Source organism: Hibiscus syriacus, unplaced genomic scaffold (genome assembly GCF_006381635.1).
Source record: "Hibiscus syriacus cultivar Baekdansim isolate YM2019G1 unplaced genomic scaffold, ASM638163v2 tig00109991_pilon, whole genome shotgun sequence".
Classification (NCBI taxonomy): Eukaryota; Viridiplantae; Streptophyta; class Magnoliopsida; order Malvales; family Malvaceae; genus Hibiscus; species Hibiscus syriacus.
The window spans coordinates 1-58888 of NW_024062551.1; the positions used below are offsets into that span (position 1 = coordinate 1).

A 58888-nucleotide genomic window follows, 5' to 3' on the forward strand; every position below is an offset into this window, starting at 1 on the left:
TCGGTTCTAAAAAACTATGTATTACAACACTTGTACAGGTATTCTGCTTATAATATAAAATTAAGGAATTATGTTATTGAAAATGATAATATTTTTTTGTAGAATATTACCTAAAATGTTTTTTACCAAAATTGTTAATTTTACTATTTAAAATGAATAATTATATTTATATTTTCGGTAAAAATAATATTTAGGTAATATCTGATATTAATATTTTGATAAAATAATAATATTTACTAAAAATATTAAAAAACATAATCACTTTCGATAATACATTTTATTAACCTATATTAACGTGTTTTTTTAAGAATCTCCTATTTATAAAAACTTCCAAAACTCCATTAATCCATCTTATCCTATCGAGGGAACACAGTCATCAAAGGTCCCACGTGGTTGGTTCATGCACATGGGGTTGTCAATTTGTCATCTGTCTTCATCCTCGAAATAGAATGAAAACAAGACTAAATCTTCACTGAATTCGGATGGGGATGATGAAGCAGGTAAACTAGGGTTGCGGGATTTAGCATATCAGAAATCACCTTGTCTGATGAGATTTGAATGGTTTTAAACGAGACTTGCAGGCCAAAAGTGAGTTAAGGAGAAATTATTTATAGACTCAAATCATACGTCATTATGATTATAACGAATGACAATTATAAATTTTAAATTAATTTCTAAAAAATCACCCACCTCTTAAATACATGTAGAAAAATAATGAATAATAATTTTGAAAAAAATGATATAGAGAAATGTATTAGTTGAGATCACAGGACATAATCATCTGGACCATCTAATGATCTCTCCGAGTCAAGATGAATATATATAGACTAATACACGTAAAATTTTATGTTATAAAAGTAATTATATAAAATTTTGAAAATAAAAAAATATATATAAGTGAATATATGATGACTCGATCCCCACTTGGTTGAAAAACATTGGTGGTAATGGTATAGCCTACATCTAGGGATGGGCATGAGTAGGGCAACTCAACCCGAATTCGATGAGTTTTGATCTGATCTAACGGGTCAATTTTTTTTAAAAAAAATCAGGTTTGGGTCGGTTTAGGGTGAAAAAAATCCGACCCGACCCGAAAAATATATATAATTTTATCCTATATTTAGAGACAATTACATTATCCCTCTATATATATATTTCAATTAAGTCGCTGTTTTATTGATAAAAATATTTTTTTATTTCAGGTCGGGTTTCTAAGTATATTAGGGTCGTGTCGGGTGAAACTTTAATTTCGTTGGGTCGGGTTGGGTCACGGGTGAAGGACCTTCCTTTCGGGTCGGGGTCGGGGACCCAAAAACCCGACCCGACCCATGCCATCCCTAGGCATGAGATCCAAATTTGATTGGTCAGTTTTTTATATTCAGGTCGGGTCGAGTTGGTTGAATTTTTTTAAAGGTGATGTTAGGGTCGGATTTAGATTTAGAGTGATCCGACCAAAAAATAATTTATCTTATATGAATAATTACAATAATATTCATCTATATATTATTTTTTTCAATTAATATTATTTTTATCTAAAAATTGGGTCGAATTTAGATCAGATGGATGTATATGTTTTTCGAGGGTTGGATCAGGTAAAGGATGTAAATTTTTTTAATCGGGTCAAATTGATCTAAACCCGACCTACGCCATCCTACTTACATCACAGGGAAATTTAACTTTTCTTTTAAGAAATTATCGAGGGAAACAAATCACTACGATATCTATTGTCTTAATCAACAAAATCTATTATTTTAAAATGACTTTAAAAATTATTCGTTCTCTATTTACACATAAAAAATAAGTAAAAATTCATCAATAAAAAATGAGATAATTAAATTTTATTAACTAAAAACACAAAAACTATAACTAGGCATGTAAACGAACCGAACGCACACGAACGGAGGTATTCATGTTCGTTCATTTAATAAATAAACGAACAAAACGAACAAATTTTTTTTGTTCATGTTCGTTTATTAAGGAATATAACTTGTTCATGTCGTTCATTTAATAAATAAACGAATATAAACGAACACAAACATAAACGATCACAAACATAAACGAACACGAACATAAATGAACACGAACATAAACGAACATAAACGTTGGAGACCTACCTTCTATTGTTCTTTCATGAAAAATAGTCGACAATGCAAATCAACCAATTCTACAGTGATAAATAGAGTAAGAGCTGATTAGCAGTGATGAAATGTTTGAAGATATCAAATATTTCAATCTATCTTTTAAAGATATTAAATGATTCGCACGACTTTAATTTAACGCTAAACATTTATCTTAGTGGTCCATGATTACATATGAACAATCATTTTCCACTACATTATTATAATAAATTCACCGGCTAAAAGTTTTGTGACATCAATGTCAATTTAGTAAGGTTTGTTAATAATGGTCATTTTCGTTGGCAGAGTAGAAAATTAACAGCATGAAGATTTCGAACGGTACAAATTGGACTACAAGGAAATAACATAGAGAATCCTTTGATGTTACATATCGTAACTGATATTATTGCTAAACCACCATTCAAAATTTTAACGTACCTAAAGTCTACTCCACAACTAAAGGTCACACAAGAACTATGAAAACAAAAGTTCATTGTCAAAGTGTATTTTTACTTATTAATTGGTTACTCTTAGTATACTCTTTTTCAGAAATTGCATAGAAACATTTGTTTTTTTTCTGGCAAATTCTATATATTTTTCTCTTTACTGATGCTCATAACTTTTGATTGTACTTTATCTTCACATTTATTATAGAAAGAAGTATGATGTTTTCTTGAGTTTTAGATGTAAAATACCCGCAATAACTTACATAAACTATTAAGCCAATAAAACAGAGAAAGAGATAAAAACAGACCTGTAAAACTTTAGATTGCACTATAATATAACTTGTTTTTGAGCTTTCAACGATTGTCTCCACTCTCCAGTGAACACTAGGGTTTGGAAAAAAAAAGGGAAAATGAATATAGGTGCGAGGTGCCTCACGGGTTAACATATTGAATTTAATCTCCAAATAAAATTGGGTTAATTAGTGATCACAGAATATCATATTAATTAATATTTTAAGATACTTACAAATTAGTCACCAAAATTGATTTAAAAAAAATTGGGGTTAAACATAAATGAATGAACATAAATGAACATAACCGAACGAACATAAACGAACATAACCGAACAAACGTAAATGAACGAACGAGACATGTGTTCATGTTCGTTCATTTAATAAAACGAATAAAAATCTTATTCATGTTCGTCCATTTAATAAATAAACGCACATAAACGAACTTCCCATCGCACGATTCATGAATAGTTCGATGAACGTTCAGTTATAACGAGTCAAATTCATCTAATATCTTTTCTTATTTTCGGTTAAGGGTGTGGGGGCAAGAGATAAGGTTGATTATGAGACCCCAATGGAAAAATTGATTTGATAATGAATGATGGACCCACATGGTGACCAGCTATAGCCCAATTTATGAACATTTTTGTTATTCCATGTGGGGATGTGAATTGCCCTCCTTTTCCATTTTTCAAGTAAAAATAATAAATTTTATAAAATATAATAAATAATTAAAATTTAATTGTGTTAACATGAAGAATTATATATATTTTTGTTCATCTCACACAACGAGTTTTATAAAACTCATCACGTCGACATGATAATATAAAATTTCATGACTTAAAATTCAACGACTGCGTTTTATTAATTCTATTTCCGCCCACTATATTTTCAAATTTATTATAAAATATAAATCCGAAAACTAACGATCGGCAAATGGAATCCAACTGGGGTTTGACGCTCTTATCCAGTTGTGGGGTTTGGAGCGCAATGACAATGACAAAACCCCAAGGATGATGCTACCATCAAAAAAACATTGCCTTCCTTTACAGGCAAAGGACGGAGCTCTCTTAACGTCCAAAAAGATCTGATTTTTATTAAAATTGTATATTTGATATAATTTAATTTAATAATATTTGATTCATATAAATTAAATATTTAAATTTAACAATATAAAAATTTATTAAATATTCAAATAAGTAGGGTCGAATTAAAGAATAATAAGTTTGTGTTCTTAAATTTTTGGCCTAATTACGATTAAGTCATTATAAGTTTAAATATTAGACAAATTATAAGTTGTCTTCTAAGTTTTGAGTTTTTATTTTAATTTAGGGTGAATACAAAATAATATTTGTACAAAGACTTTTAATCATTTGACAATGAACGCCCATATCCCTACATACGTACTTGAATTCGAGACCTCAAAGATAATAATAATTCCTTAATCAATAAGATCGCTTGGTTCATGCTGAATTTTAAGTTAAATATATAGTAACTCTTTATATTTTCTTAAATAATCTAATATTTTAACTCATACCAATATTTAATTATGACTATGTCATTTACCAGTTATAATTCTAAAGCCGATGGCAATGGGAACTCGATTTTAAGTTCTGAAAACCACCTGCAAGCTCAACAACTTATAAATTTACATTATATGATATAAAATTTTTAAATATAAAATTAAGTTATTAATCATATAATTATCTCTTAGTAAAAGAATATAAATTCATAATTATAGAATAAAAATATTATAAAATAACAGAATAAAATTAAAATTGTGATTTAAAACCAAGTACATTTTTCACATACAAAAATTAAAAATTTTAACTTTTACATTTAAATTAAAAATACTAATCAAAATATGACTTCCTCGCGCATATAAGATTGTGGGAAAAAATATTTTCCATATAAAGTATCTACCATATTATTTTTTGAATTAGGGTTTTTTATTGGTCTGAAGTCGCCGTGCACTCCTGGAATCTTCTCTATTTGCCTGAAGACGTCATGCACTCGTTAGGTCTTCTTCATTTACCTGAAGACGCGATGCAATCGTAGAATCTTCATATTTAACTTGAAGAGACGTGGTGTATCTAATATCTTTATGTTGATACTGTGTCATTTACCCTAAATGGAGAAATAATCTCCAAATTAAATTATTGAGAATTAAAAAAATCTCATTTACATTATCTCATCATTTTGCCATCAAAATATACATTTTTTAAAAAAAAAATCTGTTTAATATTATCGACTAAAAAATTATTTTAACTCGAGAATCACTTTCTGAAACTAATGTTAAGCACTAAACAGGGCCTAATACTAAAGCATGTAGCAAAATGAAGGATAAATAAAGTAGGGATAACAAACGTGTATAATTTTATGGATTTTGTTTCATACCCATTTTAATTAGGGTGGGGATGGGTATAATTTTAGTGAGTGGTGGGCGGATGTAGATTAGAAAGTGATACCCGTCGTAGATAGTGGGCGGTGATGGGTTTGAGACCTTGCCCGCCCCGTATCTGCCCGCCACTAAATACTCATTAAATTTTGGACCATTATAAATTTAGTTATAATTTTAGGATTTGTCATTATGTGTGTCAATGAACAAAAATATTATGTGTTTGTCATTTATGTTTCTAGGCTTTAATTATGTCTTTTATTATGATGTTTTATGAACTTTAAGATATATGTTAACACTTAACTCAGATAATCATTGATTTATTTTATTATATTTTTAATGGACGTGTTTGTTTTATATTTGCTGCTTATGTATAACTTAAGGTTGCTATCAGGCAGATCTAGTCGGGTATGTCTCTAGTTGGGCAGTGGGTGTAAGGATGAATTTGAGAATGTACCCGCGTCAATGGGTGTAGATTTAAAAAAATTTTACCCATCATTAGTGGTGGACGAGTGGTAGATTTAAAAATATTAGATAGATATGAGAATAGGGAATGAGTATCCGCACCCGTCCCGCCCGTTTACTATAGAATGAAGGCCATCGCTCACTAAAAAATTTAAATTATTTATATTTTATTTTTTAATTAAAAATTTGATATAAAATTTTATATGAATTTATCTTTTAATATAAAATCTTGCGGTTTAACGTGTAACCTTAGCGTGGTTAAATGAAAATGTTGTGAAGGTATTGATTTTCTCTAATGGCGTTGCATAGGGATTAGGAGGTAGGGGACGTTTTGTGGGCTTGATTATATATTTAGTCATGGGTTGATCAACAATACACTCTTTTTAAATTGCAGATTCAACTCTCTTACTTGTCACTTTCTCATTATTAATAAATAATTGCGCGTCTCGTGGGCTTAAATATAAAAGAAAAATGTCATAATAATTAATTAGTATATTTAATTTGAAACTTAGTTGACAAGGCAAGGCTCCGTCTAACTACTACCTTACGCATCAATTAAGTCTAATTAATATGATCTGATATCTGTATTTTACTAGTTATACTTTTCTCTTAATTTTCCATTAAGGGTCCAAAATCCAGTATTGTCATTTCATATTCTTCTCCAATGCTAGGGTTTTTTCGACTTCAAGGTCGAAAATTCAGTCATATTATCCTCCTGTCCAAGTAAAATCCGTGTACTCCAGTTCCTGCAAAACATAAAAAGAATAAGATCAAAATGAATTACAAAGAATCAATCAAATCAAATCACGATGAAAAATAGATGAACGGAAAGGGTAAATGAAACAAACGGAAGAAACTGATGGAACGGAAAACCTCGAAGGAAAAACGATCACGGAAGAGAAAAGAACTGCAACCGAATGGAATGAAATTGGTTTGGAGAACAAATCAAATGGAGAAAAACTCGAAGACGAGACAAACTGGAGATCGGGAATGGAAATTTTTAGATTGGAGTCAGTTTGGGCAGATTTAATTAGATTAGATTAGTGATTTCAAGAGATTTTAAGAGTTAGTTTTTCAGTCCAAAAGCTCCTCAAATTTGCCATAGGCTGCAATATGAGTGTATTTACACACCAACAAACTATATGATAATCCGTTCCTCGGATTTTGCGTTTCGATCACCCGGAGAATACTTGAACTCGAATCCTCCGTCCAGATCACCAAACTCCTCGTCGGAATATAACTTCATCGCCACCGGCCGGAGTAACGCCGAAGCTCGATCTCAAATCACCGGAAAATCTCGGAGACTTGACCTATAAGCGTTAAGATATTACAAACCGCATGCGAAATCTTTATAGATCCTCGGCTTTTGACATGACGGAGAGCCGGCTAGGTCTAGGCTGGAAAGCAGAACGGCGACGCTGCTGGTGAGAGGAAGGTCTAATCAAAGCCGACAAAGCTCTCCTGACCAGATCTCCTTCGACACCGCCGATTCTCACCAGCGAGTTCGTCATCGCAGATCTACGCGCGTTAAGCCGATTGCTCGGCGCGTAACTCGATCCAGAGTGCGAGTTACCGAAGCTCTTATGAAGACTGCAACGGAACGAACCGGGATGCGTTGTAGGCGAACACATACAAGTCCGCTTCGGCTGTTTGCTCTGTAAATTCTTCAACGCCTCCGTGTTTCTTCGGACGGTGGTAATCGAACGGTTCGGCGAGATCGGACGGTTATCAAGCGAGAACCGCACGGACGACGACGACGACGGAGTTTTATTGCAGAGATTGACACGCCGCGGAGAAATAGATCTATGTTGATTGAAGAAAGTCGAGGAGCGAGAAGAGAAACCTGAACTCGAATAGGCAAAAGCGGACGAAGAAGACGACGGAGAGTGAGAACGGAGAACAGGTCCGCTAGATCTTCTAGAAGAAGCCGCCATTTTCTATTAAGCTGAAGAAAGATTAGGAAGAAAGAAAAGAGCTTTTTTTTCGAATTTCCAAAGAGCCGTGTTTGGCTGTTCAGTTGGGCAAACCTAGCTTTACTCGAGCCATGTATTTATAGGGTAAGGGGAAAGGGATCGGGGGTTATAAAAACTTGACGGTCTGGTATTTCAAATTCTTGGTTGACGGATCTACCCCTATACTTTTATTTATTTACTTTTTGTCTCTTTTATTGTTATTAGTTGCGGCTCAGAGGTCGTTGTTATTCTCTTCTTTTTTCCCCACCTTTTTCTTAAAAAAATATAAATTTTTTGTTAATGTGTTATTTATAAATAGGATTTAAAATAAAATCAATTAATTACAAATATCACATGTTTTTAATTATTTATATTTTAAATTACTATAATAATTCTTTTAAAATTCATCTATCGTTAAACATATATAATTTTAGGATGGGGGTATTTATAAAAATTTAAAAAACGAAAATAGACCATCAATAAAAAATATACAAAATTTTTAAAAGAACACTTATTTGTCTTCATTTGGTACATCCTTGTTGTAAAAAATATTATAAGAATAACTTTCTAATCTAATCGATTAATAAATAAAATTCACAGTTAAATTTAAAATTAATATACTTTCAAACTTAGCATATAATAAATAAATCTATTATTATTATTTTAAGAAAGTGGGTGGGGGAGTAAATGGTAAATGAGAAAGTGGAGGGGCTAAAGAGGGAGTTGGAGAAGCGTTAAAGACGTTAGACCTAACCATCCACAGGCGCGTATTTAGACGCAAATTGTTTTTCCTTTTTGGAATTCAATCCAGCGTCCGGCCAGCGGATTTGGGGAAAATGCCATGGGCACCACTCACTCTACCAACTCTACCCTTACTATAGTCCTATAATTTCAACAGTACCAACTAAAAGGAAAAAAATCATCTGTTAAAACTGACAACTTATATATATATATATATATATATATATATTCTACACTACTTTATAATCATAGATTTAAACAAATAAATGTCTTAAATTTAATTAAAATTTATTACTTACAAACAAATATTTAATCTATGGTAAAATAATTTTTGTTTTTATCTTAATTTTAAACCCTAAATCATAAAATCTTAAATCATAAACATAAATCATAAATTTTAAACCCTAAATCTTAAATCTTAAGCTCTAATTCTAAAAAAATATTATTTATTGTGAGTTAAAGAAATATTTATTTAAATAATGATAAAAAAGTTTTGCATTTTTAAGATCGTTAGATGACGAGAAATGAAATTTGACATTAATAATAGAAAATAAGAAGATATTCACTTAAGAAAAAAATAAAAAATTAATCGCAATCTTTAATTTTTCCTCATTTTCAATAATCCTAAAACAATAATTGAAGAATAATGCAAACAGTAAATTTTCTAACGAAGATTGAAAGTAATAATTCCAGTAAGTTAATTTTGACATAAACAAAAGTTATAAAGCTAACGAACGCGACCGAAAGCAATTCTCAAAACCCAACTCATTTTTTTAGTAACGAAAATGATTATAAAATAATATATATTTTAAATATTTTTAATTATTTGATAATTAATTTTCAATCATCTTATTATATTAATTAGTGTTTAAATTCATAAACTCTAAAAATAACGGTAATTCTTTTAACCATTAAATTTTTTATTTTCCCACAAAAGCTACGTTGAAAGGCACGTAACGCCATGGCGGTGGTGTGTTGAAATCAAACGGAACAAAGAAGGATGGCTTGAAGAAGTCAATTAATCAATTGACATCTTATAATTTAATCGATTTGTAACCCCCACTTTTAATGTTCTTTTATTACATGTTTGGGGCATGCCAGGACTGAAAACACGTGTTAGGCAATTCTTGGTCTGACAACTCTTACTTTTCTAGTCCGATTAATAATTAATTAATCAATAATCACAGGCTAATCTTCCTTCTTAACTGGTTTTTTTTGTTTAATCGTTTAGTAATTTAGTATTAAGGTGGGAAAGTGCACTTGCCTTTGCCTAGTCCTTCTCATTTTTCGTCACAAAGCCTTGGGCATAGGTCGGGTCGGGTTTTTGGTCCACCCGACCCAACCCGAGAATAAATGATCCTTCATCCGAGGCTTGACCTGATCCGACCAAAACAAAATTTCATTCGATCCGAATCTGACCCGACATATAACTTAGAAATCAGACCGACCCGACCCGAAATAATAATAAAAATATTATATTTATTCAATAAAAATAATAACTTAATTGAAAAAAATTATATATAGAGGGGTATTATTGTAATTATTCATAAAATTATAAGATAAAATTATATATTTTTTCGGGTTGGATATTTTTCATCCTAAACCTAAACCCAACCCGAATCCGATTTTTTTTAAAAATCCGACTTGATCAGATCGGGTCGAATTCGGGTCCTGCCCATCCCTACTTGGGCACGTTCTCCTCAGCGTCAAAGAATAAAAATTAAGGGGAAAAAATAAATAATTAAAGATAAATAAATTAAGTAATTGAATGACAAGATAGAATAGTACTATATTTAAAAATAAATATTCTTAAATTATTATGACCGGTTTCAAATTAAAACACCATATTTAATTAGGCATTTAAAAAGTATCCACTAAAAATTTAAAGGAAATGTTTCATATAAAAATGTATTTGATAAAATAAATTTAGGTACATGAAAAATAATCATTTAACACAATTATTAAACTTAGGTTCCATGTATGTTAGTAAACCTTGTCCTTTTTCTTACACAGGCTGATCTTGTTTCATTATTACTACACCAACCCTATGTTATTGCCCTTTGTTGTCTAAAATATCATTAGTAATCATTATAAAAAATAATATTTTTAGGGGCTTACAATGTGATATTTATTTTTATATTTTTTAATCATTGCTAAAGTATATTTATGTTTCAGGTGTAGTTGTCCGAATTCAAGATTTTAAGAGATAATAACATTTATTTTAATCATTGAGGTCACTCGATGAGTTCAGTAATCATTTATATATTTAAACCATCACACATTGGGACGTGCATAATATTTTATTATAAGGGACGAACTCATCAAATTTTAATAACGAAAATAAATTATTAATACTAAATAGACATACAAAATTTAAAATATAAAATAACTTAAAAATTATAGAGAGACCCACACCTTCCTATGGTTCCATCCATGGTCAATCATGTTTCTATCGTTATTAACACTTCAACATCTTGGATTAATGTAGGGTTTAGGTTGATTAATCTATTAATTAATTCGAATTAGGTATCATAGAAATTTATTATGAGAATAAATCTTTTAATCCAACTTATTTTGTTGATAGTATTAAAATTAAAATTATTAATTTTATTTAAAAGATTTAACTTTTATTTTTTTATAATTTGAAACAAATTTTTATTATATTTTTAAAATTTAATAATACAAGTTTTAATATTGGCTTAATACACTTTTTACCCCCTAAATTATTCCTCAAAATATGATTTGGTGTCTAAAGAATTTTTTGTTAACAATAGATGTCTAAAGTATTATCTGTTACACTTTTAGTTGCCTATAGTTTTCTCCGTTACACTTTTAGGTATCTATCATTATTTTTTTAAAATTTTTTAATAATAAAAATATTATTTTTTCAAAAAGAAAAAATTAAAAAAAATCAAACCTCCCCACCCGAGCCATTCCTCTCCCTCCCATCTCACACTGCCGACGACGAAGGGCCACAATTGGTCGGGCTTAATGGTGATGCGTCGTGTAACGTACAGACGGTTGTAGTTGTCGAAATCGTCAGAAAACAACAATGAAAGATCTAGAAATCCGACGACCCTTCATGGTGTTTTTCATGATGATCGACATTGTTTCACGTTGGGGAAGAAAACATATAAAAAAGGAGTAAATTAGAATTTTGTCCCTAAATTACTTTGAATTTATAAAATGATCCATAATTAGTATTTTATCTAAAATTTAAGGGTTAAAGTAAAAATTAAACCCTTTTATTAACGTGTCATGTCATCAAACTATCTGAAGTCAACGTTTCAGTGACCACATCTTAACTAAAAAAAATAAAAGTGACTATGAATTATATTTTTTGGATCTAGTGACCATACGTTTATGAAAATGAAATGATCAACTCTGTAGTTTATCATTTGAAAAAATATATTATTTTTTTTACAAATATTATAGATTTTAGCATTATCATGTCAATAATATTAATTATTATTGCCTCCGTTTCACTAAATGGGTTTAGCATTGACTTTTAAAATGCTTGATACCAAAATAAGTGTCCAAACTATAACGTTTTCCCCAAATACGTGCCTAAACTATTTTTTGACTCATCTAAGTGTCTGATGTTACAAACGTTACCCATTTAGGTGCTCGAATCCTCAACGATGTTAATTTCCCCTATTAAGTGATACGTGTCACAATCTGATATTTGGATGAGTCAAAATATAGTTTAGGAACCTATTTAAGGTTTTTAAAATATAATTTTCATATTTTTATCAATAAACAAATTCTACATAATAATGGACCAAAGTTAAAAAAAATTGACTAAAAAAGTCAACAATAGATAAATTTAATGAGACGAGTATTAAATTTAATTAGTAAATATGATTTATGTCAATATAATAACTATTAAAATAAAAAAATTACAATTTTTGAAATTGAAATATTACAAAGTGTATTTATTATTAATAATATTTTTAAACAAGTAAATACTAATATAATATGAAACAATATTTTTATAAAAATAATTATATTAAAAATTTATTATATATTAGCAAATAAGAATTTAATATTATAAACAAGGATACTTAATAATATTAAAATAATAGTATATAAATAGTTTGAAATTAAATATATTATAATTTATTTATTTTAAGTTAAATTATGATTTAAAAATCATATTTATTTATAATAAATTATTTTACAAAAAATATGTTACGTTTGTTTTAATTCCGAAAGGTATTATTTTTTTTATTAAATTATATTTTTTTGTTGATCAAATTATTTTTCATGAAATAATATTAAAAACATTTTCAACAAAACTAATTTTCCTAGAACCTAAAAGAAGCAGCATAACTTGAGGGGGGAATGACTTTAGTTTTGTTTGTATATGACAATGGGCAACTAATCAAAGAACACAAATGGTCAACAATAATAGATTTGTTTAATGAGATAACATATTAGAATTTTATTATTTGTTTAATGAGATAACATATTAGAATTTTATGTAAAATCAAAGATTCAAGATCAGAAATGACCATCCAACTCAGTTGGTAGAGCGCAAGGTTCTTAACATCGAGGTCGTGGGATCGAATCCCATGGAGGGCATTTTATAATTCGGATGTCTCCTATGGAAGTTGCTCTTAACCTGGCGTTGGGGGCAGCCTACTATTCTACCTCCTCCTTACCCCATTACATATGGGAATAAGGGTTAACTAATAAAAGATTCAAGATCAATAAATAGAGCAAATTGAGTTGATAAAGTCGTCTTTATAATGAAATTTTATATACTTATTTTAGACTAATTGTTCAATAGATTAAATATAAATAATTATAAAAAGGGAAAATTTCAAATTTCATCACTAATTTTTACTCTCTTATTTTACTCACTGAACTTTAAAAGTTTTCAATTCTCTCACTGAACTTAATTCATTGGATTTTTTTGTCATTATGCCGTTAAATAGTTAACGACGTTAAAACGGTGTCGTTTAATTTCTTTTACCATAACATTGTCATTTTGCATCTATATAAAAGTCCATTCATAACACCGTTAGTGAGGAAACGACTAACCGGCAAAAAAGGCCAATGTATTAAGTTTAATAAAATAATTGAAAAGATTTAAAGTATAGTGAATAAAACATGAGAAAGGGTAAAGTTAAATTGCCAAATTCGTAATTTACCCTTATAAAAAAGCCAATGGTCCAATGGCCTCCACTTGCTTTCTGGTTCTTCGGCCGACTATAACAATAATTTGGGTTTGACAATTGAGTGCTCTGAAATTTCAAAATTGAAAGGGGGAAAAACCTCAACTAATTTCTTAATTATTAAGGCTTTTGGGGTTGAATTCTTAATTTAATTCCTAATTAAAAATTTAATCCTCTATATATAAGAATATTCAACCCTCAAAGATTTTCTTAATGATTAAGGTTTTTGGGGTTGAAATTGTAAGAATAGTCTATATATAATTCCTAATACACTGTAAATAAGGATAATATTTATAAAGATAATGACGGATTCAGAAATATTTTTTCGATTGTGCTATGCATATATATATTAATAACATAATTTTTTATATAAAAAATAATGAAACAAATAATTATAAAAAAAACCCGAATTTTATGATAAACATTAACCCACCATAGGTCCTTAATTGATCCGCCACTATGTACACTGCAGATTACTTACAGTGAAAACGAGGGAAGATGTTGATTAGTCAGCTAATTACTAATTATGAGATGACTATAATCTTTTATTCAAAATTTAATTGAGATTTTAGAGATCATCAAATTCAGCTCTATCTTTTAACCACGTGGTCGTGGGTTCGATTCCGGCGTTTTAAATCAGTACAATTTTTTTGTACATTTATCTTGCCAGTCCCCATCTGCTGCAAAACTTCATATATTGACATCTAAGGATGTCAAACAGGCGGATCGGATGCGGGTACCCCCTCCCCCATCCTCATATCTACCTAATATTTTCAAATCTACCACTCGTTCACCACCCATGATGGGTAAAATTTTTTAAATTCACACCCGCCCATTTGGATACATTCTTAAATCTATCCCCACACCCACTACCCAATTGGAGAAGTACCCTGCTAAACCCGTCTGACAGCAACCTTAAGTTATATATAAACAACAAACATAAAACAAACACGTCTATTAAGAAACATAATAAAATAAACCGGGATTATCTAAGTTAAGTGTTAACATAGATCTTAAAGTACATAAAACACCATAATAAAAGACAAAATTAAAACCTAAAAACATAAATGACAAACAAATAATATTTTTGTTCTTTGGCACACATAAATGACAAACCCAAAAATTATACCTAAATTTATAATGGTCCAAAATTTAATGGGTATTTAATGGGCGAGCAGATGTAAGGCGGGCGGATGCAGGGCGGGTAAGGTTTCAAACCCATCACTTGCCCACTACCTGCGATGAGTATCACTTTCTAAATCCACACCCGCCCACTACCCACTAAAGTTATACCCATCTCCGTCCCCAATTAGAACGGATACGGTGCATAATCTATAAAATTGTACCCATTTACCATCTTTATTGACATCTAATAAAGAGTGCATGTTTTTTTTTTTGAAAATACGTATCAAAACTCAAACACACATATAAATTATACTGCTCAAACTCGACTTAATTAGAAAGATCAAATTTCTTTTAACCACCAGAACCACACCAAGAGTTCAAAGAGTGCATGCACTTACCTACTTACCTTTAACGTTTGCTGAAGAGGAAATAGGGATTGTCGGCAGCCTTTAATGTTTTGATTTAGATTTCTGTCTTTTGTAGCATCGTCCTATGGTACCTCAGATTGATGCCTGAAAAGTATATATTCATATGTTTATGAATATACAACAGTAGCAGCACTACAAGGGTCAATGGAATCCCATAACATTGCAGAACTGGACATGATTTAAACAAGTTCAAATCTTCATTGATCAGCACTTTCCCAGCAGGATTTTCTACTTAACTATTGGGTTTTCTTTTTAATGGGATTCAGTTTTTTTTGGCACTTACCTTCTTTGCTCATATGGTAGGGTGCATGGCTTTTAACCATGTGGTCGTTGGTTCGATTCCCACAGATGGCGTTGTTGTTTGATTGTAGTTGAATGTGTTCATATACTAGGCACGGGTAATGATCTAAATTTAATCCAAGTTGTTGCTTTTGCTTCGACCTTTGAATGGATAATCAAGGCAATTCACATGAAAATTTCGGATAAGATACAATGTGATTAATGATTTTTTTGGTATGGCAAACAAGCTTTTTTTTCCCTTAATCAAAGGCAAACTACCTTAATAATTAAAAAGAAATTACATGGTTGAAACCTTTTTGTCACTTGTCGTCTTTGCTCAGATGGTAGAGTGCATGACTTTTAACCACGTGGTCATCGGTTCAATTCTCACATATGACGCTATATTAAATGTGTAATTAAATTTGTTCATATACTAGGTACAGGTAGTGATGTAAATTTGTTCAAGGCAATTCACATGAAAATTTTGGATCGTTCGGATCGGATACAAGGTGATTACTGATTTTCGGGGCAAACGAGCTTTTTTTTTCCTTAATCAAAGGCAAGTTACCTTAATAATTAAAAATAAATTACATGCTTGAAACCATTTTGTCACTTGTTGTCTTAGATCAGCTGGTAGAGCATGTGGCTTTTAACCATATGGTTGTGGGTTTGATTCCCACGGAAGGCATTGTTGTTCATGTGTAGTTGAATGTGTTCATATACTAGGTACGTGTAGTGATATGAATTTCATGTGTCGCATTTTGCATTTGAATGGATAATCAAGGCAATTCACAAGAAAATTAAGGATGGGATACAAGGTGATTAATGATTTTTGGTATGGAAAACGAGCTTTTTCTCTCCTTTATCAAAGGCAAACTACCTTAATATTTATAAAGAAATTACATGCTTGAAACCTTTTCGTCACTTGTCGTCTTAACTCAGTTGGTAGAGCATGTTGCTTTTAATCACGTGGTCAAAGGTTCGAATTCCCACAGTCGGTGTTGTTGTTCGCGTGTAGTTAAATATGTTCATATACTAGGTAGTGATAATGATCAGAATTTGATCCCGTGCATTTTGAATAGATATCAAGGCGATTCACCTAAAAATTTCGGATCCGTTACAAGGTGATTAATGATTTTTTTGGTATGGGAAACGAGTTTTTTTTTTCTTAATCAAACACAAACTACCATAATAATTAAAAAGAAATTACATGCTTGAAACCTTTTTGTCACTCACTGTCTTAGCTCAACTGGTAGAGCGCGTGGCTTTTAACCACGTGGTCGTGGGTTTGATTCGCACATATGGTGTTGTTGTTCGATTGTAGTTGAATATGTTCATACACTAGATACGGGTAGTGATCTGAATTTGATTCAAATTGTTGCTTTTGCTTCGGCCTTTGAATGGATAATCAAGGCAATTCACATGAAAATTTCGGATTAGATACAATGTGATTGATGATTTTTTGGTATGGCAAACGAGCTTTTTCCCCCTTAATCAAAGGCAAACTACCTTAATAATTGAAAAGAAATTACATGCTTGAAACCTTTTTGTCACATCCCGTCTTAGCTCAGCTGGTAGAGCATGTGGCTTTTAACTACGTGGTCGTGAGTTCGATTCCCAAAGACAGTGCTATTGTTCTCGTGTAGTTGAATATGATCATACACTAGGTTAGTGATAGTGATCCGAATTCGATCCAAGTGATTTTGAGTAGATATCAAGGCAATTCACCTAAAAATTTCGGATCGGATACAAGGTGATTACTGACTTTTTTTGTATGGGGAACGAACTTTTTTTTATTAATCAAACGTAAACTACCGTAATAATTAAAAAGAAATTACATGCTTGAAACCTTTTTGTCACTTGCCAGTTGCCATCTTAGCTCAGCTGGTAGAGTGTGTGGCTTTTAACCACGTGGTTGTGGGTTCGATTCCTACAAACAACATTGTTGTTCAATTGTAGTTGAATGTGGTCATATACTAGGTACGAGTAGTGATCTGAATTTGATCCAAGGTTTTACTTCTACTTTGGCCTTTGAATGGATAATCAAGGCAATTCACATGAAAATTTCAGATTAGTTACAATGTGATTAATGATTTTTTGGTATGACAAACGAGTTTTTTTTATCTTAATCAAAGGCAAACTACCTTAATAATTAAAAAGAAATTACATGCTTGAAACTTTTTTGCCACTTGCTGCCTTATCTCATATGGTAGAGTGCGTAGATTTTAACCACGTGGTCCTGAGTTCGATTCCCACATACGGTGATATTGTTCATGTATAGTTGGATTTGTTCATATACTAAGTAGGGGTAGTTATCAGAATTCGACTCTCATGAGATTTAATCTGTGGTTATGGTCGCGTTTTCAGTCGTATTTATTACGATTACGATAATAACGAGTGCTATTATAGTAGTCATTGCAAATACCACAATGAATAACGGTTTCAAATGGTACCTTCATCGCTCTATAACAACCGCTATTCCAATAACATACCGTAATCTGTTATGTTGAATGTTTCTGCACTGGCTTATTAAGCTCTCGTCGCGGACTCGAAAGTTTTTGAGTTGAATGGATTTATAAGATAAAATACAAGGTATTTTTTTCTATTATACTAAGGTGATTACAAAGTAGTATCTGTTCTAAATACTCTCAACCATTTGACAATGAACGCTCAATCACCCTACTATAGTCGCTGGTGCTCGAACCCATGACTTTTAGGAACAATAATGATTCCTTTAACAACTGAGGTAAGATGGTTCGTGCATCAAATACAAGATCTTTAGGCCCCGTTTGGTTCAGGTTATATTTAATTCCAGCTAGTAATCTTTTTTTCCGGGTAAACATATCCATGTTTGGATGGACTACATTCCCAAGTGCAGGGGAAGAATGATTACCAACAGTGATTTTTTTCCTACTTTCCTGGAATGTCATCCCCATCTCTCTTAGGTATTTACTTATTCCCTGCCTCTTGTCTAAAGTACCCTTCTCCCCGCTTGGTTATGGCTGAAAGAAAATTGTGATGAGGAGAATGCCGAGCGTAGTTTGGAGGAAACACCCAATCCCTTCTTCTCAGAACTTAAAAACGATCAAGGAAAAGCTTTCCATGGACATCGATCCTCCGCTCAGAGAGAACCTCGCTAATGCTGATGATTGACGGAGCATGCCGGTATTAGTTATGCTATTGGTTTTGTCATTGATAAGCGAAGGGGGATTATTCTCACTAATAACCATGTGGTCAAACCAGGTCGACTTCCGTCAACACTTAATTTCTTTATTTAATTGTTCTTTGTGTTGGCTTTGCTTGATACTTTTGCTATTTCCTCTGTTGCTTCTCCATATAGAAGTGAAAAAGTTCGTTACTTATTAGTAATTGAAAAAATATATAAATTTAATTGTTTTGAGTAATTAAATGAATGATTTTGTTGTTGCACGGATCAATGGATCACTTATGTTTGATACTTTGATTGTGTCTTCTATATGCTCATATTTATTCTTGAGTATGATTTTATTTTTACGACTATAGTTTTTACTTTTAAGCAACTTTTTGAAGAAGAATAAAGAAGATAATAGACAAAAAGACAATAGCTGAATGTTGTTGTCTCTGTCTTTAAAATGTTGGAAACAATGCTTGTAAATTGAGAAAAATGACTCTGTTTTGTCTGTTTTTAGGACCTGTTGTTGCCGAAGCAATGTTTGTAAATCGAGAAGAAATAACCGTGCATCCTATATATAGAGATCCGGTGAGTAAACTCTGCTACATAGCATTTATCTTGTTTTGGTATTATTTAGTTCATTTTTATGCACTAGGATTTCTTGATGTGACTTTTGAAATGTACTGCTATTGCCTATCTGTATAATTTTTGTTGTTTTCCATGGAAGGCTTGATTTGTGAGCCTATATTGATTGAAATTACTTGATTTGGTTGTATTTAGATCATCTGATGCTTCATATGCCTTGCATAGAAGTTAATTTTTTCTTCTGTGTTCTTTCAACAGCAACTATTATTTGTCCATCATGTTAATTGAAAAACACTATGTTTTTTTATTAGGTTCATGATTTTGGCTTCTTTCGTTACGATTCTGATGCAATTCAATTTTTAGACTATGAGGAGATTCCACTTGCCCCAGAGGCCGCTTGTGTTGGCTTAGAAATCAGGGTTGTTGGTAATGATAGTGGAGAGAAGGTAGTTGAATCATATTATTAGTCTTTGTTATACTTTTGTTAATTTAACACTTTTATTTTGTTAACTTAACACTTTTATTTTGTTAACATTATGCACTGATGTTTAGTTTTATGTTTAATTCCATTTACTAGGATTGTAAAAAATCATTTAAGTGAAAGGAGTCCTTAAGTTGGATTTTGAGAAAAATCATGGCTTTGATGTAATGCTTCTATAGAACATAAAACCATAACTAACTGGTATTGTTATGGATTGAATAAAAAATTATAGGTTTCCATATTGGCTGGAACTCTTGCTCGTTTGGATAGGGATGCCCCTCATTATAAAAAGTATGTGGCACTTTATTAATGGTTTTCTTGTGAATCATCTACTTTCCCAGTAGATTTAATATCATTGATCTTTTGACAAATTATCATATCTATCAAAAACCTTAGATAACCACATGTTTTTGTCCTATTAAACTGGTTTGTACAGTTGTTGATTTTCTTCTTATGCCTTGCAATCGTGATGATGAATGTTTATACATATTTTCATCAATATTTCAGAGACTTGTGGTTCCAAAATTTATCATGGTAACGCAACCTTTATTGAATTTTGCTTTTGGATGCTGTTTGTTTTATCATCTGCAACTTCTCAAATACAGTTTGTACTGAATCAGATTTAAATGATTTTAAGTTTTGCTACCAGTTGAAGACATAGTATCCCTCTATCTTGACTTTGTCAGTCTTCATTTTAATGCTTTATACCTGGTGATGCATGCCATATAGGAGTTACATACGCACTGCATGTACTGCTTTTCATTTTAGGTAGTCATTCTGTGTTGTATATTTTTCTAGTTGACTTTATAATAATCTGAAATCACATTTTCCTTTGACAATATTATATGTAAGCAATGTTTGATGACGTACTCAGTCTTTTACATTATAGTCACGACTTTTGGTCAGTAATTTGACCTATTTTGTCAAGCTTATGATTTCTAGAACTTTCTGGCTCTTTATTGATTCTTTTACAGTTGTAATGTGTGGCATGGTTGTTGACATGCTTATTTGTCACAGGGATGGCTATAATGACTTCACCACTTTCTACATACAAGTATGTATTATATTCTTCATGGATCCATTGGTTTAGATTTTTAATTTTTTCCTCTATTGTTCTTTGAATATGAGGAAAAACATGGTTTTACTATAGAATGTATAAAAAATATCTCAAGTGTCTTTTATAAATTATGTACTTATTGGTTTCCATATTTTAACACCAATGTTTGACATACAAATAGTTTAGGATAGAGGTTTTGACTTTAAGATTTCTTATATTAAAATTTCATTTTTTATATATTTAATATATGATGGTTTTAATACCAAAATGTGTAATATAAAGAAGGAAAAAGGAAAAGGTAACCAAAGTGACCATTAATGAACAGTGGCCGACAATGTGGGTTTAGATCTGCGAGGGTCATAGCTGTAGGGAAGGGGGAGGTGTGCGGATCAAGAAGAGAGGGTTGGATAAGAAAACATATAAAAAAGGTAAATTATAACTTTATCCCTTAATTATTTTCAATTTATAAAATGGTCCCTAATTAGTATTTTATCTAAAGTTTTGTTTTTTTCAGTAGATCTCGAGCCCCACTTCTCCAAAAACATCTCTGTTTCAAAAAATTAGCCTCAGGGGAGCGTGAATCTAAGAACGAAAGTCCGAAAGACTCCCCCATTTGTCCTCGGCCAAACACCCCTACAGGTGGTTTTCGAGTCAAAAACGCAGCCATCACAAGCAAGCAAGCATAAAAAGAGTAAAAGGTATGAAGTTTACCTTCTATTGTTTTCGCAAATGTTGAAAAAATGCTCTGGTTTTAATTCGTAATCTTTGCTTCTATTTTGTATCAACTGTCGTTGTGTTACAATGGGTTTTTGATTACATTATTTATACTGGAACAAGCATTATCTTTAGAATCCTATACAAAATAGACTTCTAATGCTATTTGGTTGTTCTATTGTGGGTGTTCCTATGTCCGTGGGAGTGTTGGTGTCGAGAGAAATTAGGTGTCTTCAGCTGCCCCTCTTTGCTCATTGTCGTGTAATGAAAATAGAGCAAAGATTAAAAGACACCAGTTTCGATTATATTGAATGTCCTTTGTTGTAGAGTTGAAATCTGATGTTTGGATTAAATCCAAAAATAACCTCCTCACCGTGAGGTTGAGTCAAAACCAGGAAATTCTGAGCACGTAATCCTTCGTTGTGAAGTTAAAATCGAACTCAAAGCTTTGACCAGTAGCTCATGGATCGTCTTCTGGCTCAAGATACTTCGTCGTGAAGGTGAAACTTGACCTGAAGGCTTTGGTATTGTTGTGTTACAAATGACTCATTCGTCGTGAAGTTGGGTCAATCTGCTAAGGTACAATACCCTTTGTTGTGAAGTTGTGTATGGCCCCTTCGTTGTGAAGTTGAGCATGGGAATTAGATATCCTTCTTCGTGAAGTTGAAATCCAAGTAAGTTGTACTGTTCTGAGTCCAATATCCTCCGCTGTGAAGTTGAAATTGGCTCTGGAACTGGGAAATTGTTTGTTGACAACCAGCCGTCCCTTCGTTGTGAAGTTGAACTTGTGTTGTCCTGAGTCCAATATCATTTGCTGTGAAGTTGAAATTGGCTCTGAAATTGGGAAATTGTTTGTTGACAACCAGCCGTCCCTTCATTGTGAAGTTGAACTTGTGTTGTCTTGAGTTCAATATCCTTCGTTGTGAAGTTGAAATTGGCTCTGAATGAAACTGAAAAGTGGTTTATTGACAACCAGTCGTCCCTTCGTCGTGAAGTTGAACTTGTGTTATCTCGAGTGGCCCGATATCCTCCGTCATGGAGTTGAAATCGCTGATGGCCCCCCTTCGTCGTGAAGTTGAGCTTTGACTTGAATATCCTTCGTCGTGAATTTGAAATTCAAGTATCATATATTGTGGGTGGACACGATTCCCTTCGCCGTGAAGTTGAAACCGTGGATGACCTCTTTATTGTGAAATTCGCCTTCGAGCTAGATATCATTCGTCGTGAAGTTAAAATCTACTCTCGAGCGAATTGTGTCGCTTTGAGTTCAATATCCTTCGTCGCGAAGTTGAAATTGACTCTAGCTAAAATCTGTCTGGAATCTTGACTCTGGAATCTTGAAATTTCGATCCCTGGTCTAGAATTCTTCAAATATTCAAATCTGATGTTTTTTATTCTTGATCTGAGAAATACTTATCGGCCAACTCAAGTATGTGCATGAGCCTTGATCGGCTTTCGAGTACATGTACTTTTCAATGAATCTTTGTACAGTAATATACGAATATCTTTTGCATAAGTAAACAAATCATGAAGTTTAAGCTCAATCCAAAATGCTCAAAGGAATTGGTCTAGAGAAGAAGATTGTCTTTTATTTATGGAAAAAAGAACAAATAATACACGACAAACATTCTAGAATGTGAAGACATAATGAGGTGTAAATGAATGTCTTAGATTTCAATAATGTGGGCACTTCCGAGCTGAAAAGCCGTTAGGTGACCTTGAATACAACCTTTGCCAAAGGATCTTTGAAAATGCGACAACATTCAGGAGAGTGCAACCTTTCTCCGACTTGTTGAGTCTGTGGGAAATTCAGATGCCGGGGAGTTTCAACCGTCTGGATTCCTTGAATTATCCAAATCGCCCTTTTGGGTTTTCAATTTGGACCCATCCTTAGTTACAAGACGCCCTTTGCGGGTTTTCATATTGAACCCACCTTTTTGTTCTTTCTCTTTTTATTTTGTTCTTTTTTCTCTTTTTTCATTTTTTTCAATTTAGGGCGCCCTTTCGGGTTTTCACCCTAAACGTTTTACCTTTTTTTTTCCGACTTAGGATGCTCTTTCAGGTTTTCATCCTAAGCGAAGTATTTATTGACTGTATCTGAATTGATAGGATGTGGCAGGTCAGGTCCATCCATTCTAGCCAGGACAAGTGCCCTCCCGGAAAAGGCCTTTTTCACGACATAAGGTCCTTCCCAATTTGGCGTCCATTTTCCTCGGAAATCTTTTTGAACTGTCAAAATTCTCTTTAGCACCAGATCTCCTTCACGGAATATTCTTGGGCGCACCTTCTTGTCATGTGCTCGAATCATTCGTTTCTGATAGATTTGACCATGGTGACTGGCTTTTAGTCTCTTTTCATCTATCAGATTAAGTTGATCATATTTGGATTGTACCCATTCTGCGTCATCCAATTTAACTTCTGTTAAGACCCATAATGACGAAATTTCTACTTCAATGGGCAGCACTGCTTCCATTCCATAAGCTAGTGAAAATAGAGTTGTCCCAGTCGAGGTTCGTACTGAGGTTTGGTAAGCGAACAAAGCGAAAAGGCAACTTCTCATGCCAGTCCTTGTAGGTTTCGGTCATTTTTTCCACTATCTTTTTAATGTTTTTGTTTTCTGCTTCTACTGCACCGTTCATCTTTGGTCTGTAGGTAGTAGAATTGTGATGCTTTATGTTGAATTGCTAACAAGAAGCTTTCATCATTTTATTGTTCAAGTTTGTAGCATTATCGGTAATGATCCTTTCAAGTAAACCATACCGACATATGATCTCTTTTTTCAAAAACTTGCAAATAACGGATTGAGTGACACTGACATAGGAAGCAGCCTCTACCCACTTAGTGAAATAATCAATAGTTACAAGGATGAAACGATGACCATTCGAAGCCTTTGGATGGATTTTCCCAATTACATCCATGCCCCACATAGAGAAAGTCCATGGTGATGTCATGACATGAAGCGGATGAGGTGGAACATTTATTTTATCACCGTAAATCTGACATTTATGACATTTTCTAGCATAGTTGATGCAATCACTTTCTGGTGTGGACCAGAAATATCCGCATCTCATTATTTATCTCGACATCATATGTCCATTTGCATGTGCTCCACAAACTCCGTCATGTACTTCTTCCATTATCATCTTTGCCTCTTCAGCATCGACGCACCTTAACAGAACTTGATTATGGCTTTTCTTATATAAGACTTCCCTATCAAGGATGTATCCAGCTGTCATCCTTCTGATGGTTCTTTTATCGGTTTCAGTGGCTTCTTCTGGATAACTTCGATGCTTGATATACTGTAAAATGTCGTAGTACCAAGGCTTAGTGTCTTTTACTTTTTCAATCTGGTAGCAATGAGAAGGGTACTCATACGACTGCATGTCAATTGGCATCATTTCAGATTTTCCGCCAACTTTGAATGCGGATGCCAAGGTAGCCAAAGCGTCAGCCATTTGATTTTCTTCTCTTGGCACATAGTGGAAGGTGACTTCAACGAATTCTTCGAGCAGATCCAATATTAACTTCCGGTATTCCATCAGTTTTGTATCTTTGGTTTCCCATTCTCCACGGAGCTGATAGATTACTAATGCTGAATCTCCATATATCCGCAAGGTCTTTACATTTTGCCCCAATGCAGCTCGAATTCCCAAGACACAGGCTTCATACTCCGCCATGTTGTTGGTGGAATCGAAGTTCAGTCTGCTAGTAAATGGGTAGTGACTCCCATCTGGAGAGATCGGTATTGCCCCGATGCCATGTCCTAGTGCATTTGATGCCCCATCGAAATAAATTCTCCAGGAACTATCTGTTGAAATATTTGCTTCTTCTAAGGATAAAGCCATCAAGTCTTCGTCCGGGAAATCAAAATTTAAGGGATCATAACTCTCATCGGTTCTATTTGCCAAGAAATCTGATATGGCACTTCCTTTGATTGCTTTCTGATTCACGTACTCGATGTCGAATTTAGACAATAGCATCTGCCATCGAGCTAACCTTCCAGATAGAGCGGGTACACCCATAATGTATTTTAGTGGATCTAGCTTGGAAATTAACCAAGTGGTGTGATACAACATGTATTGTCTAAGTCTTTTCGTAGCCCAGACTAAAGCACAACAAACCTTCTCAATAAGAGGATATCTGACCTCGCAATCGGTGAACTTCTTGCTCAGATAGTAGATGGATCTTTCCTTTCTTCCAGATTCATCATGTTGACCTAGGACACACCCCATTGAGTTCTCGAATATGGATAGATACAAGAACAAAGGTTTTCCTGGGATGGGGGACATTAAAATAGGAGAATTAGACAGGTACTCCTTCACCTTCTTGAATGCAATCTGACAGTTTTCATCCCATGCTCCAGGGCTTTTCTTTCGGAGAAGGAGAAAAATTGAATCACATTTATCATTTAACTGAGATATGAACCGAGCTATGTAATTCAATCTGCCCAGAAAACCTCGGACCTCTTTCTGTATTCGGGGGGGAGGTAGATTCTGGATAGCCTTAACTTTGTCAGGATCAACCTCAATGCCTTTTCTGCTGACCTCGAAGCCTAACAATTTCCCGGATGTCACCCCGAAGGTACACTTACTAGGGTTCAATCGTAGCTGGAACTTCCTCAATCTCTGGAAAAGCTTTCTCAAATGCTCTACATGTTCACTTTCGGTCTGTGCCTTGACAATCATGTCGTCGACATAAACCTCGATTTCTTTGTGCATTATATCGTGGAACAGGGTCACCATGGCTCTCTGATATGTTGCCCCAACATTCTTTAATCCAAAGGGCATCACTTTGTAACAGAAAGTTCCCCACATTGTGACAAAAGTGGTCTTCTCCATGTCTTCAGGATACATCTTGATCTGATTGTACCCCGAAAATCCATCCATGAATGAGAAATAGTTGTTCCCAACTGTATTGTCCACCAGAGTGTCTATGTGTGGCAGAGGAAAGTTTTCATTGGGACTTGCCTTGTTAAGGTCCCGGTAATCGACACACATGCGTACTTTCCCATCGTTCTTTGGCACAGGCACTATGTTGGCTACCCAATCCGGGTATTTGGCCACTTGAAGAAAACCGGCATCAAATTGTTTCTTGACTTCTTCCTTGATCTTAAGGAGCATTTATGGTCGCATTCTTCTCAGTTTATGTTACACTGGTTTGCATTCTGGTTTGATAGGCAGTTTGTGGACTACCATATCTGTGTCCAACCCCGGCATGTCTTGGTATGACCAAGCGAACACCTCTCTGTATTCCCGAAGTAAATCTATCAGGCTTCGTCTTGCTTCAGTCGAAAGAGTTGTACCAATTTTAACCTCTTTTCATTCCTCCTTGGTGCCTAGATTCAAGATTTCGATTGTTTCTTTATTGGGAAATATTTGTTTATCTTCTCTTTCTACCATTCTCAACAATTTGGTAGGCAAGTTATATTCTTCTTCAGTGTCACGTTCATCAAATTCCCCGAGACAAATAGCTGATTCAAAATCCACCTCTGGATCAGGGTCATTAGTGCCTACATTATCGTTATCTAGGGATCTGGAAGAAGGGAAAATGTGCATGTGTGAGAGGAAAATATCCCACACGAAATAATCAAGAATTAAATTCGAGGGAAAGTGGAAATGAAGTATCGAAATGAAGAAGATAAACAATGAATTCAAAAGGAAATAAAGGAAAATATGTTTGCCATGGGAAAAGAAAAACGCATCTTTTATTGAACTTAAACATACTGTTTATTAACCCTTACAAAAGATCACCTATTGCCCCGGGTATAGAAAAATAGGGATAGTTCAAATATTACTCTGAAAGACTCTTGTAAACAACAAGTAGTTCTTCAACCGACCAACGGCTAGGCACGAACCCATGTGGCAGAGGGCATATCCCAGATCTAACGATGTCGTCATCATTTCTAATGATTACAACATTGATGCTCAGATTCCAAAGCTGCTTCTAAATCTGACAAGGTGGTCTCAAATACGTAACCACCTGACTTGAATGTGTGGCAAAGAGGCGGGAATGTCATGGGCTCCCATTGAAGTTCACTTCCAGTCAACCTGACTAGTATTCTTTCTCGGTTCTTCTGAACTTCTTTTCTCTTCTCATAGTAACTAGGCTGAAAACCGAGCCCAAACCAGTCCATCTTTGAAATAGGAAGGATTGGATTAATCATTCCTTGCAGAAATTTCCCAAGCCCTCTTCCAGTCTTGGCACCTTGTCCCAATGTTTGCATGATCTCCATTCTGGTACACTTGGAAATCCGGGGTCTAGGAATCGTTCTTCCTTCGGCTACAAAGGTGGCATTCACAAATTCTAAGGAGTATAATGAACACTCCACCGCTTCCTCATCCACCTCGATGTATGGGGCCTCCGTGGTCACACTTGCCACAATATCTTCCTCAGCATTGATAATTACTAAGGCCCCGTCAATAACAAATTTAACCTTTTAGTGCAGCATGGACGGCACTGCACCTGCTTGATGAATCCATGGCCTTCCCAAAAGACAGTTGTAGGAGGGCATGATATCCAGTACTAGGAACTCGACATTATAGGTGGCAGGCCCGATAGTCAGTGGCACCTCGATCTTGCCAATAACCTCTCTCTTGGTCCAATCAATGCTCAGACCACGTTCTGACAGGCTCTCATACGAGGTATCTATTGGCAGCCTTTTCAATGTTACTAAAGGCATCACATTCAGGGCTGATCCGTTATCAATCAGTACACTTGGCAGAGCATGCCCCTTGCAGTAGGTAGTAATGTGTAATGCCTTTGTTTGGACTCTTCCTCCGGATGGAATCTCATCATCTGAAAATGAGATGAGATTATCAGCTTGAATATTATTTACCAGTCGATCCATCTTGCTGACTGGTATGTCTTGTGGCACGAATGTTTGATTCAAGACTTTCAACAGTACCTCCCGATGTGCTTCTGAGCTTAATAAAAGTGCCAACATTGAAGTGCGTATTGGCAAGTTGTGGAGCTGTTCTACAACACTGCACTCACTATGCTTCAGAAATTTGAGGAATTCTTTAGCTTCTTCCTCCTTTATAGGCTCATTGATAGCAAATACGTCTTCCTTGAAGGGCTCTAGTTGTCTTTGCCCCACATTGTCGTCACATCCTTTGGAAGTACTCACCTGGCATCTGTACTTCCATGGCACTTACCGATTATCTTTGTACTGAAAAGGCCGAGGTGTCGTAATCACCACCTTTGCTTGTGGAGTTGTCGTTGTCGTCTTTGCCTTAGGGGTAATGATCAAAGACTACCCCTGCCGAGTCTTTTTTTGATTTATGATTTTCGTTAGCGCAACTAATGTCCTGAATTCGGAGCATTCTTGCACTTTATGCCCCTCTTCGTTGTGGTAACAACAATAGTTACCACATTCATTCTTTGCTGCATATGACTGGGGTACAAGAAGCTCTGCCTTTACCATTTGGCTCCATACCCAAGCCAAAGGAGCTTTAACTTTCGAAACATTGGTTTTGATTTTCTTCTGTTTTCAGTAGTGACTGCATTGATTCCGGTTTTCGGGTGATTAGGTAAGGGAATATGGGCGATATTCGGTGTTTCAGAGTCGAAAGTGATCTAATTCTTGTTCCGCATTCGTTGTACAAGCCTTTTGAATGTGAGACAACCTTCGATCGAATGCCCTTACACACCACTATGGTATTCGCAGTTTGCGTTCTCGTCATACCATCTCGGATATCGGGGCTTCATCGGATCCATTGGATAAGACGACACTGCGTGAGTGTCAAAGAGTTGTTGATATAACTCTTTATATGTCATGGGAATGAGATCGAATTGCTCCCTTTCCCTTTCTTTCCTTGGTTCTCTCTAAGCTTGGTTTGAAATACCAGATGGTACAACTGCAGTGGCTTTTGAGCTTGAGACCGTAACACCCTTGTTGACGTTATAAGTATTGACATTGTTGATTTCTCGGTCTTTGTTCTTTATGGGAGGCTTTTTACTAGAGTCTCCTACATCGATTTTTTCCTTGTTTAATGGCCAACTCGATCATTTCACCAGCCATGACTAAATCTGAGAAACCTCCATATGTAATTGCCACCAGGTGCCCGAAGTAAGGTGCCTTCAAGGTTTGTACAAATAACTTTCTAGTCTCCTTTTCATCTAATGGTAGATGAACCTGCACAGACAAATCCCTCAATCGTTGTGCATATTGTCAGAAACTCTCATTGTGTTTCTTTTCCAGGCTTTGTAGCATAACCCGGTCTGGTCATATCATTGATATGCTTATATTGTTCCAGGAAAGACTTGGATAAGTCTTTCTATGTCTTGATATGAGTTCGGCTGAGCTGGTTGTACCACCGGATAGCTGAACCGGACAGGCTCTCCTGAAAGTAGTGGATCAAGAGTTGGTCATTCCCCTCATATCATGTCATCTTTCGACAGAACATAGTGATATGGGCTTATGGGCAGCTGTTCCCATCGAACTTCTCAAACTCAGGAAGTTTAAACTTTGGTGGAAGAACCAAATCCGGAACCAGGCTCAGCTCCCTTGCGTCTACTACATAATAATCATGGTCCCCTTGGATCATCTTCATTCGATCTTCTAACATCCTGATCTTCTCATCCATCTTTCTTGATTTGTCATCTTCATTGAAATCCGGGATATTATAATCATCCGGATGGTTATCAAGATTAGTTGTGGAAGTTTACACCTTTACAGCAGATGGTGTTTTTTCTTTGACAGCATAAGAGTTTTCTTGTGGTTTAGGTAAGATCTCGGGTGAAATAACCACCTGTGGGGTTGGTGATATGGTTACCCCCTCGGAGGGACTTCCCCCTACCGCACTAGCTTACTGTAAACCCGATAACTTGGCCACGATTTGGTCGACCAAGGACTCCTGGTTTTTCTTGATGGACTCCAGAGTGCTCTGACTGTTTTGAGCCATCTTATCTTCCAGTTCCTTTTGCAGTCTTGTCATGTTCTCCTCGAGTTTTTCCATTCTGGCCTCCATTTATCTCTTCTTTGCTCGAGTCTTATGTGGATGATGCGAATTTAATGCTGGCGATGGTAAACTTGGTGTTTGCTCTTTCTCTTTCTGAGACATGTTTTGTTAGTTAATATGAATGTAAAAACATGGAAAATATAAAAATAAACCTGAAATATAAAATGCAAAGTATGCAATGCATGATGTATGCAATTTAGAGGCACTGATCCAGAAAAGTGTTCATTATTATAAATAATCTTTATTTAGACAAAAATGTTTTATCTTGTAAGATAAATAAAAACAATCAAAGGTACATTCGGACTAAATCCTCTAAACCCCGAACAGTTTCTAGTAGGTTGACAAGTCTTCTTCCTTCATCTGTCACTGGTTGTATGCCTTGTCGAACCACTCCAGCTTCCCTTGCCAGGCCGTGTAGATGGCGAGCTGCCTTCTGTACTTGATCCTGCTCCCAACGGAAACGCCACTGTAAACCTCCGTCGAAGGGCACTATCTGAAGCTCGCTTGCTTTCTTCTTGAACCCATTTATAATAGCTTTTAACTCAGCTATTGTTTTGCCATCTCTCTCATGTTGTTTCTCCAGATCAGCCATCTGGACTTTCAAGCGTTGGTTTTGATGCTGGCTGTCTACTAAGCGCCTCTGGACAGTTTTTATCTGTTCTTTCCAGGCTCTCTCATCAGGCCCCTCGAACTTTCTTTCAAGCTGTGAGCTTCATCTTTCCAGTACTCATAAGACACCTTCAACTTGGAGTTATCCTTGATCGTATCTTAATACCCCTTTATCAAGTCTTCGAGCTCAAAACAGACTCTCTTATGTTCTCTTTCTTGTTGGTCTGCTCGATCTTTCTGAGAGTCAGCATCTAGCTTCCACTGATAGCACTCAGCTTCAAGTTCCTTTATATTCTGCCTCAGCTAATTATTCACAGCTTCAAACTCTGTCTTGGCTATCTCGATTTCAGAAGGGACAGGCCTGAGATGTTCTTCCATGGTCCGGGTGTCCTTACAGTCTGGCACCTGAATATTGTCATTTTTCCTCAATCTTCGCCACTCCACATAATTCGGAGTAAGCATGTTTCTGGCAGCTACAACATTCATCCGTAATACTTTCTTCCATGAATATGCTGCTTCTTTGATCATCTTCTTATAACTGTCACCGTGATACCCAAACACTGCCCTAGCTAGTCCACAAGTTGCTGGGACAAACTGACGTGCCCTATACTGTCTAAGTACTAACAATAGAGCATACCCAACTGCACCCCAAAGTCCAAGTAAGGTCATGGTGTCAGAGTCCCCACATCGAAAAAGAACATCACTGAGGAACAACCAGGGGGCTCTCCAGGCAATATCTCGGTCCTGAAGATAAGTGAACACTTTCATCCACTTCTCTTTTGAAGCGCCTTCATGTCATTTCATGGTGATGAACTCTCCCCAAAGGGAAATATGTAGTGTTAAATCGGTGGTAGGCAACCCCGTTAGTCTTCCAAAAGTGGTTGTGTATCCAGATTTGAAGGAGCTGAACACACCCAATGAATATTCCTCCACCAGCTCTTCTGCAATGATTAAGAGAACGAAAGGTTTCGGCTAAGATCGCAGTTGCTGGGTTTACTCGCTTCGAAAGTTGCTCAAATAGTTCCACCACAGTAGCATCAATGTATCCCAAAGTCTTTGGGAATATAATCAGACCATACAGACCAGTGCAAACAGGTCTATTGCCTTCCACTCATCGGGATGGTCCTTTATCAGTTGCTTGATATGAAGCCAGACAATTCCTTCCCTACTGCCTTTACATCAAGCTCGGTCCATTACTCATCTTTCATCAACCCCGGCAACCTTGGCTAGTGCAATCTTGAAAGACTGACTCTTGATGTGTTTAATATAAGCTCGCTCAAGTCTGATATTTTCACAGTGCAACGGTGTAGTGTACTCTTCAATGGTGGGTACCATGTCCTCCTGATTAAAAGTAAAGCAACTGTATCATGGGTTCCAGAACTGAACCAAGGTTCTGATCAAGGGCTCATTAGTCTTGATATGAAGAAACAATGCAATGTCACCGTACCGTTGGTTGAACTTCTGTTTCTGATCATTCTTCCAACTACCCCAGATGTCCTGAATCTCTTGCACGTTGTTCTGATTTAGGCTAATAGAGGAGTAGCTAACCAGTTCTGACACATAACTTCCTTGAAGACTGTCTCCCTTTTCCTTCTGAGTCTTCTCGGACCATAGTCGTACCTCAGGGTTTTTAATCTCTTGTATTACAATACCTTTATCCATTAATTCAGATTATTATGTGTAACAAACCCCTTTTAGGGATCAATGACTGACCTCTTGTTATGATGAAAATGCTAAAAAAACAAATACAAAGGCAAACAGTTAGTAAAATAAAAACAAATAAAAATGAATAAAATAAAAAAATGGCAAGAAAAAAAATATAAGGAAAAAAAAACATGGTTATGAAGAAATTAATTCAGATTATTATGTGTAACAAACCCCTTTTAGGGATCAATGACCTCTTGTTATGATGAAAATGCTAAAAAAACAAATACAAAGGCAAACAGTTAGTAAAATAAAAACAAATAAAAATGAATAAAAATAAAAAATGGCAAGAAAAAAAATATAAGGAAAAAAAACATGGTTATGAAGAAATGTCATGGGTTTTAGAATGTGGTTTTGGGGTAGGCTCTATTTCTTCAAAGTCACCCGGTTTAGGTTCTAAAAACGGTACCCGAGTTCTCCTTGCTGACGCCCCCTTGGGCTTATCAGACCCTTAGTCCTAAACCCATCACAGGCTTGTGTAGACTAAGGACACATTCTCTTATGTCTATGCGGAGAATAAATTCACAAGAAGACATAAGGTATATGAATCACGAAGGCTACTTTCTAGGCATATGCGGTGAATAAATTCACACGAATGTGTCGTTTTCACCCCCACTTAAAACGGGTTCGGAGCTCGGGTATAGAGCCTTTAGATGAAAAAAGTTCGGGAAGCTGAAATCATTAGAAAACAGTCAGTCAACTATTTACTCAGAAAAATATAATCAAAAGTAAGCAATAAGGATCGAAATGTTACCTTAAAATTTAAACTTACCATTTTCATTAAAAAGACAACTGGAAATTACCTTAGCCTGACTCGCTTATCTGTCCCCAGCGGAGTCGCCAAGCTGTCGTAACCGTCTTTCGGTTGGGCCCCGGAATTGGGCTTCGACTTTGGAAAATGAATTGGAGTCGCCACCGATCATTTATTTAAAAGTAAATAGGTTGATCGAGTACCTTATTTCTTACCTTATTTGCGCCTTACCAAAGATGTGTCGGATTCGGGAGTCGGTTACAGTCAAGGAAGGGTTAGCACCCTTGAACTGCCCTTTCGGTACTATATAATTTCCAGTTGTCTTTATTAAGGAAGCCGTAATTTTAAATTAAAAGGTAAAAATAACGATCCAAAATTACTTACCTCCGATCGATTTGAGAGAGTACCCTTAAAAAGTCGAGAAACGCGTTAAAGGAAAAAGGAAATAAGAGCGAATGAAATAAAGAAAATAGAAAAAAATGATAACGGGTGGGGCCGTAGTAAATAAATGAGTGTGATGTATCCCTATAATAGAGTAAGAATGAATAAACAAAAACATTATGATATAATATATATATAATAAATATAATAATAAAAAAATTAATAAAGTAAAATAATTATAATAATATAATATAAATAAATGAAACAAAAAAAATAAGAAGTATAAATATAAAATATAATTAAATGTATATATACATATGTTTAAAAAAGTAAAATAAAATAAAATACAATAAAGAATATACATATAATGATAATAATAGTAACAAAAGAGAAAAATATATTTATATACGTTAATAGTAAAATAATAATAAATATAATAGTTATAAATATATATATATATATATATATATAATAACTTTAAAAAATATTAAAATAAAAAAATATTAGAATAAAAATAATTAATATATATATATATTTAATAATATGAATTATCAAAAAGAAATAAATAAAAATATGAAAATAATACATAAGGGACCGTTATGAAAGAAAAGATAAAAATTGGGGCCAAATTAGAATTGAATTGGGTTTTGAAAATCGAATTAGGGGGTTAAATTAAACACTTTGAAAACTGGGGGACCAAAACGAAAACTCCTCCCTTCTTGTTAAAAACACACGGGTCAGATGGGTTATACGGATCAGGCCACGATCAGGACGGGTCAGGTATAAGTACCAACTTAAGCAAACAAGACTTCATTTTTATGTTGTTTCCAAACGAATCAAAACACCCTATTTGAAATTATCTGAAATGTTCATCCGTGTTCTTCACAATGAAGAACACGACCACCCCCAAAACCCAGAACGCGGCGGCGGCACCTCACCGGACGCCCTTGATTGGCGCCGGCCGCCGGTCATCGACGGCGATTTTAAAAAAGTTTTATTTTTTTCGGTAGATCTCGAGCCCCACTTCTCCAAAATCATATCAGTTTCAAAAAATTAGCCTCGGGGAGCGTGAATCTAAGAACGAAAGTCTGAAAGACTCCCCCCTTTGTCCTCGGCCAAACACCCCTACAGGTGGTTTTCGAGTCAAAAATGCAGCCATCACAAGCAAGCAAGCATAAAAAAGAGTAAAAGGTATGAAGTTTACCTTCTATTGTTTTCGCAAATGTTGAAAAATGCTCTGGTTTTTCGTAATCTTTGCTTCTTTCGTATCAACTTACAATGGGTTTTGATTACATTTATTTACTGGAACAAGCATATTATCTTTAGAATCCTATACAAAATAGACTTCTAATGCTATTTGGTTGTTCTATTGTGGGTGTTCCTATGTCCGTGGGAGTGTTGGTGCCGAGAGAAATTAGGTGTCTTCACATACTCTTTTGGTATAATCACCGATTTTCAATCTATTGATCGACTAATCAGGATTAAGTACTGCACATGCAAGGACGACCCTCCTAACCTAATTTACTCCATTCATAATTGTCAGGATTCGAACTCCTGATCATACTCACATTGATCCTTTGCTCTGAACCTTGGTCATCTAATACACAATGTATTATTTGTTCCATATTTTAAATATAATCTTTTTTCTTCTTCTAAACTTACTAATGATTTTCATTGTGTTTTGTTTTTCTATCTTCATTTTTGTTCCGTACTTTGTTGTGTCGTTCAACTATTTATAATACTAGACTCTGGCATGCCCGATTAGATCATACCACTATTTATAAAATACATAAATGATCTCTTATATAATATTAAACTAAATCTTGATTGTGTTCATCAATGCTCAATATGTCACATGACAACATTCTAGGGTTCCATTTCCAATTAGTTATATTGATTTTTGGGGACCTATAGAGTATTTACTCGTTTTGTTCATAGTTTTTCTTTTTTAGTGTTGTAGATGATTTTAGGGTAAAGTATACAAATGGTCCCCAGATTGGACGATACTTTATTAAGTCCATCAACTATTAAAAGTTACAAAATGGTCCTTTGACTATAGTATATTGCTTTTTTGAGTCCCTCGACTATTAAATGTTACAAAATGATCACTTGACTATTTCATACGTTCTGATCTCGTCCTTTCCATTAAAAAATTAACGCGATATGAGTTGGACGTTAATATGTTGACTATGATATGATAATCGTTTGAGATTCTGGGATAAGATTTTATCATATCTCAGTCAGCAGATCAACGTCCAACTCAAATTGCCATCAATTTTTTAACGAAAAATGACCAATTTGGAAATATGAAATAGTCGGTGACAATTTGTAACTTTTAGTAGTCGAGGGGCTCGACAAAGCAACATATTATAATTAAATGAATATTTTGTAATTTTTAATAGTCTAGTGACTCAATAAAACATCATCTTCTAGTCAGGGGACCATTTGTGTATGTTATCCATGATTTTAATTAGAATGATAGGGATGAACTTGTTGAGGTTAAAATTTAAGAGGCGAATTGGATAACTATTTCCATTTCTTCGTGAGCCGTCTTAGCTCAGCCGGTAGAGCGCGTGGCTTTTAACCACGTGGTCGTGGGTTCGATTCCCACAGACGGCGGTATAATGTGATAATTATATCTTCGCGCGAGAGAATCATGTGCATAGAAGATGTTCGATAAATGCTTATGAGAGGATTTTTGTCTTCATTAAAATCATAAATATTTGAAAACTCTTTCAATTCAAAATAAAAGAAAAACTATATATTTCGATATAATAAACTTGAATTTATAATTTTATATGTTTTTTAAAAAGTATATATAATTTTTGAAATTGATGTACTCAACAAGTATTTTCTCTAATTTTTTTATTTAATTTATTCAAGTTATAAAATCCACTTAATTAAAAAAATATAATAATTTAATTTGATTAATTCGATTTTATTAGTTATATTAAGTTTTACTTCCCCTATTTTGAGGTATTTTTACTTTACTTCCCCTAATTTGTTTCCTATTCAGTTGTTCTTAAAGAAAAATTGCCCTGTCTATTTGTTAAAGGTTCCATTTTAAGTACCTTAAATATTTTTTGGTCAAGCTAAGTCCTAAATTATACCCTTTTTAGCTCTAAGCTCCTAATTTTTTTTAATCAAAACAAGCACCTAAATTTATATGATATGTCAGCATCTTATTGGTCGAAAAATAATTTTTAACTGAAAAATATTAGGACTTAAAATAATTAAATATTACAATTTAAGTACCTAGTTAACCAAAAAAATATTTTAAGCGCCTAAAAAAGAACATAATTTAGGTACTTATTTTTACTTTAAACCTATAATATAAATATTTTAAAGACAAAAATCGTAAATTAATAATATATAATGTATAGTGGTAAGTGATAAAATTTTTGTTATTAGATAATTAATGACATAAAGATAAATGTATTAGAGCAAATATATTTAACCGGTTAGTTAAACTATTTATTTTATATTCTTCGTATTAAACATGCATCAATTAGGGGTTTTGATTTGACTCGATTTTAAGGTTGAGTTTTTTTTAAATACAAATTTGGGTCAAGTCATGTAGATTTATTTTTTTTTTGAAAAGTGCAATCGAGTTAGTCAGATTTGGGTTGATGTGGAAAAATACCCGACCAAATCCGAAATAATAAGATAGTTGCAATAGAACCCTTCTCTTATTTTTTCAATTAGGTCCTTATTTTATCTAATAAAATCAAAAATCATATATATACATGTATTGAGTCAGTGCTAATTTATCGTAAAAATTAGATTAGATGGAGCCTCCCTGAATTCAAGTTAAATGACAGATTGAGAGTTGTAATATTCAGGTCAAATTCATAGGGATGGATTGAGGGGGGGGAGGATATGTCCCTTGATTTGTTTTTAAATTTCTTATATTTTTTATTTTTTTTATGTATTTTTTATTAATAATCTATTTCGATTGATCAAAATCCGACCCGATCAACTCATACCCATCTTTGTATTTATTATGAAAAAAAATGTCTAAATAAAAATTTTGAATTAACAATAAAACAATCTTCAATCAATGCACATAATCACAGTGATTTAGCAAACCTATAAATATAAATAATGGTACGGTTTCGAGAAGAGAACACAATAGGAAATTGTAAGAACGCTCAACTTGGAATGGAACCACGTCATGCCATAATTAAGACAAAACCCCGGACCGAGTGATTAAATTAATGATTCGGTCATAAAAATCTAAATTAAACACTTGAATTTTTTATTATTACCATTATTTTTTTCTCCTTAACATAGAGGAGATCTATGGGGGATGCCTTTTCTTCTACTCATGCTTGTAGCCATGTCCTCGTTTGAAACCTTTGTTGCTGATCTCCCACACAGAGACATCCCACTCCTCTTCTTCCTCATAATCTGATGTCGATCTCGATGGTGATGATTATCGTGATCGGAATTGTATACCATCGCTATGCTCATGTTCTCGGACCCCGACCAGCGCTGGGGCTCGTCGCTGATAGTTGAATGCGGCGTCATTCTCGTCCCCCGTGTCCGGTGGGATCAGAAAATCCGGGCTTAGCGTGAAATTGCATGTCCTCAAGAATGGAGCGGTCTTTGTTGTGTTTTAGCACAAAATCCACCTGATAAGTTAAAGATAATATCTGTTCAGAATCTTTATTAGTCATTGACAATACACATCATGCATACACAGCTGCCCGATCACGATACCTACCGTAAATTCAAGTGAATGTAGTATGTTACCTTGCACCCAAGGGAGCAATGGATAAAAGGATCTTGAAGACTTCTATCACAAGAGGTACAGTAATTCCCAGCCCCTTTGAATTTCCTGTTTTCAGGCCTCTTCTTTATAAACACAACTTTAGCACTGTTGATAGTGTAGGCCTAATCAAATCAAATTTAGGGTTCATCATCATTTACCAAATGTGACCAAGAGTGAAATGCAAGGATGGACCGATACCAGTCATCCTAAAATAAAATCATGTGTCTGTTTCCGGTGAAATGAATAGATAACATGGCTAACCTGAACATTCGAGCAGTCGATAAGCTTCTGAAGATCTTCCAATCGTACGACGTCATGGTAGACGTACCGACGGACCTGAAGAAGCCGGTGAAACCGATGCGACGGCACGCAATGAGGGCAGATACTGATGCAACAATCCAAGCAGTAGACGTTCTTTTCATTCTTCTTCACTGTTTCATGGTAAGAGCAACTCACGAAAAAATTTTGTGCGTAAAGGCCTTCCAACCATGCAGAGGAGGAAAGAGATGGTAAAAAAATGGGACAAACTAACCATGATCACCAGGGATGGCAACGGTCTGGGTTCGGGCCCCCCTCCCCATCTCCGTTTAAAAAACTCGTTCCCACATAAAAAACAACGGGGATTTAAACGGGGATCCCCATTGGACAATCGGGGAAAACCGCAGGGAAATGGGTATCCGGGTTTAGCATAAACAGTTATTTAAACGGGGATCGGGCCATGTATCGAGTCGGGTATATATATTTAAATTAAATATATAAATATTATATATATTTTTTAATTTAAATTAAATTTATTAATATTATATATATATATAATAATTATTTTTAATATTTATCGGGCCGGGTAATCGGGACGGGGATTATTAAATCCGTCCCCGTCCCCGTTTAACATAAACGATTTTTCTTTGTCCCCATTTAATTCGGTTTTCGATTTTTCCCGTCAGGTTCGGATTTTTTTGCCATCCCTAATCACCATGAAATAAGAGATACATTTTTTTCTTGAGCAGTGTACAAGAGAGGGAAATGGCGATGGCGATTTAGAGTATTTATGGAGATTGTGTGAAGAAAGAGAGAAAGAAGGGGGAAATTCGGAATTATATTAAAATTTATGGTAAAGTACACAAATGGTCCTTCAACTATAGTGTGTTGCTTTGTTGAGTCCTCTGAATATCAAAAGTTATAAAATGGTCACCTGACTATTTATTATGTTCTAAATTCGTCATTTTCAGTTAAAAAATTGATGTCAGAATGTGTTGGATGTTAATCTACTGTCTGAGATATGATAAATTTGATCTGAGAATCTCAAACAACTATCATATTTCATACAACATACTAACATTTAGCACATATTGCTGTTAATTTTAACGAGTTTGGAACATAATAAATAGTCAGGTGACTATTTTGTATCTTTTAATAGTCGAAGGGTTCAACAAAGTAACATCCTATAGTTACGAGATCATTTTATAACTTTTAACAACTGGAGGACTCAATATAACAATATCCTATAGCGAGGACCATTATGTACTTTATCCAAAAATTTATTGTTGAATTACACTACATTTAGTCAATAAGTGGGACCATAATTATATATAAATGGCCTAAAGAGTGGAAATCGGGAAAAAAAAAAGGAGAGATGAGGAGAACGTGGGAGCTGTTTCCATGTCTCCCATACTATACCCTCCTTTCTAAACTGTATATTTTATTCTTCTATTTTTCTTATTTCTTTTAGGTCATAGAAATAATTATTTTCGGTGATTCTGTGAAGGAGATAGAGGATGATGAGACGAAGAAAACGATGAATAATAAGAAATCAAGAGATATTGTGTGATCAAAGGGAAAAGATTAATTTTTCAATCCTATATGGTGACTTGTATACTGATTCGTAGCGTTGGTGTGAGGAATAGGATCATGATGGTTTCATGATGGTTGACAAGATAAATAGTTATGATTGTCATATAACAGATTTGACTTAGCATATTACTTTGGCCTACAATTGATCATATTAATAGGTTGTAGTTAGTTGGAGGATACGAAACTCTTAAAGCTTTTAGGTCCTCCGAAGGCTCTGATCAGCGGAGGAATTACTTTGAAGATTTTACCTTATATATTTAGGAATAATTATAATAATACCCCTCTATATATTATTAATTTTTAATTAAATCACTTTTTTATTGAATAAAAATATTTTTTTTATTATTTCGGATCGGGTTTGGATTTTACCTCAAAAAGTCAGATCGGATGAAGGATATATATTTTTCGGGTCTGGTCGGGTTGGATGAAACCCGACCCATACTCATCCCTAAATATATATGTTCTCCAAGAGGCCTTAACTAAGGCGTTGATAATTGCCTTTATAAATAAAATTAAGTAATTTAAATTTCCATTTAATTCAATTATATTAATCTTTATGATTTTTCAGTTAAAAATTAATTAATAACCATTATTTAGAAGACTTTAACAGAAAAGAAGTTGATTAAAATATATAAGACAAGAAAATAATGGGAAAAGTGAAATAAATAAATTCATCTCAAAGTTAATACATGTAATGAAATTGAAATTAACTTTCACATATTAACATGTATTTACATAAAAAAAATATTTTAAAAAATTAAAATAAAACAAAGGATAAAAATAATAATTATCATTCATGAATCTTTTTTAAAAAATAAATCCGCTTCTGTTATTTGAAACAATGTATAATTTTTAATAATTATAATAATTAATTTATTAATTATATTTTGATATAATTATTAAATAAAATATTAAAAAATAACATAAATAATAAATTAATAAAGATAAAATCATAAATCATAAATAAACTAAATCTTGTGTCTATCTCTTGAGTGCTCCTAGTGGGTCTAGAACTCATAACCTAAGTAGCGTTTAAACATATTTAAACCTAAGTATTCTGATGTATTATACTAAGAAAATATCGATCGAACTCAACTCAACTCAATCCATAATTATTTTCATTAATGTTACATGTTCTAGACTATATTTTGTTGAATTATAAGGATATCATATAAAATGGAAGCGAATACAGTGGGGGCTCAGTTTTTAAGGGTAAACGCCATTAATCTGCATTGCTTCCATTGCAGCAACCTGATGAAGAAGAAAGCTAAAAACACAGACATGTACGAGGAAACCAACATGGAATTTTAGGACTCAGACAACCGCTCCACTAATCTCAACATTGTGGCTTTCCAACAATAATTTGGTCTTTATAAAGACAACAATTAGACCGACCACGGACAGACGTAAAATTTTATGTCTGGAGACGACTGTCCTCACCCGTCCCTCCCTCCTACTCATCGAGCACTAACCTAGTTCAACTCATTAATTAATTTTTTGACCTACCTGCTTGTTTTGCCTTTAAGCTCCTTCCAAGAGCTAACCTTGGGGTTTTCTAATTACACTTCCCAATTAATTGGAAACCTCCTAGTTTTGTTCTTTTCCCTCCGTCACAGCTTGCCACATCTTGTGTTTCTTAAACAATTTGTTCAAAAATGTAGAGTAGGAGGGGTTGAATAATTACTTCTTTAATCTTCTCTAGTAATATTTATAAGGGTAAACTATGTATTTAGTACCTAAGCTATCAATTTTAGTATGTTTTAGTACCTAAATTTTAATTTTTTCAAAATTATACCTAACGTTTAGTTTTCATTTCATTTTAATACCACGATGATAAAAACTTAACATTTTTAGTATCTAAACCATCAGTTTAGCCTGTTTTAATACCTAAACTTTCCATTTTTTCAAAACTTAACGTTAAATTTTGAACGGATACTAAAATAAAACAAAAACAAAAAATTTTAAAGGTGGGATACTAAAATGAAACAAAAAAAACTTTAGGTATGATTTTAAAAAAATTGAAATTTTAAGTACTAAAATAAACTAAAATTGATAGTTTATATACTAAACACGTAATTTATCCTATTTATAAAGATAGTTGCCTCTGCTAATGTGTGTACGTTGTCAATGGCTAAAAAAAGATTTTAACAGATATTGTCATGTAATCACCTTAAATTATTTAAAGAATATTATAGTAACCAACGTACGATTTTATATAAATGGTACATATTTAAGAAACTATATTAAAAATTTAAGGGTATAAAATTATAAAATTTTAAGAACATAAAAGTAAATCATCAATAAAATATAAAAAAATTACTTGGATTACAAAAAAAATTATAAAAAATACTTGAATTATAAAAGAATCAACTTGAAAAATCTAAAGTAATGATATTTTTAATTGTTTTATATAAAAGTCATATAAAAACATGAAAATTATAAAAATGTTGTTACAATAATAAATTATTACTAAATGAAATATATATTTTTTCAATTGAATTAATATCTAATTAATATGTGGCATAAACTCAATAAAAATATATAAAAATAAATATATAAAAATATAGATGTAAGCCTTTCTTAAATTCAAATATAAATTTATGTATATATCAAAGAAAGAGAAAAAGAAATATGGAAGAAATGAACAAACGTAAAGCTGGGCATCCCCACGTGCCATGAAAATGCCGAACCACACGTGCAAGGGATCCCATGAGGATCGAGTTTATCATTTATACGTAATTACAAATTTGATAACTTGATTTTACTCTCTCTTTTTTACTCATTGTACTTTAAATATTTTTAATTTCCTCAAATAACTTAATACATTGGGTTTTTTTTAATCATTCGGCCGTTAAATAGGATAGAAAATAAAATTTCGTGACAAAAAAAACCCTACAATTCAGTGAGAAAATTGAAATGTTTTAAAGTTCAGTGAATAAAATAAGAGAGACACTAAAGTCCAGAGATGAAATTTATAATTTACCCTAATTTTTAAACAGAAATGATAATTTTATCTGAATTTATAAACAATAGAATATCGAAGATCTATAAGTTCAGTTATCCATATATTTTAAAATTTAAAAAATAAGACTCATTAATATATGCATGCATTATCGATGATTAAGAAATATGATTTATTTTATTTTAGAAATGAGATAACGTTCGTTCGATAATCCCGATAATCCTAAATTAGTGAAAAACTAAAAAGTTTTATATCGCGCAAATAAATCGTACTTGTATGTGTATATATTTCTAAAAGAAGTACAATAAGGGCATTATTTCTGTTTACAATCAACTGTGCTCCATATGTGCAGATCAATTCTGTTCTTCAAATTATCCAAGAGCTTCATCAGAAGCCAATAAGAATGATCAGAGAAGAGAATTTAAGCTATTAAATCATAATTCAATGACTTAATTCTTTTTCCATTTCTGTTTCCCCTATTGTTGAATGTTTATATACATGAAGATCCTACCTGAACATCCAAGTGTGATCTTCGACCGATTCGTGTGCCGCGTATCGAAGTGATGAACAGAATGTGGAAGAGTTCTAACCTTCCAGGTGAAATTTGAGACTTTGAAGACCCTCGGCTGATATACTTCTCCCGACTCTTGCCCTCTGCATGGTGACGGACGGGGGAGGCGGCTCCGAGTGAAAACTCACCACAACAACCGTCACGTTGTCCGTCGCTCCTCTTTTTATCGCTTCCTCGACTATTTCTTTGCAACAGCGCTTCACGTCGTTGTGCTCCTGGAGCCGTCTTCTCGTGAAATCTACGGCGTTTTGACTGGTGAATACGTCCCATATTCCGTCGCTACCGATGATCAGAAACTCGTCTTCTTTGTCAATGTTATCATTTTGAGCTCTGGTTCAGCACTTAGAGGGCCAATGCGCTCACCGTTTCTTTCATACCTTCAAGGTGCCAGTCACCTAATGCCCGAGTGACACCCAGTTGACCGTTTAGGTAACCGTCGTCGATGAATCCGCCTAGAGACTCGATCCGTATTCTCTCCTCATGCAACAAGGCCTGTGATCCTTCGACATCTCTATAGCTTTTCCGCACCGCGATAGTACCGCCCTAGAATCCCCAGCATTTGCCACAAGTAAAGACCTGTCAAATGAAAACATTACATGCACGCTCGAAAGACTCTAGGATCGGTTAAGTTTACGAACTCGCACATACCGGATTGGGTGCAAGGCCATCTGGAAAAGGGTTTCGAAAGTGGCTTACCTCCCAAATATCATTGCAGTCAGAGCAGTAGTGCCAGAAGCAAGAGTAGACTCGAGAGAGCATGACTTTGCAAAGGCAGCATCAGTCTCCATGAATGACCTGGTGACTACTTTCTCGAGTTCTAAAGGAAAATCCGCGTCTTCGACGATTACTCTCGGCAAATGTTCATGGACAAAATGAGATGCACCCTTTCCTCCGTGCCCATCAAAAACCTGTTTTTCATGTCGAAAACAGAATGTTACACTTTCTTGTGACTAAAGGCAGAGGATATTGGAAAGTCCAACCGGACAAAGACGGTTTACAAACTTACGCCGTAGAAGGAAACAGCATCTTCACTCATTAAACTACAGCCAAATGTCTTAGCCAAGTCCGCAATGCATATATGAGTGTCCTCCATATACGAACGACCCCCTATGTCAGACCACTCTCCCGACCGAAGAGCCGGGACAAAATTCGTCAACGGGCTATGTTTTCTATCTGTGGCAACTGCATCCTCGGAAATACTTTCAAGCTGAATGAAACACAAAATGAGAACGATAATATCAGAAAATTACCATAAGCATTGTTAAGTAAGACGACGAAACAAAGGAACTTAAGCCAATCCAGCTACAACTGCCTCAGATATGAATGTGCTGACTGTACTTAGTTATACAAAGAAGCATTGTCGAGGAAGACGACGGAATAAAGGAACTTAAGCCAATCCAGCTACACCTGCCTAAGATATGAATGTGCCAACTATAATGATCAATAGTTCTACAAAGAAGCATTGTCGAGGAAGACGACGGAATAAAGGAACTTAATCCAATCCAGCCACAACTGCCTAAAAATGAATGTTCTGACTATATCGATCAATAGTTCTACAAAGAAGCATTGTCGAGGAAGACACGGAATAAAGGAACTTAAACCAATCCAGCCACACCTGCCTAAGATATGAATGTTCTGATCTGACTATATCGATCAATAGTCCTACAAAGAAGCATCGTCAAGGAAAACGACGGAATAAAGGAACTTAATCCAATCCAGCCACAACTGCCTAAGATATGAATGTTCTGACTATATCAATCAATAGTTCTACAAAGAAGCATTGTCGAAGAAGAAGACGAAATAAAGGAAACTTAAGCCTATCCAGCCACAACTGCCTAAGATATGAATGTGCTGACTATAATGATCAATAGTTCTACAAAGAAGCATTGTCGAGGAAGACGACGAAATAAAGAAAACTTAAGCCAATCCACCTACACCTGCCTAAGATTGAATGTGCTGACTATAATGATCACTAGTTTACAAAGAAGCATTGTCCAGGATGGCGACGAAACAAAGGAAACTTAAGCCTATCCAGCCACAATGCCTAAGATATGAATGTGCTGTATGTAATGATCAATAGTTCTACAAACAATCTAAAAGCACGAATACCAGTTCCATTGCCATTGAACACCCTGCAGATTATATAAGGCTAAATTATGCACATACTCACAAACGCAGAGCAACTAGGTGAATAAAGCTCGCTGCCACCTACCAATCTCATGGGTTTTTTTTTTCAATCAGAACAGGATAAACACATGGTATAAATCTAAACACAATTTATTTTTTTTATTTTTAAAAAAGAAAATGTTAAATTTCAACTAATTAAGGCATTACCAAACAAAGAAAAAAATTTGATCCAGCTAAACAATTGGTATATCTTACCCAACCCGCTCCTATTTTCTTTACCTTCTGTTGACAACCTAAAAGTCCAATTAATTACAAGCATACAACATATGCGGAAGAAATTGTATTGAACACATTAACAAAGGAATAAAGGGGTCTCCGGTTAGGGACGGATGCAAATTTTATATTAGGGGTATGAATTTAGAAATTTGAAGACGTTGAATTACAAAATTTCATGAGTATGAACTAAGCGAGTTCAGTGGTTAAAATTTACAAAGGTACATGGACTAAACGACCTCAGTGATTAAAGATATGATTATTATCTCTGGAGGTTCCGGTTTCGAGATCGATGTTTACATAGGTATTTGAACGTGCACCCATTGACCAAGAACCAAGGAAGAAACGATCAAAGTAGCTGATGTAAATGTGTTAATTCATGAAACATGCAATTATAAGTATAGAACAACAAAGCGTATATGCAAGAAAAGAAGAGATTGGCCATTTTATATGAAGCTTAATGATTGCCTGCCAAGAACACATTTACAGCAACAAAAATCTCAACTTCGAACCAAAAAAACTAAAACCCATAAATGAAATTGGGGTACTAACTTGATTGCTGCCACTATTCTCCACCTGGGTACACAAAAAATCACCCCCAGAAAGCAAAGGCCAAGCCTTTTTGTTGTCGGTGCTGTCACCAAGGTCCTCCATTTCATGGCTTACCTGCTCTGCATCTTTAACACACATGATGATGATGATGATAATACTGTTGATAACAAAAAGAAAGGGTAATAATAAAGTTCTTGGTTTCAACTCCAGGTAAAAAAGGAGAGAAAAAGTGAAAGAATCAAAAGGAAAATAATGGAGCAGACGGCATATATTTTGGCATTGGTTGACCTTGCCTTGCTTATATTTACAGATTATAATGGTGAATGAACAGAGAAACCCAGATTTTTCTTAATGAAAAACGTGGCTGAAAATTACTCCTTGTTAATGTTTGTTAAAGCCTTCATCATCCACCAACTTCCTCTTTTCTTTGGCAGAATCTTCACAATGAATTTACCTGTCATTTTATAATCAAACTTAATCTTCAATTAACTTGCTTGTTTTGAAAACTAAAATTAAATTAGTTGGTCTAAAGGGCTGTTTGAACCTAAATTTGTAATTTTTGTAGGGGTTAGGTGGCTAAATTGAATTGTGAGACAAAAGAGGGAGGGTCCACACAATTATTTTATTATAATTGTAAAAAGATGTGAATTTCATGTTGTTTTTAAGAGTACTTAATTAATTATTTTACAAAGATGTTTAGGGATAGGCACTATATCCGAATTCGATGGATTCTTATCCGATCTGACTCGATTGGTTCAGAATCTTTTATAAAAAATGAGTTTTGGGGCTGATCGGATTTTTTAGAAAATATATTCGAGTCAAGTTAGATTTATAGTGAAAAATATTTGATCCGACTTGATCCGAAAAATAATATAAATTTACCTTATATATTTAGGTGTAGTCACAATAATAATTCTCTCTCTATATATATATTTTCAATTAGATCCTTATTTTTATTGAATAAAAATAATATCATTTATAAATATATTTATTTCGGATCAGATCGAGATAGAGTTTTATCTCAAAAAATCGAGTCAGGTTGAGGTCGGGTGAAATCACCCCTAAATTATATCATATTTAGTGTGATCTATCTTATATAATAAATTGTTATATGATGTCATTCAATTGTTTCATTTGATCGCACAGTGAAATCCAATTAAAAGGCTTGGCATAATAGCATTAAGGATGCTTAATAATTTCCCTAATTATTTTAGTCAACCCAATTGTGCCATTAAATGCTAATTGGTCCTCCAAATTTTTGTCAATCTTTTAAGTCTTTCATAACTCTCTGTTCAAATCAATCGAGATGAATTACACATAATTATTCAAATTGAATGGGATGAATTATCCATGACTCGAAACCTCAAGTCCCTAGTTGCTCAGGGTTTCGACCGAGCAATAGGAAATCCCCAGAAATTTGTTTCAGTAGGGATGAGAAAAAATGGATGTTTATGTAAACAATGGTGTAGATTTTATTCATTCAAGCAAGGTGTTTACTATAGTGCTTTAGAAAGATACTAGGATCACAATGCGTCTTCAACGAAAGACATGAAGCAAGGCGAAGACGTCGGGTGATCCAAGCATCTTCCTAAAGTACTATAGTATTTATCCTAATTGGAAGAGTAAAAAATGTTCAACCCCAAATAAAAAAAAATCAATGCTCTATCCAAGGAAATTTACCAAAAAACCCCTAAATTAAAAATATGAAGATTATTTTTTAAATTTAATTATAAAATTAACTCTTATTTTAATGATTTAGGACATAAAATATAAGAGGGGTGTAAAGAAAAAATGATGACTAATAATTTAAAAAATTGATGATTTGTAAAATCAAGCCTAAAGTAAAATTAAAAAAATATATATATTTTATCAAGTAATTGAAGCATAAATATTAAGACTTGGTAAAAAAAAATTACGCAAGCTTGAAATTCAATATATCTTCCGCACAAATAAGATGAATATGATCAATAGTATAATGTAAATTCAGAAGAAAAAAATTATATAGAAATTTATTTTATTTTAAAAAATATTTTGTAATTTTGTAATTTTATAAATTGCCATTTTTGGATTTTTATGAAAAGATATTTTTTTATTGTTGTTTGACAATCTTTGGTTGGTTTTTAATACTTTTTAATAATAAAACATTTAATCATGGATATTTACCACAAAAAAAAAAGAGTTAATTGCATCATATGTCCTTAATTTATGACTCTCATTTTAAATTAGTCCCTAAACTTTTAAACATTACAATTTCATACCTAAACTAATACTATCATTCTAAATTAGTCCTCAAACTTTCAACGCTTCATTTTCATCCCCAAACTATGACCTTTAATCTAAAAGGTCCCTAAATTTTTTAAATATTTCATGTAACTAAATTATATGTGTATACTAATCGCGTTCCTTGTTAATAAAATCATTAGACCAAGTTATATTATTATTTTTTTTGTAAAAAAATAAAATTTAGGTTAAATTATGGTTGAAATGGATTACATATTTGGATGGGTTCGGGTATAAAGTTGAATATGCACAACATTAGGGACTAATTTAGAATGGTATTCACATTATGTGGATGAAATTAGAATGTTCAAAAATTTAAGGACTAATTTAGAATGAAAGTCATAGTTTTGGGATGAAATTGGAATGTTTAAAATTTTAAGGACTAATTTAAAATAAGGATCATAGTTTAGGGACATATAATACAATTAACTCTAAGAAAATATATATTTATTTTTATCATTATTATGTGAATAAGAAAATATAGAATATATGGAATAAGACTGACACGGAAAAATTAAAAAAATTATTTCTTTTTGTCAAATACTTATGTATGTTTGATTAGTCAATTAGTCCAAAACAGATATTGCAAAAGTAAAACACTCTTAAATTAATTTTATTTATTCATAATATCAAAATTCAAATATTTAAAAGACCTAACACTTCGTTCGACTAAATAAACGGACAGTAGAAAATATATAAAATTAAAAGTTGAATTTTTCATGCTTAATCAGATAAATAACATTATTTTTATAAATAAAAATAAAACTACCTTTATTATAGAATTAAAATTTTACAATACACAAAAAATCAAATGTGTTTTTCATTAAAATTATAATATCTATTTTTAAAAAATATCTTTATTTTGTTGTGTTTCTATAGATTTGTTCAAAGATTCAACATTTAATGATGAAGATTTTGTCTCATACACACCGGGAATGTCTAAGGAAAGACAACTCAATATAAGGTTAAGAAAAGAAGTTATAGAAAATGTTAATATTTTTTTAATATTTTCGGTAGAGCGTTATTCAAAATGTTATTTTTTCTACTAAAAATATTCATTTTAGGTAGTAAAATTAACATTTTCGACATAAAAAAATAACATTTTAAGTAGCGCTCTACCGGAAATGTTAAAAAAATATTAACATTTCTTGTAACGTCTTTCCTTAATCTTATATTAAGATGTCATACAACATAATTACCTATGAACACTAACTCCAAAGTTTATTTATTTTTCGTTGGACCATTATATTTGCCTTTTGGTAAAAGAGTTGTGAAGAATCTCACTTTCAATGAAGAGAAAAGGAAATTAAATTTTTGTATGGAAGATTGAAATATCTAATTTTTAGGGGGAAATAAAATGATGATAATAAATTTTAATATCATTTTAATTGTTTATAAAATTTTGAATAAAATCATTTTAATTTTAGTTAACCACCATAACTAATTATAATTTATTATTATCTTTTCAGATATGATCTTAGAAATTATCAAATTTTTATTAGTCAAAAATTTTGGATTAACTCTTCCATCCATTGAAATTGTTAAAAGATCCATGACTTCCTAAAATGAGAGTGTCATCAATCTTGAGATGGGCTTATAACACATAAACAAGACCTCTAGACATAATTTCTGATAAACCCATATTACATATAAGGACAAAATTCAAGATCTGACTATCAGATCTATCTTACTTGTTAACATGCGAATAATTAAAATGACCCTATATATGACGCTCCCAGTTGAAGACCACTATAAATACCCTCAACTAAGGTTGATAGGGGGATTGAAACCTTCTATAATCTAGACAACATATCTTCTTCTCATGGTAATTTCCCTTTCACAATGGAACACTGACCAATGATCTTTCTCTTATCGATCGTAATTCTCTATCCAAATTTAAAAAAAAAAAAGATGAATAATCAACCATCGACAAGACAAACTTATTATTATCTCACACATTTCATAAATTCGAATATTTAAATGATTTTCAATAAATAATACTAAATTTCGTCATGCTTTTAGTATTATAATTTAGGCATAATGTCAAAATTAGCCTCCAATATTTATTAAAATGTTAATTTTTTCCTCATTCTATTTTTAGAGTATTTTGGCTTATAACGTTTCATTTTAAGACAAAAAGACTCTTAACATTCGACGGAAGAATCAATTTGTCCCTTATTTTTTGTGTCATTTTAGCATTCAACATTTCATTTCCGGTTGAAAAAGATTCCTATTTTGGAGCGTTAATTATATGTTAACTAATGATTTTCATCTATAGGTAGAGTTTTTTGCTCCAAAGTAAAACGTTGGGGGGGGGCAAGATGCTCAAAAAATATGGGCCAAGATGCTCATTTTAATAAATATTAGGGGTTATTTTTAGTATTATGCCTATAATTTACAGTAAATTTTATCTAATAAAGCTGGTAGTAAAAATAAAATAGAAAATCAAAATCCATTTGATCTAATTGTTATTTGACTCCATATAGACCTTATATTACGTATGGTTGAGAATGGTTAGGAATCTGTATTTTTGGGTATCAAAACGCGGACTCATGTTGTCCATCCGTAATATCTTTGCGTATTATGTTTTTTTTTACTCTCTTGTTCTAGAACTTTAATATGGTTAATTCTAACTATGGTTGTAAATGAGACGAGACAGATCGTGAGTTATTCGAGATCGATTCGATCAATGCTCGATAAATACTCGGATCGAATGGACTCGACTCGAGCTCGAGCTCGACTCGAATTCTTAACGAGCCGAAACGAGCTACTTGATACTCGACTCGAAAAGCTTGTGAGCAGCTCGACAATATAATATATAAGATTATATATTTTTTAAAAAAAATATTAAAATTATTAATATTTATGTATTGATTTTTTTAAAGAGAATATATTAAGATTTTCATGCATTTAAGGTTTAGGTTCGAGTTTGAGGCTTCAATCGAGTTAAGTTTAAGAATTTTTTTTCTCCATTTCGAGCCTTTTCGAGCTGCTCACGAACTTCAGTTCAGGATTTCGAGTTCGAGTCGAGCTTGAAAATTTTAAGCTCACGAGTTTTCGAGTCGAGTCGAGTCGAGTCGAACTCAATTTCAGAGTTTTCGAGTCGAGTCGAGTCGAGCTCAACAATACTCAAGCTCGACTCGGCTCGTTTACACCCCATATAGACCTTATATTACGTATGGTTGAGAATGGTTAGGAATCTGTATTTTTGGGTATCAAAACGCGGACTCATGTTGTCCATCCGTAATATCTTTGCGTATTATGTTTTTTTTTTTACTCTCTTGTTCTAGAACTTTAATATGATTAATTCTAACCGACCGCTCTACTGTTGGTTTAAGTATTAGGTTATTACTTGTAACGTTCTTCCTATTTTTTTTCTTTTTTAATTTTGGATGCTAACCTGTAATTTGTTATTTTTTTGAAATAAAAAAAATTAATTTTCTTAATTAATAAGAAAAATATAAAATAACAATAACATTTACGACAAAAATCGTAAATTTGATACATAATTGAGATATTCTTAGGACCATATATGGAAGATATAAAAATCTCATCAAGAAAAACTCAAACAACGAGTAGATACGAACATATATGATTGCAACGACAAATAAATCACAGTAAGATATTTAAATTACTGAAAGATCACTGAAAAAACGTAAATCACAGTCAAACATCACGAGATAATTATCTGCGATCGCAAATTACGAATCCAAATCTAATTCGAGGGTCCAAAACAGAGAAGATCAATGAAATAACAAATGAGCACCATATTGGTCAGTCGTAGAGATATCAAATCAAATCTAATCCTATAAGAAAATTTAAAAAAAAGTGTCAAAAGGCAGATAAAAACATACTATAAAAGCAGAGAAATTTATGTCATACAGATGAAATTACTCTAAAAGAAAAAATATAAAACACTTTTTAGGGAAGGTGAACCGCCAAATTCATCAAAGAACTTTGTCGAAATTAGAGATAAATCTACGAATATTGGAACGCGATTGTACTTGAAAAAAATTAAATTTTTATATGATTTAAATATTTTTATATTTTTATTAATAATCTAATATTGTATGGTTGAAATTTTATAATTTGGTATTCTTAAATTTTTAATATATTTTTTTAATTGTCAGAAGCAATTACAATGTAGTGTTTTTTAAAAAAATTTCTTAACCATTAATAACTCACACACCCTATAGACGTCGGTGGAGCTGTTCAAACTTAAGATCTTTAAAGACAACAACACTCTTTAATCACTAAAATCACTTAACATAAAATCTAGATGTCCCTATAAAATTATTTATTCTTTTTTAAAATTATATGATTATAAAGTATTAATTATTCATAATTTTTTTAATTTATTCACATCAACAAATATCTTACATACATAACTACTCAATCTTTAGTCCTTTAAGAATAATGTCCGATAGCCATTGAAACCACTTAATTTGTTGAATTATTTATTTATTCGTAAGTTAAATTGAAGGAGTATCTTTTAAAGATTTTTAACTAAATTGAAATAATATAATTTTAAATAAACTAATTATACTACAATTTAGGGGAGATACAACAAATTGAAATGTAAACTAATATTATTATTTAGTTAATTAAAGTTCAATTTATTCATCCACTTACGTCATGTAAAACTCTTTTAGTTTTACACATTTTTAGTATCATTGGATTGAGAGAAATCAAAAGTAAAGATTAACTCACTTAGACTATAAAATTAGTTTGAATACAAATGAAAATTAATAAAAATAAATATTGTAATAATAAGATCTAAAATTATTAATTAAATATACATTTGATATAAAAAAAAGTAACAGCAGTGATCATATAAAAATAACAAATGTTTATTAAGGGTGTATTAAGTTAAGATTAACTTAATGTTTATGCAAGAACATTACTTTATTCTTGATTGATTTCAGATATCCTTTCATCTCAAACTTCTCATCCTTTTCAGTTCTGCTACTTAAGGTTCAAGTTCGAGCATAGATCAAACCTGATAATTTTAAGCTCACGAGCTTCAGATCGAGTCAAGCTTTTTTTTATAGAAGTTGGAGGTCTCATTAAAAACTCCCTTTGTATTCGTCCACATACTAAAAAGTATGTTAACGAACATTGGAAGGAAGAAAAGAGTACCTCACAATTTATTAATAATAATACCCAAAACATATGAAAAAACATAATATCCTCCTATGGTGAAATAAACCATTACAACAAACCAGAAACACCTAAAACTCTCACATCCTCAACCAAAAAACCCCATCGACAATCACCCTATTTCTAAGTTACACCTCCAACAAAAGGATAAAAAATAACGCAAAAGAACATAACACAAAAGAAAACCAACACCTGCAACCATTTAAACTAAATCAAAGCCCCAATTGAAGAAACGAGATCTAATGAGTATCGACTTCGTCAGGGACCCAAGACTTTGGTTTGAAGAAAGGCTCAATTTCATGCACCATGATTTTGAAGGAGTTAACACCGAACTTCAATTCCAATGACTCATCAATTCTCATATGAGCCTTTGTGAGGATTTGTATTTTTGCCCGATCAAAATATAATGGTGACTGATAGCTTTTGTCAATTGCTAATAAATTACCCCACTTATCTGCAATGTTTTTGAAAGTATCCCAATTCCAAGCGTGAAAAGGAACGCCCTCGCAAACTAACCATACTCGATGACATTCTACCACCAAACTCTCTGACCAAGCTTCAACTCTGGAGAACCACTTTACGGGTGTCTCTGATTTATCATTCTTCACACTACTCAATGAAGCAGAGTCTACAAAAATCATTAGTACTGCATTTCCAGCAGCTCTCATTAACGAGAAACCAGTGAGGCCTTTGGCTTGCATTTGACTAGCGAGATTATCGATTTTGATAAAGTCCTTGCACCACCCCACTAGACATTTACTCAACACATGAAGTTTATCTTCGTCCATAACACCTTCAACTTCACAATGATTATTCCTCGAAACAACTTTCATCACAGACTTACGATGAACAGATATCGAGGTCTTTCTTCAAAAAGACTGTCGAGGTTTGAATTTAGCCAAAGATACACTAATTTTGTTGCCGTCAATATAAGATCCATTTATTTCTGAGTCACTTTCCTTGCTTCTTCGATTATTTCAAAACGAATGAAACCAAAATGAACCTCTTTTGAATTTCTTTTGTTTGGAATGAAAGTATCAATAACTCGACCATAGGTGTAAAATAAAGATCCAAACCTCTTCCAATAGATCTTATCTGGTAAATTTTGATAAATAACGTGTAACAACCACTTTTGTACCCATTACGGATTTTTGGGTGGCCTTCCTTCCACCAATTATGAAACCTGATTCCCCTCATTCTTGCTACTTCAGTAGACTTGTCATCGGAACACCCCTTTATGGTGAACTCCTTGTTTCCATCGTGTTCAACATCTACGACAGAATGAGCTGGTGATGTCGCTACTAAAGAAAGCTTCCCAATCCCATATTTCCCTCCTTGTGTAGAAGTTAAACCATCAGGCCTAGATTCATTATCCGCTATTTTTCTTACAAAAAATGTATCCTTATTCACCGACGAAGCCTCTAATCAGGATCTCAAATGCATTTCCTCACTTGATCTCGACTTCACCTGTCCCCGGCTACCTCCACCGCTCAATAGCTACTTCCGATTCCCACCAGACCCACCTTGACAGTTTCCTTCGCAACATCGTAGGAAACTGAAGCCCACTGAGGATTCTTTTGGTTACAATCAATGCAAGTTTTATTATCCGGCTGTGATTGGAGAACCCGTAGTTGCCTCTTAATCGCCATCTTTGAGTCAAATCTCTCGGGTAGAGCCATTAACCGAAGTCTAGCCTCTCCATTGACTAATCCCAAAGGTGAGAATGTATTGTATAACCCCGGGAGCAACCTACCTTAGATCCTAGACGATTCAGCGACTACCGAAAGAGATCGATACATTCCAAGCTGGACTGATCTCGATCGATTTTGTGGATAAGGGAAAACTCAGATCTAGATTACTGGAACCGGAGCGAAACAACCAAGGTTGTTTATACCTCAAAACCACCAGCGACGACGTCTGATGTGAAGAAACTCGGCGTAGATTTACAGTGATATAGGTGAAAGAAGAGCTTATGAACCGAGAATCATCCAAAGATAGTTTGTAATGGCCAAATATCCTCTGATCCGATGCAGGCGAAAGGCAAAAATAAATACAAGGCTCGGCTCGATATGAAAATAATGGATCCTCAGTGATATTTGTGGAGATGAGTACCTTTTTTCATGAATCCAAGTTGAGATTTATATTACCAGTATCGGAGCGAGTCCACCAAGTGTTTTTGTAGCTCAACTACCACCGGTGACGATGGAAGATTCTGTGGGTGTTGGCGTAGATCTACTGTGATGTAGGCTCTCCCTCATTAAATGAATCCTATAACCTTGTTGATGGCGTCGAGACGAGCAAACCTTGATGATTCGGTGGTCAACGGCCATCGGAGGTGGCGGCCAGCACGGCGTCTGACGACGGTGATAACGATGGTACGGCCACCGAAACTTCCAGCCCATAAAAATTCTTCAAATCCAGAGGCACTTCATCCACTTTCTAATGTCTTCTTTATAGGTTTTCTATAACCCCATGCTACAACATAAATAAGAAACACTCGACTTATATTCCGGTGAAAGCTTTCTTCCCACAACCAGATGACACGGCAGAAATCACTTTCAAAACGATAAACCACACGTCTTCGACAACGGCCTGAAAATAAATTACAAACACGGCCAATTCGGAACTATGCAGATATGATTGTTCATTGACAAATGGAACGATTTAGAATTGTTACCTGCATTGCCCGATAATGACATGGAGAAATATGAGCAGGGATGTTCGAACGACGCTTCTCGTACCTGAAATAAAGAAAGAAATGGAAAGTTTAGGCTAAACTACCACTTGCTTAAGAAAAATGTACATGTTGGATCATACCTTTGATATTCCTTGATAAAATGTAGTTCCCTCGAACAATGGTTGTCCTCACCGTCTTGGCACTGTGGCAAGTACCGGCCAAGATACGCCCCCTGATGGAGACGATTCTGGTGAACGGGCATTTCTTATCGATGCAAGTTCCTATAGGAAACAAGATATAAAACATAACATGACCAACAATTTTAATCTAGTTAACGATGAAATTCATAATGCATAGAAACATATTCAATTCGACATTATCCATCAGAACATCAGACAATTCGTGTTATATATATTAGATTAATGAGGAATCCTTTTCTAAAAATTTTCAAGGGATGTTAGATATTCAAAAATATAATTTTACCTTATATATTTATGAATAATTACAATAATACACCTTTATATATTATTTTTTTTCAATTAAATCACTGTTTTATTGAATAAAAATAATATATTTTATTATTTTAGGTCGGGTAGGGTTCGGATTTTATCTAAAAAAATTGAGTCTGGTAGAGGGTATATATTTTTCGGGTCGAGTAAAGGATATAAAATTTTCGGGTCAGGCCGGATTTACCGAAACTTGACCCATGCCCATCCCTATTTATAAGGTAACATATATTCAAAATATACACTATTCAATTGACGATAAACACATATACATTCTATAAATATAGTTATTCTATAAATATACATTCTATTTTACTTTAATACACTGAGAATAATTTTTAGGTAAGCTACCCATTAGTTACTAAATTATTATCATCAAACATTTTTTATAAAATTATCATTAATGTTATTTTTTTAAATAAATACCATATATTAATATTTAGTATTAATTTTATTAGTTAAAATATATAAATAATCATTAAATTATATCAAAATAATATTTGTATATAACATATTGGCTTAATGCAAAAATAAATGTATAAGTTATACATAAAATTAATTTTTGATGTCTACAAACTTTTTCGTTAAAAGTATGTGCCTAATTTTTTCTCTGTTCCATTAGGTGTTTATCGTTAAAAAAAGTTTTAAGTGACATGTGTCATGTTTATATTTTTTGAATTTTTTTAAAAATAAAATATTATTAATTTTTTTTAAATCTAAACTTGACATGTGTCACTTAACGATTTTTTAAAATAAAAAATCCTCTTGAAAAAGATTCGATCAAAGACAACTCAATTGAAAGACTTTTGCAAGCCAAGAAAGATCTAAAAGTTTTGATTGACAAAGACGAGGCTTATTGGATGTAGGGATCGAGAGTGGCTTGGCTCAAGGATAGTGATAAGAACACATCTTTCTTCCACGGTCGAGCTATTGGGAGACGTAAAAAGAATAGGATTTAAGGGTTACAGGATCATGCAGGTCACAGGGTAGAGCACCAGGATAGAGTTTTTGACATCGCCTCCGGCACTTTACCTCTCTCTTCAACTCATCCAGGGTGGAACCTCCTACCACAATCTTCAATACCATGGAGAGATGTGTTATAATGGAAGATAATACCATGCTTTGTCAATAGTTCACCGTTGAGGAAGTTCTTCTTGCATTCTCTCAAATTAACCAAAAAAAGCCCTAGGTATTGATAGTCTATCTGGCTCTTTTTTTCGTTCTTTTTGGGATATCGTAAGGCCCGATCTTATTAAACTTTGTCTTGATCTTTTGAATAGTTTGTTTGATTTTGAATCCATTAATAGAACTTTAATTATGATCATCCCTAAGCTTAACAAC

General features: G+C 33.5%; 2 protein-coding genes, 1 non-coding gene and 3 pseudogenes across 3 annotated transcripts; 2 read left to right on the forward strand and 4 right to left on the reverse strand.

The window, feature by feature from the left end:
• Positions 1 to 6741: 6741 nt before the first annotated feature.
• Positions 6742 to 7742, reverse strand: LOC120212023. Its single transcript, XM_039210460.1, has one exon. The coding sequence runs from the start codon at positions 7648 to 7650 to the stop codon at positions 7066 to 7068; it is 585 nt and encodes a 194-aa protein (XP_039066391.1). The 5' UTR covers positions 7651 to 7742; the 3' UTR covers positions 6742 to 7065.
• A 10879-nt stretch (positions 7743 to 18621) lies between these two features.
• Positions 18622 to 20728, forward strand: LOC120212052 (protease Do-like 7). The gene is made up of 5 exons (XM_039210489.1): positions 18622 to 18664; positions 19090 to 19160; positions 19469 to 19603; positions 19871 to 19929; positions 20656 to 20728. The coding sequence occupies exons 2-5, from the start codon at positions 19110 to 19112 to the stop codon at positions 20726 to 20728; spliced, it is 318 nt and encodes a 105-aa protein (XP_039066420.1). The 5' UTR covers positions 18622 to 18664; positions 19090 to 19109.
• Positions 20729 to 36360: 15632 nt separating this feature from the next.
• Positions 36361 to 36433, forward strand: TRNAK-UUU. Its single transcript has one exon. It is a non-coding gene; the product is annotated as a tRNA-Lys (tRNA).
• A 1665-nt stretch (positions 36434 to 38098) lies between these two features.
• LOC120212007 lies at positions 38099 to 39278 on the reverse strand (annotated as a pseudogene).
• Positions 39279 to 43811: 4533 nt separating this feature from the next.
• On the reverse strand, positions 43812 to 47211 carry LOC120212024 (annotated as a pseudogene).
• A 9271-nt stretch (positions 47212 to 56482) lies between these two features.
• On the reverse strand, positions 56483 to 58666 carry LOC120212008 (annotated as a pseudogene).
• Between the last annotated feature and the right edge of the window lie 222 nt (positions 58667 to 58888).

Excerpts from the sequence above, each read along its gene's own strand:
- LOC120212023 (XM_039210460.1), bottom strand. The coding sequence starts at position 7,650 with ATGGCGGCTTCTTCTAGAAGATCTAGCGGACCTGTTCTCCGTTCTCAC.
- LOC120212052 (XM_039210489.1), top strand. The coding sequence starts at position 19,110 with ATGTTTGTAAATCGAGAAGAAATAACCGTGCATCCTATATATAGAGAT. Across the intron at positions 19,161-19,468 it reads ATCCTATATATAGAGATCCG|GTTCATGATTTTGGCTTCTT; the intron begins GTGAGTAAACTC and ends TTTTTTTATTAG. Across the intron at positions 19,930-20,655 it reads GATGCCCCTCATTATAAAAA|GGATGGCTATAATGACTTCA; the intron begins GTATGTGGCACT and ends TATTTGTCACAG.